The following is a 72,089-nucleotide window of genomic DNA, read 5'->3' on the forward strand; positions in this document are numbered from 1 at the left end:
TCCGAAATACATTCACGTACTAGCCGACATGGTGTCGGGTGACTCAGACATCTTCTTTTCAACACGATGATTTTTCAAGTTCTGTGAAATTATCTACTGACTCAATTAATCAATGTAAGTTGTGTTCAGTATTTGACAAAAAACTACGATGACAATTAGAGAAAACAAAGCTGTAAAACTACTAATTGAAAAGTATTTATGTAACATAACATCTGAACTCGCACTGAACTGTAGATCTGCCGGCAGAGACAATAGTGGGATGTAAAGATTTGAGTTTAACATCATGCTTTCTGTAGATCAATAACTTCCTTTCAAGCCTGCCACGCTCGGGGTACAATTCGATTCTACAATATTTATTATGGTCATACTTTTTTCGAAAGGAAGAAGACTATATGGATGCCCACGGTTGGAGAACCAGACGCCAAGAGAAGTGGCACGTAAAGGGATGTGGGAGGGAGATGGTGACATCTTAGATCATTAATAGGTGTCATGATGGTGTCAGTTTAACGTGTGTGGGTGTGGGTGTGGGTGTGGGTGTGGGTGTGGGTGTGGGTGTGGGTGTGGGTGTGGGTGTGGGTGTGGGTGTGGGTGTGGGTGTGGGTGTTGTGGGTGGGGAGGGGTGGTGTCTGTGTTTGCGTTGTGGGTGGGGAGAGGGGTGGGGGGTAGGGGGTAGGACAAAACCTGAACGCATACTATTCCGGTGAAACCGACGATGGCTGTAGTGTTGGCACGCACAGAAGCATTATCAGAACGTCACAGGATTCGGACCTCAGCCATCGTGTACTGGTAAGCCTAAGGGAGGCAACTGGAGGTAGCAAACTTTTGCTCCTCTGGCAAACTGTGCCTTAGAAGACGGGGTCATACAGTTTGACCTGGTTAATATTGTAACTAGCGTCAACAAGGCGGAATTAGGTTGGCTGCATGGTTTATTGCTTAACGTCGCACTCTGCGATATTCCAGCTGTGGTCTGTAAACAACCGAGACAATCCAGCGATCAACAGCATGAGCATCAACATACGCAGCTGGGATAGGATGACATGTGACAACCATGTCAGCGTGCCCGACCACCCGACCTGTTTAGCATCGTTCGAAATAATCGCAAGCCACGAGACCCAGCGCCTGTTGTTATTACAGCAGTTTCAAATATTGGCAGACCTTTATGGCCTTTAATGAAATGCCTGTCAATTGTTTTATCCAGCCAGATTCTGTCCCATATTTGTTTATTATATGGTAAACGACGTGCAGGTGAATGAACCTAAGTTAGGTAATATATTAGGCTTAGGTGGCGGGGGTTCAACCTCTTAAATCTTAAAATTGACTCTTCTAATTCAAAAGCTTGGACCATTCAATACAGTGATCGTTGTCATGAGCATCACTCAGCGATAGGAATACAATGACCCAAGTGTGCGAACCTCATCATCCGATCCGTTTGTTGCTCTTAGGGTAAGCATGGTCGGTGAAGACCATTTCTAAGTCGGTAACCCAAAGCATGTGCTCAACCACGAACACTGCGATCTTCATGTCCGGGAACCTTGTGGTTTATTAACAATTTAAGACTGTTTTTTTTAAACTTGAAGGAGACTAACAACTGACACCAGTAAACTCATAAAATGCACAAACACAACAGTTTTAATAGCATAATTTATTTCACTTGTAATATCAATACAGTTGAACATCTATTGGAAATATAACAAAATCCCAACAAATGGATACGACCAATGTCCTTTCATTTTAATCATTCCAATATATGACAAAAATTATGGACAACCTAATATAATATCAAAGAAATCGTACGTTATCATGATAGCTTATAAATTTATTGAAAACAGTCAATTTCAAAGTTTTTTTGTTCAAATGGTACCTTGGGTCATTTTAATCAACTAAATTTGACTAAAGATCGGGTATTTATCAGTTTAAGATATTTATAGTTTTTTTTAAAATTCATCCTAAATGAAACTGACTGTAATACCACTGATATCAACATGATCCCTGGGACATTTCCATGTCTCAGTGAAACGTGGATACAAGAAAACACAAGATAAGCAACACATGCTCTGACCTTTGTTTGAGTCAGGGTTCTTTAATAACAACAATCAATCTATTGGCATCCTAAAATATTTCATATTATTTACAAACACATAACTAGGTATGTGTGTCAGGAGTACCACATTTCCAAAAGTGCAGTGTACACACACAATGATGACTGACTGGAAGACTTCGGAATATCCCTAACACAAACAGTAGGACATTGATACAGTGAAGAGCACCTGCACAGACCCTGGAATGAATAGGCCCAGCATACTTGTAATGTCATACGACCATATGGGTTCTGGTAAAGACATATGCCCTCAGCAACTTTTTTGGTCACGTAAGGCGATTAAATAGTTCAGGGCCACTTGCACTTAGCGCTACGACTATCTTCAGCCTCTGCTGAAGAATGGGAGTTACAATCATTGTAGCGCTAAGATCGCTTTGTGCAAGTCAGCCCAGGTTGTTACGCCCGGCGACCTTTTCGATTTTAATAGTCTTCCCTTATGGATGCTCAGGGCGTCCGTCATGGAGTTGTCTTAAAAATGCCAGAGTAAGCTGAATGTGGTGTTCAACAAAAAAATGAAAACGATAAGGATTAAACTTTTTACCTAGTGGATAATTTCACAATGACATATACGTTGGAAAAGAATGAATCCCCGTTTAGCCAGTACTGTTGTGGACCGTCAGCCCCGGGTGTCTGAACACTGTGAGCAAATGATGTCATCTTACGCCTACCGCCTCTTGTGTCACACGGAATCATAAGCGTATACATTCACGGAGATGACAGAGATTGGTGAAAGGACTGAATTATTTAATTGGGTAGTTCAATATTTCTGATATCCTTTTCTGACCACACGGTGCCTTCTAGTAAGTGGTCACATAAAGCATGTGTTATATTTGAGATTATACATTCTCAGTAAAATACAGATTCCGTCCGGGATTTAACCCACTGTCTGAGTTAAGACACCAAACCGCCAGCACACAGTAAGCGATCTAATGGACATGAACACTGCGGCTTCCACATAAAATGCACATGGGTACGTGCTTGAGTGAAAGTGTAATTCCAAACATAGGATGTTGGGTGTTTACTCTAAATGAGCCTTCACTACAGCAAGTATGAACACCTTTGCAAATCAAGAACAAACCACAATAAGACAATACAAAGGTTGTATGTGAACTGTAATACTGTTGTGAAAGAGCGATATTTGTCTCTAGGACCAACACTTGATGATACTCCCTTCCAACACAAACACAAGAGATGAACTAGTATTTATGGATTTTACTAGTGCTTCATTTACCTCTCGAACATAACAAAAAGAGGAACTCAATCTGTGTTGTGTGAATGAAACACACTATGTGGCAACATGGTACTGAAATAGGTATCATATCGTTGTCTTCTGTAGGCAGCAAAAGGGATTACCATAGGACAGTGTATGAAACTAATACAAAAAGACAGGAAGCCCACAGTTCTGATAACTAAGAAATGTTGCCGACCCTGTTAACATGTAACCAGCCCTGTACTAAAATAGGAAATTGAGATATGGTGTTAAAATAAATTAATTAATGAATTACTTGTAGTGAGGTAAACCTAAACATGCGTAAAAGCAAATTAAAAAAAACGTAACCTGGTGGTCACTGTTGATTCATATAGTGTCACTGCCATCTGAATCATACAAGCAGAAAAGAAGATATAATTCATTGGCTGAAAGCATACTCTAGACCAGTCACATTTAGTGTTAGATAAATGGGTAGGCTGATCTGTGGAAGTTACAGTTTGACTTATCATGAACTATACAGACATCTAGACACCACAGTTGTAAATTAATTTCGGAATATTTCCCTTAGGTAATGACATGGTCAAATATGAACCCTTGGAACATGTATTGGAGCACAGGGCCGGTTATGAAATAAAGTTGTAAGCCAGCCATGAAACTAGCAAGTAGTGGGCCGCCGGGAAGACGCTATTACATACACTGCTATAGCTGTGCACAAGCAACTGGTTCATTACAGATAACAATATTGAGGATTGTAGGGTGCCACAATAAAGAGAGGCATTGAAGGCAGCAAGATGGGGGAATACTTACGATTTTAACAAGTCAAGTGTATTCATACAGGACACTCCTGTTAAATACCATGTTCATAATCAAATATTTAAGTTTTCCAATCACCAAATAAGGGTGTTTTTTTAAATGCAGTCAAAGCAAAAATAACACCTGGAGAGGGTCACAAAATACAAAAACCAAACACATATAAGGTGTCTCATATATCCAAAATGTATTGATAACTGATATAGTGATACCCCTGTTATCATGAGATACTGAACTTCAGGTGGGTTGACATCATCGGTAAAAATGTATCAGCTGCAATAAACAAAAAGTCCCATCAATGTCAAAGGAATAGAAATATGATATGTGATGACTTAAGCTTTGTACAGTCGTATGTCTAGACTTACTCAAACTGGTCACCTGTCACTCTCCAGAAAAAAGATTGAAGTTCTCTCAATCACTGAACAAAGATTTCAAAACAAACATAGGACCCAACATGCTGGCTAATGTCAAAATGACCCTTAATAAGACGTATCAGAATGTTGCTTTACAGATCAGTGAGGCTGCAGTCAAAATGTATTCATTAAAAATGCAACTTCAAAGTTGTTAATTTGGGGTGTTCTGAATGACAGGTAAGGGAAGTCAGATTTTGTCAAATTCATTGTTGGTCTCGCATCAATGGAAACTGATATGAACAGAAAGTATTTAACATGTCTCAAGTAAAGTTTGCCACACAATCCATGACATCCAAGAGACACTCCAGCAAGTTCTTTATTGCAGTTTTCAAACTTGTAGAAGTTTATCAAAATAGGTTCCAATGCAGCCTTGACCTATATATATATACTGTTGGATGTGAAGATGCTGCTTTTTGACGGTTAATATTGCATTAAATAGGCTTTGAATTACATGAATTGATGTAAGTCAGCTAATGGATCTTCTGAAGTGAGTGAGTGAATTTAGTTTTGTGTTGCTTAGGCACAACCACAAGGCTGCCCAACCGCCAATCTTCTGCAATGACTAGTGATGGGATGCCGTGAGGCATCCAGCAGCAAGAACTAGGATCTGATTTGATGACACTGATCATTGGTTCGTCTGGTGTCCAACTAACTCAACATGTGTGTTTCTCAAGACAAGCATGCAAACAATGAATGCAATATTCATAATTTGCATCACAACAGCAAAATTATGAATATTGACCAATGACATCTGCCTTTTTGGCATGACCCTTCTGTCGGGGACTAGAGTAAAATCCATTTACACAAACCACTGGAGTCGATTACTTCTTGCAGTCTCAAGAGCACCATGTAATGTTCAGCCATTTAATAACATTTCTAGTGATCAAAATAATGTTTTGTAAAAGCTTGGTCCCTCTAAATACATATACTACTCAGAAGTAAAAGAACACATTTTTCATAGATCCATCATTAATCTGTCACAAGAACATATGATGGGATAATAATGTTTATGTTATGAAATACCTGATTGATCTTTCACATCTGTTCAGTAGTATATATTGGATGTTTGATGTGGAATAATCCTCTCAAGTGAAATCATATCAGTAAGTGAGACAGTGGAATATATTGCACGGTGACAGTTGTGACGTAACTGTCTACAGTACAATACATTGTTCACCCTCTCCACAACGCATAACGTACAGTACAGGGAAGTCTGAATTCCCAGATTAAATAAGCAACAATTTGTTCTTCAACAACCAATGCTTATCGTTAGATGCAACTAGCGAAATTGGGTGGTGACTTTGTTAACACATGTCACTGTATTCAGACTGTGTACATTGCTGCGCATGCTGTTGATCACTGGATTTTCTGGCCCAGAACTGACTATGTACAGACTGCCACCATATAGCTGGAATATTACTGAATGCCGCATTAAACAACAATCAAATCAGCAACACACTAATAATCTAGGAAATTAATGTAAATGATATTGGTGTGCAACATGCATTTGTTCCACGAATAATAGACATGATTTATTATGCAATTCCTCTGCTGTTTTCCTTCAACAAATAAACATCACTTATATAAGTTCAAAGCAAGCTTCTGAGGCAATCATATCATATCTTATAACATCCATAAACAAAAATCAGAATTTACAAATTTATAAACACAACTCTCAAGCTTTGTGGAGCAGAAGCAAGCACTAACATATGAATTTAATAACACTGTTTCTGACACTGCGTTATTACTGTAATGTAAGACCATAATACTCCTGTAACATTCAGACAAGTATACAGTAGCATATAACTATGATATCTGTAACAAGACGTATGTATTACCGTGACATAAAGATACTGCTGTTACATTTCACCATGGTATTACTGTCAAACATGTGGCAGTCACTCTTCGAGTCAAAGAATATAGATATTTCATGTCAAGTCTGTGGCAAATGTCCACAAAGATTCCCAAATTCCAAATTGACATGAATATTTCCATGTGTGTCAAGACTTTGTAGATTTGTAGATTTGTATTTGCATTTTCCTAACAGAATCAATACCAAGAGGCTTTACACTTTTGAAAGGAATGCAATGTATACACATATTATAGTACATCAATAAATATCCCAATTTTAAACTAATAAAACATGCTTTCAAAAATTTGCCTGCCATGAACATTGTCATGTGGAATTCTAGAAAAATCCCTGAAAATACATGTACATCATTTTCACAAGAGTTTACAATTACTATTTTTCATTCAATCACTCCATCAGTCATTCACGAGAGCTTTCTCAGGTAGTCCAACATGTTTGAGACTATAATATATATATAAATATATATAATGTGCACCTGAAAGATAGGAATGCTGTGATGTCAATGGCTACCATGGTAACAAATGTATATATTAACAAATGTATCTAAAATATATCACTCAGTCTTGTATTTTCAGTATACTTCTTTTTTCTAAATCTTCCATCTCTTTCAACACGTATGCAACATTGTATCGTAGTTCATGGAATTTTGAAACTGGCACCTGTAAAATAAAATATACAAATAACCCATTTCATAAAAAATTCAATAAAAATGAGTGTTTATGTGATATATCCCTCATTGCTAACACAGAATAACATTCAGTTGACTATATATGAAAGAGGAGGTTACATTGCAGTGATATCACAGTTTGAAAAAATGTTATGGCATGAGCCCCTTAATTCTGGTCACAACAAACACAAATGCAAATCATTTCCCCTTTTTCATTGATAAAGTGACAACACTCCCACTGATTGTTATGAGTATGTCACAAGAGTACTCCCATGCTTAACTGTATGACTTATGCAGTGTCGATAACGAGCACTGGAGCTTTCAATCAAATAAGTGGTCAATCGACTGATCTGGCTTCTGTCAGCAGTAGTCAATGGGCTTGGGAGATTAAGCAATATCCACGAAAAACAAAACATAAAAATAAATTGCAGAAAGTATGTTTCTTGTTGTTACATTTGTAACAGACATCAATATTAATATCATGGCTTGATAAGATACACAACATATGGCTGTGCATCAGGAGAAAACCTTGATTGTCTTAATTGTTGTATTAATCAGTGACAATGTCATGATTGTGTCCAATTAATGTCCACATTGACTTTGGGGACTTTCATTATCGCTCTGCATATTGCAAGTGCTAACCAGCAACCATGATAACCCATACCAGACTGCATACTTAATTAGCAGAGCAGATGGAGCAGATACCTCAACGTCAGCAAAACAATAGCTGAAAATCTGTCACATCCCCTGGAAATATGACTCAAATGGCTTCTTACCTCAAAAGTATGGATTCTGCCATTACTGAGAGTCATCTCCATCATGACGGTGGGTTCTAGCACTCGATTCAACACGCTGAAACAAACACACAGAGGAGTCAGTTCATACTCCAGAAAGCTATCTAGACATGCTAAGTCTGATCAGGGACCAACATACAGCCCCAATTCTGCAAAGAATGTCTGTATTAATTCCCAAAATTGAAAAATCCAAATTCTTGATAGCATCATTATAACTAATGCATGGATTGTACAGGTGGCATAACTTTCAAAAGACAAATGAAATGGAAGATGATTTAATTCTTAGTTCAAATTATTGCAAAAAATGTCACATATAATGGAAAATTTGAAAAAAATATTTTCATGTGCTTTGTCCTTGTTTGCTTGTGTTACTATGAGCGGAGACTTGATCAAATAATAGAATAACAGTTCAGGCAGTCAGAACAGTTCTAACAAACAACACATCTGGAACATGAAAACGTGTGCACTAAGATCTAGATTTGATTACAGTCAAGTTATTATAGAAATTCACATAAAGAATTTCCATTTTGATTCTTATCAAGTGAGAAAACTGGTCCCCTGTCACTCATTACACATGATCATTGCTCATTACACAACATGCTGCCAGCTGTTGATGAACATAAAAGCAGGGAGCCAGTCTAATCCAGCAACAGGTTTGTGAAAAGGGAGGTAATTACAAATTATTATTTACAAAGCTTACCATGTGTCTTCCAAGTTCAAACCTAACATACCTTATACTGGCAATGGATTCTTTTTTGATTGTCATATTGCTTCCTTGGTGACTTGTTATATTGGAAATATTTTATAAAATTCATGCAAAAGAGGACTCCATGAATCATGATGCCACAGGATGCAGGACTTTGTGCAGGTGATTATCTTAGATTTCCAAACTGGCTGCCCATGGCAGTCAAAATGGGATGTTAGTATGCACAGAGTATGCCTACCTGCCCAACCTGGGAAAATATGGAGCTTAACAAACAAAACCATAACACTGTATTACCTTGAATAAGTACATGTATGAAAATCAGCAAATAGTTTTTAAGAAAGGGAGGTAACTGTTGTACAAGAAGATGGAGACTTCATTGTGAGATGATGAACTCACCTTGTTGATATAGCTACATCTACTCTCCACCTGAACAGGTCTAAACTTGGCAGGTGGGGCCGACTGGCAATAGCATGTTTGTCTATCTTGGGTCTCCTAGAACAATAAATCCAAAAACAATACAAAAATGATAAATGTAACTTGGCAGGTTCTATTGTGAAAAATTGACTCTTTCCTCAAGACCATGACATTAGCAAAAGCACCTTGTTTAGACTTGGGGCACATTTTATAATTGGATGCACATAAAAAAGCCTTTACTGTCACACCCTGCAGTCTCAATGCAACATTTTGGTAGTTCTAGAATGTTAATGAAACATCCCAATATCCCATATTACTGAGGACATGACAAGTGTAAGAAGAATACAATTTGCTTTCACCAGTTGTGTTATTCATGTTGAAAACAGTGCCATTCACATACTGTTTTCTGTTAGTATATCACACTGGGACCTCTATATAAGGAGGCACTCTGGAAGCCACTTTTTATGACATTTCTGATGTCTGACTTAAATAACATGTCCAGAAAATGATGGATATTATATAAGTTTTGTAATTCTTATAGTCCTACCTATTTCCAAAGATGACACTGGCAATGTCTGTTTGAAACTCTTCCGGTATTCTGTAATAAACATTATTCATGCTTCCATATACAATTTGTTATGTGAGAAGAAAATAAAACCTTCTGGGGTTTGTTTATTGCAGTCGTAAATAATTTGCAAGTCTGTAAATAATCATAATAGTCTAGGTCAGACAAGCACGTGATCAGTGTCATCAGCATTAATCCAGTTGGATATGTGTCCATCAATTCAGTCAGTCTGACCTCTTACTACAAGAATGGGTTACTGAAGATCAATTCTAATCCGAATCTTCACGACTGGATTATTTCGAAGATAATGACCTATCAGGTGATTTAAAAGTATGAATACCATTTAAAAATGGCCAAAGAAAACTGGTATCAAAGTGGTGAAAGTATAGTGATCCTTGTTATAAACCAAGTGATAAGTCTGAATATCAAAGTGATCCTGGGAACAGACACTATAGCTTCACTAGATTTTGGACACAGGTGATGTAGGTATGAAAACCACACAAAATATGATCAGCTGGTGATAGAATTATCATTTTCTTTACGTAAACCTTCAGAAAACTAGTGACATTTTCACAGTAATGAATTGTCAATACTCACTGTAGGTCATTTAAGTCAACCTTGAACAACTGAAAAAAGACAAACACATGTTATGGTTACTAAAACTGATCATGGGTAGATTAATTACAAAATTTTCCACAGCATGTGATCATGAACTGCATCCTGACATACATTAAAGCGGTTGTTATGTCATAACAACATTGATCATTCTCAAGCCTTCTGTTAGAAGATAATCAACGATCACTTTGTCATGACCTCAGAAATCATGCTTTGAACAATCACCATTATTATATTACATTCTAAAAGAATGAGTGAGTGAGTGAGTGAGTTTAGTTTTATGCCGCACTCAGCCATATTCCAGCGATATGGCAGCGGTCTGTAAATACTCAAATCTGGAGCAGACAATCCAGTGATCAACAACATGAGCATCAATCTGCACATTTGGGAACCGATGACATGTGTCAACCAAGTCAGCGAGCCTGACTACCCAATTCCGTTAGTCGCCTCTTACAAGCACAGTCGCCTTTCATGGCAAGTATGGGTTGCTGAACACCTTTTCTATCCCAGGACCTTTATGGGGCACATTCTAAAACAACTGTATTGTCTGAGGGTTATAAGATGGATGAATTTATAGATCCCCTTCTTCACGTCGACAAACTGTGTCTAACAAAGGCAACGGACAAGTCTTTTTACAGATTACTTCATATGCATCAAAGTATTGAAATAACACCCTTTTGCCCCTCTCTTTACGGAAAGTTAACTATGGCACTGTCTGAATGGAAAAATCAAAGCTGATGCCATCACAAGTAGGCATCACATACTGTCTGTACTGATGTGGGTGTCAAATATATTCTGACTATCAGGAAGCAGAGTGATAGTTTCAGTCTTCAGCTACATATCAACTGCAAAAACATTTAGCAAATTATCACCCAAGTCTAGTGACCTTACCTCCATCTTGAGTGATGTTTGCGGGTGCCTTAGAGCTGTACGGAGCAGTGTGTACAAGCCAGTGTACACAGCAGTCAGTGACTCTTCACTTTCACCATTGGAAATTATTTCTTTGATCTGCTTGTGCTTGACCTCCTCTCCTTCCATGGCTGCAACCACCACTGAAAATGGAAGTCAATATCTGAAACTAGGACAGTCTTCACACCACACTTAAACACATACACAATATCAATACACTGGCAACATTTGTACACAGGACTTTCTATTTATTCTACAGTTGCTAAATGTATCTTTTTCTTTAAACCTCCAGCTTTTTATTCTTCCAAATATAATGCACAGTGTTTCATTTTCAAATCATGCCGAAAATGGGAATGTTATTCAATTAGATTCTATTTCAAGCACCTGAAATGCCTTTCTGTTTTCAGTTTGAAAATAATGTATTATCTATTTGTTAGTGATGTGTATGGATATTTTCAATTATGCATAAATCCATTGTTCGGTATTTATAATACACTTGACTACTAGTGTGTATTTGTATTAAAGCATTAGATACAATCAACAAAAATGTAAATGATCAACACAATCACTGATGAATGTTAGTTACATAACACCACTACATACATACGACATTTGCCTGACGATATATATATATACTATGTGTATTAAACTGATAACAATAAATAACGTGATATACTTTTCAACAATTTTCTGAAAGTCTCTTTGTCAAGTTTGGCAAGTGGCTTCGGAAGGGCTTTCACTTCCTGGGGCACCCGGGCTCCGATGAATGATGTTCGATCTGCTGAAGCACTGGCTTTCACACCCGATCCAACAACTTGGACGATAGACATCTTGCTGTTGCAAACGATGTGTTAACTGTCTACACTGGCCTTAGTCGCAATGCGGTTCCAATACTAACAGTTGTTGACTGTAAAGTTGCTTTCAATATCCAAAATATGTCCTCCTTTGAAATGAATCTTCATGTCACCTTGTTTACTGGCCCTGGGTTTATGACATTGCGATAGTGGCAACACACGTGATTTCTAGCTTTTACAGTAATCACCCTGATGGTGTTATTGAACCACTTTCCGAGACCTGCCCACTTCTGAATCCGGAAGAGCACATGATTAACTGCGGAATAGTGATATTGGCTCGTGTGCCGGTCAAAATAAAATAATATTACGATATATGGAACAGATATGTTCAGAATACAAACACACACACACTCTCGTGTTACTGTTGCTTTATTCTTGATTTTATTGCTTTTTTTTGCTTTGATCTTAAGTCTTGCTCCCAACCGTGACTGTCTTCGACAGTCGCACTTCCAAACTCTAGGGCTCAGCTATGTTTTATCAGCGATTCCGCCTACGTGCTGCGGAGTTACAACTTCCTCAACAATGGCGGAATCCAGTCGTATTTCGAGGTATCACTGTGATGAATTGACATTTATTTCTTGTCATGGATGCTTTTGAGTGTCGTTTTGTAACTAACCATATTTTCTTTAGAAATCCTAAGTCGAATATATGGTTTGGATTATCACGGTTATTGTGTTATATGAAATGTTTGTTGGCTCTCGTCTTTGTGGCCGTTCCCTTTGTGATATGTTTCTGTTTCTAATCCCATTTTGAATGAATTATGTCATGACATTGCGGCTGGAATGCAGTTTAACGGACGCGGCATCCAGCGATGACCCCCGCTGCGGAGCAATCCTCGCACTATATCAGGCCCACTGTACCAACGGTGAACAAATCATCAAAACTGAACTCAAAATTACCAAAACTGAACTCATATACACCAAAACAGTACAAAAATCACCAGAAACTGTCACAGTATCCTCTGTTATGCAACCATAGCATCCCGAAACGGCACAAATATCATCAATGATGGCGGCGAGGTAAGACGAACAGGCTGTAGTCAATAATGTTTTTGTCACCATGAATCTAATCTTGAATATTTGACATAATATTAATAAGATCAACAAGAAAGAAAGAAGTTATGGAACTATAACTATCAAGTATCACAAGCATCAATGGGGGATCAGATCGGTGATATGTCATATTTTTCACACGCATGATGTTTTTGAAGAAATGTCTAGAAACACTCAAACAGCGGTGTTTAGTATTTCAACTGCGTATCAGATCAGATCAGCGATGTGTCATATTTTCCTCACACTGCAAATACACCTTAACATTCGTTTTTAGATTATGAAACTATCACTATTACTTGCAAACATATTTCACCTGACAGTATCTTCCCCTCATAAGAATTAAAGATGTATGTGAAAGATGTTTTTGAAAAAATAACTAGAAACACTCGGCGTGTAGTATTTCAGTGGCAGATCAGAACAGAACGGCTATATGTCATATTTTTCACACTCCTCAAATACACCCTAACAATTCTTTAAGTTATAAAACTATCACTATTACTTTCAAATACCTTTCAAGTAAAGGCATCTTTCCCTTCTAAAAATTAAACAAATGTGTGAAAGAATATTTGTTGTCAGCTATGACATACCAACTTGAAACTATAAATCTACTGTCCTAATACTGACACTAATACCAATTATTTAGCTTAAACTGAAGTGACAAAATAGTGAACTTATCTTCTGTAGAATGGTTACTGTGAATTTAATCAGCTGTTGGAAATAAACCGAGCTCAATCTTAAATACTGCCACCATATTGGATACACTGGTTACGAAATGACCTGCAGCATACATTATTGGGCTTTTTGATGAGTTTCCTCTCCCTGTCTGTATAGTCTTCCTGGTTCGATATTAATCAAGATTGAAATTTCATGCATTAACATAGATACTATGCATGTGCATACCACATATTTGTATCATGGAATTGAATTATGAAGGTTGACTAAGTATCATTGCCATCAGTTTTAGCATGCTTTGCAATTTAACAATTTCCAAATTGTCTGTCATTGTAGTTTAGCTCTTTTCATCATGTTTATAGTAACAGATATGTTTGGGAGTTGTTTTTTAACAGTAGTGCTAAATGAAATACAGATAGGCGGCATTCCAGATTAGCTTTTGACCATGTGGGTGTGATACCCATTATGTTAAAGCTAAGTGGGTATTTCCAGTTCTGTAATTTCAGATACCCACCATCGTTTTCAAATCCAGGTATTTATTTCAAATAAGTATAATAGATATGAGATTAATAATAAATTTCAATAATGAATAATGACAAAATCCACTCAACGATGCCAAATACAGCTTTTCCCATTTGTGGTCCCAAAACTTCCAAGTCAGTTTGGCTCTACACATCCATTTAATCGAAGAATATTTGTTGTTTTGTTGTGGCGAAATATCAGTACAGTCGCAAATAGCTGAAGGCATGGTATAAATCTGGCGAGGGTCCATGCAGGTAGCCAAAGTACTTTAAGTCCCCATGATCCCTAGAGTAGAGTGGTATTCTACTTTCAGTTGTTGGTGATTCTCAGCATTTATATATCGTATTGTCCCAATTTGAAATCCTATTTTAGAGAGATATGCTAGTTTTATTTCTTGTTACAGTAATATACTAGTTGCTCTCACTGTCCTTCATCGATAGGTTTCAAGAATATGTGCATTTATCATGAATTTATGGTCACTTTGAGTCACAATATGGCTTAAGTACTGCTGTTGTGACCATAAACTTCACCTCATTCAATCACTCACTCATTACCCATGTGTGCATTAAGAAATATTACGTGCCTTAGTCTGCAACCGATTTGTTGTAATGAAACATACCAAGATGGCTATTTCATGATATGACAGCTGTGTCTTTCTCCATCACTTAGGTTTTTTTCCAAACATTGTTCCCATCGTGATGTTTCACTTCCATGCCGCAAATAGCTAATGTTACAAGTTCATTTAAAATAATCACCGGCAATTGATTCTGATTGTCAAAGTAGCCGTCCTCTTATGAAGTTGGGTTATATTTCTGTTTGTAAGTATTTGAAACCTAGGTATGTTACTTTGACTAGTTTGAGCATGCGGAAATTTACGACATTTCCTCACCACTTTCAATGTGTTTACAGAAAGTCGCTAATTGATTTGTCATTATTCATATAGATGGGTCAATTAGTGAAGGGTTTCCAAACCAAGATTGGTACTCTGTCTCTATTGCACATTTCATTTGCCTTTAGAATTATTCAAGTTTTGGTTTAATTTTGATTATTTAGGGATGGAAAAGATTTAATTTCCACTGGCTTGGATTGATGTGATACGCAACCCATTGGAATTTTGACATTGACAGAGTGTAAACATAAATATTTTGTGTTTTTTTCATATGCTGGTATTTATTATTTTGCGTATTTCAACTTTTCTGTAGCATATTTTATAGAGGTGTGACGATACAGAAAATTCACAATACGAGATGTATCACCACATCTTGACACGATATGCTATCTTTAGTTATTTTCTTTAAAAAATGTATATTTTTGTATCAAGTAACAGTGTAAATTTTGACATAACTGTCAATTTCTAATGAAAATGAACAATTTCAAAGTCAACGATACATATCATGATACGAAAAAAGTATCCATATGTGTATCTTCTGATAAAGTATCATGATTATCGATACTATGATATATCGTCACAGCTCAAGTATTTTTCGCAAAGCCGTAGTTGTAGTGTTTGATGTCATCTAATAAAGAGACTGAAGACTGCCTTTAAATTGCATTTACATATTCTAACTGAAAGAGGATTAGCCATGTCCTTCAATCTGACAATGAAGATCATACTGATTGTTGAAATTCATCAGGGCCTCATTGGTCTTAGATCTTTTTATCCTATTGCCTGACTGGTAAACATTACAGAGTTCAAACACTGTTCACCTGTGCCTTTGGGTTTTATCAAGCAACATGAAACTTTAAAACTGCTCTGAATGTTCAGAATAGCCCTTAACCATGATTACACAATGCCATTCAAAGGGTGCGGGTTCGAATCCCAGATGGGACTCAACCACAAAAGTACTAGAATTTGTACTTTATTAAGAAAGTGTAATCCCAAATATGACATATGTTAGCCCTTATCCAAACTGAAAGTCCACTTACTCTTGCAAAATTATGATGACGACAACACCCAATTATAACAGTTATTTTATCAGTCAATTTATCATGTTTCTGTAGTGCATAATATCTTTGGAAAGTTCTGGAATGACTGATATGACATTTGGCACGATGAATATAATGTTCCTGTGAAGCTGGATTATATGTATTACCAATCTGTTGCAGCATACGGATGGCCGATAATAGCAACAGCAAGGTGATGAAGACAATGATCATGTTCAGCATAGGAATGATCACCTGTCCGATCTTCTCATATTTCTTCAGTAAATCATTTATATTTGAAGGTTTGTACAATCAAGTTTGAATAACCATTCTTTCAAAACATGGCAGAGCAAGCTAACAGCAAATTGGCTATTGTTATATGACTTTTCTTAAAAGAAACACTACTTATGTCTTTGTCATCTTTATTATTCAGTTTGTGTGAAGTTAACATTTATTCCATCCTCACCATGTTGCAGTGTCAGTGTCTTAATGGCTAGCTGAGAACTGAATTTGTATTACTTATTTGCACAGTCAACTGCTGTTATTATACACAAATTACTTAGTGAGATTAGGACCTTTCGATGTGTTTCCCTTAGTGATGTAGGACAAAATGTCAGGAAAAGGCTTGCATAAACTTTGAAATGCTTTAAAATTATGACATAATAAAACTTTTACATGTTGGAAAAAAATGTTCTACAGCATGTACATTGTGTTTGTCTTACTGCTAGGTCATTTGTAGTTGACAATGATTATCTCTCTTTGTCAACTCACCACTCTAAGTTCTAACAAGGAACATATTTTAGTAGGGGTCTTTGCACTTACCCAACACCTATTGTTCCAGTAGAAGAAGACACTGGGGGGTGATAAATAGAGGATACTAAACAACCTTCCATGTAATACCATTTTTATGAAACGAGTTAATGTTTTGGTATCAAATGAGCAAAAGTTAAATTTGTAACAAGTTTAATAAAAATAGTATTTCATGGAAGCGAGTTTAGTATTCTGTTTATTTATCGCCAACATAAATTGTCAGAAACTGTGGCAAAATTGCCTACAGTGGGAGGACTCTCATCTTTCAGTGAGTCAATCTTTTCAAGTTACACAACTTAAGAAATCATATTGCATGAATAAAACAACAATATTTCACAGAAATACCATTAATATCAAGTAAAATTGATACTGAGTCAATATATGACATTACAGTTCTGCCACCAGTTGTTAGTTGTCTTTCCAGTTCAGTTCAGTGTCTTCAGTTCAACATATCTTCTTTTCCTAGATGGAGGTCTGGGAAAATATGCCTCTACCCAGTCTTGTTCCTTCTTAAAAAAGTCAATGACTATAAATGTTGGGGTGGCGTTTGGCAAACACATCACTCACTTTATGATGCCATTCCTCTACATGATTTTTTGTCCTTGTACCTTCATTTCTGACATGATAAAACATTAACATGGCCATGATCACCCTTTCACCCAGTAGGTAGTCACATAGTCCTTGAAGAGATTAATGTTGTCTCCAAGGGGAGCATCTTTTAATGGCTGTAACCACAATTCACTCACATCTTGTGTAGTGATGGCAGAGTTCACGCAGTTAAAATTCATTTAGAAGCAAATGATATGAATATTATTCACTTTGTATATCTTGTAAAATATGTTCACCAGTTGTCATTAGATTGGTATGATAGTCAATGATTGGCATGTTGGGTGAAGTTATGTCACAGCCAAAAGCAGGAGTAACAAATTCACCCCTTCGCAATCACTGACCCGTAACTGTTAATCTCTTTTAATCCCTCCGGTAAGTTTGGTAAGTGGGAATGAGCCTTTTAGTAGGCCCTTGATTTCAAGTGTATAAAGTACTATGTGTCAGCTGTCTCGTGTCCACATTATATCTGCTACTGATCAATGATCAGATTAACGTTTGGGTCCATCACCTAAATATTACAGCTTCCATGTTGACTAGAGACATATGCAGATTATAAATGATCAACAATAATCCATGCTTGTCGTAAGAGACAACTAATGGGATCAGTTGGTCAGACTCACTGAATTGGTTGACACATCATTGTAGCCCAATTATGTAGATTAATGCTCATGCTGTTGATCACTGGATTGTCTGGTCCAGATTTGATTATTTACAGATCGCCAATGTATGAAGTAAGTCAAAAACCCAGCCAGATATCAGGGCTTCAAAATGTTACTAGCCCCATACAGATTTAACCAAACATGACACCAAGAATTCACTCAGATGTATGGAACATCTAAAATTTTGACCAGACCATCTGGTGAGCTGGCTGTAAATGTAGACCATCAGTCAGAAATCTAGACCGTCTCAGATGGCCAGATAGGTCTTTTTCATACACTGATATAGCAGGAATATTACTGAGTGTGCAGTAATCAACAAATCAACCATGCATATCACTGGCGTTTGACCAAGGGAGGCAACTCTGTATATCAGCTTTCATAGCCGATGGTGGTGTTGATGATTGAGATAAACTGTTGATGCTGTCCATCAAGTGACTGAAAGCCACATATTTTATGTTGCTGTTTCTATTTGCAGGTGTGTTTGGGATGCCCCACGAGAGCAGCTACTTCTACTCTGCGATAGTCTCCATTGTTGTGGTGCACATCATTCTCTTTATGTTTATATATGTAGCATGGACAGAAGATGCTAAGCCACAACCACCCTTCAAGATAGAATAACACAAGATAGAACTCTGTAATCTTACAGCTCTCCTGTGTACATATCTGGACATTTCCAAGGGATTTGCATCTTATATATAAATACATGGTTGGGAACACATCTTTATTACAGTGTACTGTCAATAATAGAATGTCTGTTTTACAAAATACATCTTGTTAGTGTTTGCTTGTGTTTAGAGGAATCTACTATTTGCAATATGCATGTAGAGCATGACTTTTTTAAAACAATGTTTCATTTAATATTGAGTACAACATTTGTGGTGAGAGATACTGAATGATTATACTGACTGTAAATTTTGACAGGTAAAGTTACATAATGATGTGATAATCTATTGTAGTTTTTGCTGGGGATTATCCAAGCCTAACATGCATCATTCTTTACTGTTTGTACAAACTGCTGTCTTCCTTGTCTGAATTTCACGTACAGTGCTATTAGGATCCCATTTCAAATATCTCTTTTCAATAAAAGCAATACACCAAGTGTATTGCCTCAATTGATGGGATGTTAATTCAAGGGAAATAAGTCATGGCATCTTAGTGACATAGCTATTTTGGTTTTGTTGGGATGTGTTTTTTCAGGCTGGTTTGCATTTTGTCAGATCAGTCAGTAAATATGGGTAGAAATATTTTGTTCTTTCAGCACAGGTTTGTGCAAAAACGCCCCAACAAATTGTTGGATTTCATTCTTCATGTGAAGGTTTCTTTTCAGTGTTGAATCTAGTCCAGTTACAATGATTATCATACAACTCTTGTTTGCTAAGGCACCAACTGTTTGATATTCTCATGGGATCATTGAGACAAAATATCTTTCAGTGCCAGTGCATTCAGTCACATAATTCTTACATACAACACCAGATTTCGACCTGGCTTGTCAAGTAAATAGTTTATATACTAGTAGTTTGTGTAACATAGGACAGTTTTTTTCAACAGCATAGTATTCTTGGGAACATAAAACGTTCTAAAAGAAATCTGAAGTCTCACCAAGGAGTTTCAGATGGATGTCTCCTAGTATTTTATTCGAGATGTAGATAACTCCTGGTTGTTGTTTATCATTCTTTGAAGCACTTCTCCATTCTTAGTTTAATCTTTCTTTAGTGCTTTATTGTACAATAAAGAACAAACATTTTATGTCGTATAGGAGATATTAACATTATGTAATGCTGTTTTCTAGATGTGATTCTTCAAAGGCATTTAGAAGTTGGTGTAGCCATACAGGACAATTTTATGGACAGCAACATCTTGAGTTTTTTTTCATGACATTTCGGGGCTTATCAGTTACAGTTAACTGTTAACAGTTAGCCTTACTGTTCAGTTCAGCTTCAACCTGATGAGGGGGCTAGGATAAGCCCTGAAACGTCGTGAAAATAAACTCAAGAAGTTGCTATCCATAAAAATTGTCCCGTATTGTTTTCCAGATGTTTTTTGAATTTACCAGTTTTAATATGAATTCCCCATGTTTGAAGTACTCATAATTACTTGAATGTAACAGTACTTTCTAATGGTTTTGTGTATTCATTCCTGAATACAGTTTTCATTTTCGTTATTATTTTTTTATCAACGTAAGCTTAAAACAAAATTGATTCTAATCTTTTAAGATGCTTTGTAGTTACTGAATGTGGGCATGCTTTTCTTCATATTTCATTTCAATATTGAAGTAAATAATCTTTTCTTATGTCAAGTTCCTTTTTACGTGATTATCAGGGATATTTGAAAATCGTGTATTAGCCATATATGGTAAAAACGTTAACGTTGGGTCAGACATAAGCCATAATATTTTCAATGTACTAGTAATATATGAAAATTGGTCTGTTTGTTGTTCATGTTTATGATTTAATCATGGCAAGGAATATGTTTAAAGTAATTCTTGTAATATGTCAACAATAGAAAACCGATTCACTAACTGTTGATTGTAGCTTTGGCAGTTTCTTTATTAGAAATAGAAAATGGCATCAAAGGAGTTGCTCAGAGCAGTAATGTGACAAAACCTGCCTCTTCCCATTATCAGCAAATCGAATAAGATTAGTTCTTGCAGTGCATAGCCTAGTTTCGGTTCATGGAAATGTAATGCCATAAAACAGTTTGATCAGCCAACAAAATGGCGAGGGGAATCTGTTGCTTGGTGTTAGTACTCTCCTAAATAATTAACAAAGAATCTGAGTATGTAATAGTTTATTGGTATCAACTTATGGATCCTGTATATATGGATTTGGAATAAAATGTGCCAATTTCTTTTGATCTTTTGAGTTTTGGTTGAACATTCAGTAGACATGCATGGTTGGTGGTATGCAACATGGATTGCATTCCCTTTCAAAATGCATGATGACACCATTTAACACTCAATTCTTAAATAAAGGATACTACCTATCCAGAAATGAGCCATGCCGTGGACTATCACAGTTTTTTCCAGGGATTATTCACTCTCTCAGTAGGAGGTAATGGCAACACCATACTGGATGGAAGATACATGATGACAGTACCGAATGAAACAAATATGAAAAGATTGGATTTAACGCAAGCTCAACTATTTTCCCGGATACAAAACTATCGCATTCCCATGATGAAGAAATGGAAACGTGACAAAACTTTCTTTGTATGAATTTCAACTTTATTTTTCGTCATTTAAAATCGAAACAACACCCAACATCAATTTTGTTATTTGTACAGTATCGCCTCCCAGTTTGGTAGGAAATGTCCAGCGTCTCATTACGATGCCTTCTTGGCTTACAATGGTCATTACAACATGGATAGCATCAATATGAATTTAGCAGGAACATGAGTAAATAAAAGGGGAAGATAAGCAAATGATATATCGTCTTTGGAAGAGGTAGAAACGCCAGAAGACAGAAAAGTATTGTCTTATATACTATGGGAATCGCATTTTGCAAAAAAAACAAAAACAAAAACAAACAAAAAACAAAAAAAACATAACAATTTTCTGTGTACACATTAATTTGTTTCAATAGGAACACATGACATGCACCTTTTTTGTCATAGTAGGGGCGGCGGGGTATCCCAGTGGTTAAAGCGTTAGCTTGTCACGCTCGAGTTCAATTCTTCAGATGGGAACAATGTGCGAGACTCATTTCTGACGACGTATTGATTTTGCTGGAATATTGATAACGTAGGTAAAGCCACACAGCTCCCCGTGAATATCCAGCTTAGAATTAGTCTTATCTTCAGTAACCCATCCTTGTCGTAAGAGGCGACTAACGGTTGGTCAGGCTCCCTGACTTGGTTGACACATCTCATTGTATTCTTGCGTAGAAAGACGCCCATGATAATGATCACTGGATTTTCTGGCCCAGACTCGATTTACAAGCCGTTGTCACATAACTAGAACTTCACTGAGTGCGGCGTTAAACCTCAAACCAGCCAACCATAGTTACAACCTTCCAAGAGCTGACCAAACTCCTGCAGTATGCCGGTTCCTCGCCTCCACGTGGAAGAGGGTCAGCTGTAACACACGCCTTGTCATCCAATGAAAGCGTGCATATTGACTTTGATTGATTACCAATTTGTATAGCATGCTAGTTACATCAAGGCTTGTCAGTGGAATGTTGACTATCGCTCTCGTTATACGGAGAATCTGGAGCTCATTTTTTGATTTGTGTATTGATATAAAAATAAGGAAATGATTTACGCAATGAAATGATCCATTCAACAACGTATTCAGACAAATGGTAACCATATAATGCAAAAGTCTTTGTCATCAGTTGTTTTTTTTTAAATGCAAGTACCCGCAGAAGGCACGGCGTCAGACAATTCGTTATGTATTTCTGACCTTTTGTCTGTATAATGCTGATTTAGCAAACATGGTGCATCCGGCACAAACACAGACGTCACACTTTCCAGTTACTAGAGACTGGGGAAGGTGTTTCAACAAATGACGTCACATCCGTTTTACTTGTTTCAAAGTCATCTCCCTGTTCCACGCCAGAATCTTCCAGCCCCGATATACCGCTGATACCCTGCCTTCTGCGTTGTAACATTTGTTTCATTTTGCCGGCCTTGACCGCTCTTTCTCTGGACTTCTCACGGTAGAACAGGTATGTCAGGCCACCAAAGAACGTCGCCGTAACGGCCAGACTGACGACAATCAGGATGTAGTTGGCTGTGGTGTAAACTGGGGGCGTGTTCATGATGGGCGCTGTGAACGTAATGAAGAGACAGCGTATATCAAACACTGGATGTGACAACGCGAAATGATGTGTGACTTTGGTTTACAGCCTCTATAAACAGACATTTCAGTTGCATTAGCCTTTAGAATGGGACGAAAAGCCTAATACCGGATGAAGGTCTTCGACGTACAATACGCTGGTTAATGTGCCCGGAAATGACGTCATGTAATAGTGTAATGAACTCATAATAATTGCGAAGCAGTGTCCAGGAACCACGATCACATGACTGAGTCACAACTAACTAACTAAAAACTGGAGAATGAAGTATAGGGTCCACATTAAGTCAGTAGTTTAAACGGTTGGTTCATTCTGTCATGGCACGTTCCATCCATTTTTTGTCGACTTCCGGTCGTACAATTAGATTATGAAATTCTGTTTTAAGTTGTGAACAGTTCCGTAAGACATCTCAAAAGGACATCAAAAACGATTGAGGCAATTTGGCCCGTCAAACTCAAACACATTTAACGTTTGACTTGGCGCACCGACGGCCAATAAACAAAACATGTGTCTTGCTGCAAAAAAGCGAGGCTTTAGACTGTTACGTGCTTTTGTTTATGTAGATTTTCTGGTATACTGTGGGTTCTTTCTACAAAACGATCGTAGCGATATGACTAGTAAATGTCTGTGTTAAACTGCTACAGTCATGACAATATAAATGCCAACCATTCTCGCCAAAGAGTAATCAACCCAGATAGTATGCGCAAACATGTTGCATTGAGGAGCATTAAAAGCAAAACAGCGATGGTAACTACGCTGTTAGAATTGGACACCCGATACACTCTGGTATGTTCAACCATAATAGCTGCAACAGTTGTCTATGTCTATGTTACTATGATAAGAAACAACCTCTTATCCTCATTACAGAAACAAATTAACACATGAGAAAAAGACTTCAGTCCCATGAACTGTAGTTCCCTTTGATATTATCTGTTGTTTATGGCAAGTCCCATTTCAACTGAAAATAAAAAAGTCTACTGATTGAGGAGACTAAAAAAATATTAGCCGCAATAAGCATCGATTAATTTCATGTCAGTCATTTTCGTGACAGTGTTTTCGTTTCGTGAAAATGTCAATACATGGTAATATCCGCTGTTTGAATGGTGGATAGAGAGTCTATGGACTGTATTCGTTATTACACTGATTGACGCGGACATTGCACCACGTCTAAGCAGCAGATTCTGTACCGCAGGGATTTCTGGGTAACCAGATTCAGTAGGCCGCGTGTAATCGACATTACTGCACTCACTTGAATAAAACTCAAGCACACAATCTTCATCATATTTCATGCTTATGGTGCAGGGAGTAACGTCCTAGGTGTAGAAAGTAGGTTGATGAGGGCAAGTCATCGTATATGGTGTCAGATGTAAGTTTGGATGGAAATAGTGTCCTAGGTGGAGGATAGGGTGTAGGACGTAATGCTCTAGGTATAAAATTCTACATTACAAACTTATATATCTTAAATATATAGGTCCTGAGTTATGTTAGGGACACTTTTCACAGGATCTCTAAGACAATGACGACAAAAGGGGGAGTGATTACTTGTATTCCTAAACCATCCAAAGTTTGAAGATTTCTGAAGAATTGAATCTCATTTCTAAATGTATTATGCAAAATATTTTCACCTTCAACAAACAGAATTATAAATCACCAAATATCCTCATGAATAATATCAAACCGGCTTCATATCTGGAAAGTGCATTTCAGAAAACATCAGACTTCTTTTGAAACCCCAAGAACCTTTGATACTGTCTCCAAGAAATTTATTTTGATGTTTTTGGATAAATTCGGTTTTGGTTGTAACATACAGAAATGGGTTTATGTATTGATTTCCAATGCATCATTATACATCATATAGAATGGGCATTTTTTCCCTTTTTTCTAATAATGAAAGGGGTGGTAGATAGGATGATGCAATCTCTTCGTATCTATTTTTATTTGTAGGCTAAAGATGCACGGAAACTTTGTCCTGGCTGTTGGGTATAAGGTGTAGGAAGTAATTCTCTGTGTATAGGGAGGTACAAGGTGTCGTGTGATTTGTGAAAGTATAATGACAAACCGGTACTGGAAAGCTCTGCCAATCGTGACGTGAATATATTGAATTCAATGTCAGTCAAGGATCGTAAGGTGTAGCGAACTGGCGACTTCTCAAAAGTCCTAACTAACGTGTTGAAGGTGTGCTCAAGAAAGCACGTTGTACAACACATGTGAACTCAAAGCAAAGTTACACTGGTATGCAAAAAAGCACTGTCTCTACAATCTAAAAGGAAGAATAACTTCCAGTGCTACCTACTGTTGTCGACACTCCAGTACTCCAGTGCGAAACCTCTACTGTCATCGTCCACCTGCACGTGGAACTGGATATAGATGGATCCGGAAGTCGAGGTAACGCTTCCCTTGAAATGTGTGTCCCCGCATACCACCCTCAGACTGGGGCTCAGGGGGCTGGGGCCTGTAGGGGCAGATGTACGGTCATAAAACACTGAACAACAAAAGAAATGCACGTTTAAAAAAATGGAATCTCATAAAAGTAAGCGTTCCTGTTTATGTCGTCCATTTAAAAACTGACAAGAAGGTAGAAGCTTTTCTTTAACTGTTCAGTATACTATATACTGTTAACGCTACTTTTCTTACTTGTTTTGTGACCTTTAGTATATTACAATGCACATGATTGATATCTAACGAAAAAATCAAGGTAAACATACTCTCTCTTGAACCAAATTTCTATGTATTCGTTTAACTGATGAAGTTTCATTTTATTCTGTTTTTCACCGATTGTTTGAATGAGTATGATTGTCTTATGAGTATGAATATCTTGAAAGTACCACACGGACATACCCCGTCGTGACGTATTTTCCAAACTGTCGTGGACCTAAGATATCGTAATGCATTTAAATACATGTAATGTTACTGACTGCGAAATGAGTAACATTATCCTCCCACCCTCTCCTCCCCTCCCAAAATACACACACACACACACACACACACACACACACACACACACACACACACACACACACACACACACACACACACACACACACACACACACACACACACACACACACACACACACACACACACACACACACTCGCCGTATAAGGCATTATTTTCTGTACTATAACGACAATCGCAGTCCACGTCATGACAGTAATACTTACGTGGTGATTTCTTGGAAAATATGATGCTTAATAAAAACTATGACCCAAAATTCACTTCCATGTTTACACCTCCTTTTCAAGTATCATAATGAGGGCCTGATTCTAGTTTATAGATATATCCAGGTTGCACACATTAGGAAATTCTCCTGGAACGTCTTCCTTTCTTAACAACGTAACAGATTTTCCAAGACTTCAACAACGAACACGACGTTAGTAAGTTTACACGAAACGCAACTTTCCGTAAGGTGAGATTTTACCAACGCAGACTGACCCCGCCATGATCTTATCTGTGTGTAACACAATTGCTTTGTGTAACTAATCTCGATCCACGCTGTGCCCGTCAACCATTCTGAACCGTGGATCATTAATCAAACAATCTGAGATGCTGTAATCATTTAACAACACTCTTACGCTAGACATTTATTGATCACAATAATTACTGGCCATTGTTCGATGTTCTGTTTGCAGTTCTACCCAAATATCTCCTTACATCAATTGTTGACATATGGAGGGTGGCATGACGCTGGTTGTGAACAATACCAAGGACAAGAGTAATACATACACGATCAGTTCTTCACGTTTTCGCGTATGTCAACATAACGTGTGTACCGTAATATCACTTCAACACTGGCATAAACATATCAGACAGTAATTGGAAGTACGATTAACTTCATGCGTTCGGAACCTAAACACAATATAACTTGGCTTTTTCTGAAGGTGATTGTATAATGTGTAACCAACCGCACTTACCACCCTCTGTTCCAAACACCGCGTCTGTATCTGAAAGTATTGTGTCGTAGATCCACACCGTTATGTGAACTAGAAATGAATATGCTCGACTAATATTACTAGGAATGCCGCACATTAAAGCTGTCTGTCTAAATAATCAAGTTTGTAGCCCGCCTTCCGTGACAGACTTGACAATCATTGTCAAAGGCAGTGTAACTGACCACAGACATTCTTAGTGGCCTAATAAGGTTCACTAGCTGAGTACCAGTTCTGTTCCAGGACATCGCGAGCTGCTTGAAAAGTAATTTGTCATGACGCATTACAAACTTAAACCTTTGGGCAAGGTGGCTGTTTTGAAAATAGTACGAGGAAATAGTACACTTGCACAACATATCACCCCAACCCTAATCCACATTGAATAATTGTTATAGGGGAGGACTTATAGAATCATGTAAGCAAACTTCATCGTTTTATTCTCCTAGGCAGTTTAGTTTTTATCTGATTTTTCTTCCCATGTACTTTGCTACTGAGCACATAATCTGATATGCATGGAGTGGATGTAACAAAACCCCAAAGAAACGTTCGTCCTTTTATAAGTAGGCAGTTTAGTTTTTATCTGATTTTTCTTCCCATGTATTTTGTTACTGAGCACATAATCTGATATGCATGTGGTAGACAAAAACCCCAAAGAAACGTTCGTCCTTTTATAAGATGACAGCTCTGCGTACCATCCTTTACAACGACATAATCTCTTGTACAACTTTGAGAGGCGGGACCGAACCAATCAGTGATGTGGAACCGGATGACGTCATGGTATCTCTGCGAGAATATCACCCAGGAACACCTCTGCGGGGCACTGTAAAGATGATGTCAGTTGAAACACACGTATCTTGCATACAATAAACTGTGTACGTGATGATGGTCAAGTGATACCTACACTGATGGTGTCCTAGTGATGCCCAGGTGCTTTGTCATAGCTAAACTACTAGAGTCTGAATCATGTGGTCATTTTATTTGTTTCGCAAATTTTGTAATTTAAACTCTTTTATTACACAATTGGGTTTCACTCTATGAGTTCTACAGAAAAGTACGTACTTCATTGCCTCAGCCAGCATGTGCTATTACCTACCCGTTTCTAAGAGAATCCATATTGGGGTACACAATGCCTTGCGGATAGGGCTCTGCTGTGAGAGTTTCCGCCTCGTTCAGACAACACTTGACTGAAAGTACAGCACGGGAATTATACAAACTTACCATGTTTCCATCACTTTAGGAAATGAAATGAAACGGGTTAGACAGGATCTGAAGTTGTCTTGTTAATAATGCGATGGAAGGATGATACGGGCACTGTGGAGGACGAAGACTTACTAGTTGTAACGCCTGAAGCAGGACATGGGCATTGCAACGAACTACATTAATCTACTGATTCTGCTGCAACATTCGCACTTTGTCATGAAGCAGTTGCAACCGTCTCAGCTGATTTTAACGAGACAGAACGCAAGGTCCCACAGGTAGCTTTCCTGCATACATTAGAATAATAAGAACTCGAAAAGAAGTAGAAGGACATGGCAGTATCTTGGGACTAAGAAACGCTTATATCCAGGTTCTAAGATAAAGTAATATCAGCGTATTTACTAACTTGTTTCTGTCTTTGATCATGCCACAACACCAATACGTGGAAATTCAAAGACGAGAAAGAGTTAGCTGACGATATGTGCAACATGTCATCAGAATATTTAACGTTTCCAGACATTTTGACATCTACCATTTCTGGTGGGGAGAATGGAGCCTTTATACAACTTGGTCATTTCCAAGACGTGTTTGACGCCTACCTTTGCTAATATTGTACGTCAGTGTGGTTAGGGAGACCGTGAGGAAAACCCATAGCTGCAATCTCATCTCTTCATGCTGCCCCTGAGGAAACAACCATTTTTTTTAGCAAATGACCGAGGATTGTGTTTGTGTGTAAATGATAACGTGACCTGCCGCACAGGTTTAGAGTTGCCTCTTGTGTATGAATAGAAGTGACAAAACCCTTTCGGCGAAGTAAAAGAGCCAGCTTACAATTCCGACATCATGAGCATGTGTCAATGAGTATGAAAATAGTGATGATACCGGAAGTTCGCAAAAAAAGAAATTGAGCGTATCCTGCCAGGTTGGAGACATTCGTCACAAACACACGCACAACCTGTCAATTTTTAATTTACATGAAAAACTCTGTGTGTATAAGCCAAAATTATTAATTGTATCAGATGATATTTTTTATGCCTATAGGCAGTTGTAACATGTATCAATTCGTACATGTTACTTATAGCGCCACTTCCGACAAATATCAACACAATTGGTGGTTTCATGTGTTTGCTATACACAGAAGTAATCTGGAATATATTGTATACATTTTGCTGTTCAGATACCTGTAAATCAGATGTTGCTACTTATGAATGATACCCTACACTGCCCATGCACTGATCATGTACTGATGCTGGTGACTGCCATGAACGTTGGAAACCAATTACTCAAGGAACTGTTCTCTGGAATCATTTAAGGCAGGTTGCAACCAAAACGTACAATCAATAACGTACGGAACAAACCCTCTTTCTTTGAGTCATAATTGTATGTTTATTATAACTTTCCTACAGACGTAAAATCAATAATTCTTTCATGAAATATTACGTAGATTGAGACATTGAGACAAAAAAAACCCCCCAAAAACGGACAGCTTATGAAGGACACCAGACCCTATGTTACGACGATCTATCAAACCACTGCAGTAATGTGTGAAATGTATATACCGCATAGAGCTCTTTGCTTACAGGTCTCGATCTGGTCCAAGGTGTTTTGATTAACCATCCAAGTCAAGCGTTTTATCATGAAATATGAACATATGAAACGGACTTAACCGTTAGAAATAAACTGGTTCCGCATTCCATGTTAATGATCAAGTATTGATCTGTAATTGCCTTGATGTCCCCGGGTCCGATCTGTCACAGTCATTCATCACAGATGACCGACAGCAAACGCTCTCTGAGTAACTAAATGCCGATTCACGATTTGCCGTTTACGTACTCTGCAATATCATATGGCAGTGGCAATAAGGTGCTTGCTTTCTTCTTTGTGATTTAATATGAATGCACTCAGTCTCGACCTAAACAAGAAATTAAAACCCTTCAGATACACAGCCCAGTTTAGTTCAACAGGATGCCCACAGTTAACGATCCAAGAATGTCCCTAGTACCGACAGTTCACAACACCTTCCAATTCGATTTATTTTGTTATGTTTCCATGACAACTTGAAATAGCTACCTTACCTTAAGGTAGAGAATTGTTTTCTCGCCATCCGAAGTAGCGCTGTATCATCCAGAATGAGGAAGAGACCTGTTGGAAATGACAAACGGTACAATATACTAAAATGTCGTAAGAATTATGACAAATTAACTTGGAGACACGAACACAGCACAATATGAATATGTAACTTATAATATTTTTTCACATGTTTACTTATCAGTTCTACCAAAGCAATACCTTTCACTTATGAACAATTTAGAGAAAAATAATTGAATGTAACAAAATGTGTACTTACACAATGACTATTCAACCTGCCATTAGGAGTAATGCCGTGGTGAAACACTGGCCGCAAATGTTATAGTAGTTCTCGTACACGTTCCAATCCCCACCTTCCCCTCAAACTCACATCCTGTGTAGTTAGGTTTGCTGTATATTTTACTATGTGTGTTTGCATGTCGGCTTACTCTATCCTCACTCTACCCTCTCTACGTGTCAACTCCCATAACTCGATGCCTGACCGCTATTGATTTCCAGTATATTTGCAAAGAAAACCCATCGCTCTAACACACACAAAACGCCCAGGCAATGGAGCACAACCATGTACAAGTTCCATTTGAAGCCGGACAATCAAAACATGAATATACAATCTAATTGATCCCACTAAAAGCTCCCAGTATACGTTCTAATTCGTACTTACGGCACAGAATAACAAGAAAGTCGGCTAAACGATCTGGTTGGTACAATTACTTCTGCCAAAGAACTATTGAGCTATTGATCGCATGCAGAGCGGGTGCATTGTTACCTGTAATGACTGTTCACTAATAGACATCTGCATGCACATTGGCTGCAGCTAACCGGGCGTGTCTGTCATGCTTGCATGTTATTAACTGATAACACGATGTTATGTTTATTACGCAAAGTGATGGTAAACTTGCTTAATAGGGAGGTAAAGGTTGATCCAGACTCCAAACATGGCTATTAGTTTGAGTGATTGTAGTAAGGAAAAGAAACTAATTACAACTTAACCGAGTTTCTGGGCATGAATCGTGGTGTTTAGTCTGACAATCTCATTGAATCTAATGCCATTTTAGATGCATAGATATGAGTCATAGAGCACAACATCAATCAACATTTACACTTTCACATCGGCAGAGAACAGATACTTCATTCTGGCATCAACTTTGATGTCCTATGGTTTGTGGAGTATCTAATGTGTTTAATAATTAGAAATTGAAAAGGATATGTTTTTGAACATTCACGACGCGCGGACATTCACACGCAATTCCAATTTATGGATGCATTTTTAGTTCCCCTGATATTCTTGGTAAATGGGACAAAACATGCCTGTACACCTACCTTTCTCCAGGATTTAAGACCATAGGCGCATTTCCATCCCTATGGGCCAGCCCACTGGCGCTATAGTTTAAAATTGAGTTATTTTCGGTTCGTTCTTTCCTCCATGCTATTACCCCCTATGAAAACAGGATGTTGAATTTTGTAAATACTTTTGTCTTGTCAAAGCGACGGAAGCTTGCGGACAAATGGGTGTCCATAATTAAGTGTAAGTTAACTGTTGATGCCACAAGTAAATACGTCCATTTTTAGGTTACGAACGAGTAATGAAATAGGTATGACTACTACGTTTTATTAGCATTGTTGAGTAAAACCTCGTTATTACAGACGATAAAAGCCAACTTACATCAGCGAATGTCATAAATAGAATCATCAATCCAAGTACGAGGGCTCTGATTCCGGAGGTTATAATGTTATACTGTAATTATATTATGGTGTTCGAAGAATGTGAAAGTGAACATGGACATTGCAGTGATTTGTGTCTAGACTGTATTTCAAGGTAGTCTTCGTGAAATGTCACTGTTGTGCATATTCATTGAATGAAAGGAGAATACAGGCTTTAATGCTGTTCCATCCGTTCACCCACCCTACAACCACATATATTTCGTGAGAACCTTTCTCAGTAACTGCTCCAGGACAGTTCATTTTAGTAGAAGTACAGACCGAACATTTCTTCATTATCGGCCTTTCTTTTGAATATCCAGTGTGTCAACCGAACAAACGAAGAGGGTCTCTAGCATACTAACACTAACACCCACATACAGAACTTCATGGTTCTCCAGTAAAGCTGCACCCTATAGCCATATCGTACGGTGCTCCAAATGGCATCGTTCTTTAACACAGTCCAATAAAACACAACTCAACAACAGATGGCAAATCATGAAAGTATGAATCAACATCGCAAGTTGCCATAAACCGATATAACAGCACGAAACTTCAGCTACTAAATAACAGTCATTAAGAACAGACGAGCAGAAGGACGCTTGATGACGTGAAGCCTGACGACAACATCTATTACAAACCGTGATGTAGACTTTCTTAATCCTATGTTGATGTTCTGGATGCTACTTCTCACTTGCTTTTCTGGCTGCAGACCAACAAGACATAATGTCCCAAACTAACCACTGTCCGGTGCAAAAAGTCACTCATGTTTTCTGTCAATAAAACCTATTAACTATGGCATGACCGAATCAAAGAATCGATTTTCGAGATCCAACATGTGTTATTGGGGCCTTGGCAACAGTTAAGTGAAAGCGTTACCTGTGCGGACTCTTGACAACGGAAGCGAGACTATACGAGTATTAACGCTAAACAAGGAGGCCGGTTCTACTGATAATTTTCCTTATCGATGTGCGCGGGAAGCAACAATGCGCAGCCTCCAGTAGCAATGGAACTAAGTATGCCTATTGTCATTTTGTGATGAGGTGATGTTCTAATACTGAAGGGAATATTGTGGCGAAAACTGGGATTCTTATAGGGTGAGTTGCAGTTACATTGTACATAAGGCATTTCTACGTTTTACCTGTATCACCATTAGCATCGCCATCATCAACAACATGATCACCATTCACTCCTCCTCATCATCAGCTCAATGTATTTGCCTCAGTCATCGAAGAGGGCGAACGATACTTCTCCCAGGTACAACAAAAATCCGAAGTACATGAGAACATTTCGGAGAAGTTTCCTGAACATCCTTCTGTAGCACCCCGAGAGTCACAAGGGCTGTATTCGTGGTAGAAAACACAGGCACTCCCCGAAGGTCATTCAGAGGAGAAGTACCAAACCAAAGGCACCGGGAAGAAGAAATACTAAATACCCGAACCTTCTCAGTTAGTGTCAGTGTGGACAGAAATGGCGATGACATATGAGAAAATTATTTCAAATAACGTGTTCTTCTTCATCAAAGTGCGTTCTTCTCCTTACGACTACTATATACTACTCTTTCTCCTAACTACTACTATATACTACTACTTCTCCTAACTACTACTATCTACTACTACTTCTCCTAACTACTACTATCTACTACTCCTTCCCCTAACTATTACTATATACTACTCCTTCTCCTAACTACTACTATACACTACTACTTACCCAAGCTAGTACTATATACTACTCCTTACCCAAACTACTACTATATACTACTACTTCTCCTAACTACTACTATCTACTACTCCTTCCCCTAACTATTACTATATACTACTCCTTCCCCTAACTACTACTATACACTACTACTTACCCAAGCTAGTACTATATACTACTCCTTACCCAAACTACTACTATATACTACTACTTCCCCTAACTACTAATATAGTACCACTTCTCATAACTACTACTATATACTACGCCTTCCCCTAACTACTACTATATACTACTACTTCCCCTAACTACTACTATATACTACTACTTCCCCTAACTACTAATATAGTACTACTTCTCCTAACTACTAATATAGTACTACTTCTCCTAACTACTACTATATACTACTCCTTACCCAAACTAGTACTATATACTACTACTTCCCCTAGCTACTAATATAGTACTACTTCTCCTAACTACAAATATACTACTACTTCCCTTAACTACTACTATATACTACTACTTCCCCTAACTACTACTTTATACTACTACTTCCCCTAACTACTACTTTAGTACTACTTCTCCTAACTACTACTATATACTACTACTTCCCCTAACTACTACTATATACTACTCCTTACCCAAACTAGTACTATATTCTACTACTTCCCCTAACTACTAATATAGTACTACTTCCCCTAACTACTAATATAGTAGTACTTCTCATAACTACTACTATATACTACTCCTTCTCCTAACTAATACTATATACTACTACTTCCCCTAACTACTACTATATACTACTACTTCTCCTAACTACTACTATATACTACTGCTTCTCCTAACTACTACTATATACTACTACTTCTCCTAACTACTAATATAGTGCTACTTCTCCTAACTACTACTATATACTGCTACTTCCTTTAACTACTACTATACACTCCTACTTACCCTAACTACTGCTATATACTACTCCTTACCCGAACTACTACTATATACTACTCCTTACCCAAACTAGTACTATATACTACTACTTCCCCTAGCTACTAATATAATACTACTTCTCCTTACTACTACTATATACTACTTCTCCTAACTACTACTATATACTACTCCTTCCCCTAACTACTACTATATACTACTACTTCTCCTAACTACTGTACTACTACTTCTCTTATCTACTATGCTGCTACTTCTCCTAACTACTACTGCTGCTACTCATACTACTTTTACTACTACTTATTACACTTACTACTCTCGCTCCTCATCCTTCTTCTCCTACTAGTAACTACCAGTGACTACTGCTGACTGCCACTGCTAGTACTACTACTAATCATTTTGAAATTATTAGGAAGGTCATTAAAGAAATAGTAGATTGTATTTTGTAATTTGTTTTTACAAAATCATTCTGACATTAAACTTCTTGCAAATCATCGTTTTTATATTGTCTATTTACGTCATAATGAGGCCCACAAAAAGCTTAATCTTTAATCAGGTATGAAAGTGAAGCAATGATTCAACCCACATTCTGGAATTTCTCTATCTCATAGTATTACTGATGGGAGCACATATAATTGTTAATTACACATTACTGAACATAATTCGTGCTATTGCCGATTTAGCAGTTGGTTACAGATGTCCGAATGTTTTCGTTGTTTGTAGAGAGTCCCAGAAATCCGTGACTTCACTTGAATCATGCTGTTTGAAACGATTCATTTCGACGTCGTGCAAAGTATGCAAAGTGAGCAAATGTCTTCTCAACTGGACATCAGTAAATCCATGCATTACTTCTCGGCGTAAACTGAGATGTTCTTCATGACAGAGGATTAAAGATACTAACCACACTCGCTTATGTACATAGATAGATTCAGTTCACTGAAAGATTTTTTTTGTAGTTTTATTCTTGTGTATATAATACACATTCTTTTTAGAGATCGTGTAAATTCATTCAACAATTTCCCACTGTCAATGTTATATATATTGTAAATATGAAATATGTAACTTCTGGAAAAGGGCATTCTCTACGTTGGATAACTTGTGCCCAGTCCATTTCATTTCTGAACAAGATGTGTTTAAAACAAGCAATCGCAGTTGAAAGTCATAATGCCATACATATACTTTATGTTTGAAGAACACCTCCGCTGTTCTCGTGGATAGACGGGAAGTACTAGTGGATAGACAGGAAGGTCGATTGTTCATTCCTCCGTCACGGCATACTAAAATACTAAAAGGTAGTGCCTGTTATTACGCTGTTTGGAACTCAGTTTTATGAATGGATTCAGAAACACTTTCTGAAGTGTTACACAAGTTGCTGATGCATCTAAATGTGACAACAGTAGCTTTGAACATTTCTTGTTAGTGGTTATCCTTTGGCCCCGGCACGCTGCCCAAAGAAACCTTCATCTATCCATGTATTCCTGAAAACTCTGTCAACCTTGGACTCAGATTATCAGATTAAATGTTAGTCAATATTTTTTTTCTAATCTTGAATATTGTTTTTCAGAGTTTGAAAGTGATCCTTCAATACTTAGGTTAAACGTACACTTTGTATATTACATACGATATTACTACGAACGGAAGAATTACTCGGTTCCACCATACTGACATTGTTAATCTGTCAGGACAGATTGACTACAGGAATGTGAAATAATTGTGATGTTCTTTAAAGTCTTTTGAGAAGTACATATAGATGGAAAGTCATAGTTTGCAATACGCCAGGTTGGCATCTATTTCATTTGGTTGTGTAATTGTTTGTTTGTAAGAACACAATTTATAATTTAGAGCTTATAGATTTTCTAAAATCACTTATCAGGCTCCTTATATTGACGGAATACACTAGAAGTGAATATTCTCCTTGAAGTCCAAGTATCTCAGAAACTGCAGCAACTGGTGTATGTTATCAACGGCATACCGGCGTTGTCAACCGGACATGTTTGCACAAATACTTCGTGGCCATATGGCATGGCGCACCCACACCTGGCTGACCGTAATAACACTAGTCCCACACGTATTGGTATCAAGTGGTCGTGTGGTCCTCTTATTGTATAAAACCTTGGTACTTTTTCATTTTATATTAATATTATGTTTTTTTCTTCAATATTTAGTCACATAATAATCTGACTTCGTTTTGTAGTAATAAATATGTTTCGGAATATATAGTGTATGTAGGGCGTAGGTTTCATTCATGATAACCATCACGTGATAACGTGATTTCCATGTAACACTATGCTTCAATGAATGTTTTACTGTAACATGTAACACTATGCTTCAATGAATGTTTTACTGTAACGAAAGCAACACTATGCTTCAATGAATGTTTTACTGTAACACATGTAATACTATGCTTCAATGAATCTGTTACTGTAACGAATGTAACACTATTGCTACGGTTAAAATGAGTCGTGGCAAAAGGCATTTGAACCAGCAAAATATAACAGTGACAAGTCTAAAATATTCAATCTTATGCATTGACAGGGAGCAATCGTGAATGTAGGTCAGACTTGACAAAGAGGCATATAGATGTAGATATGCCGAGTGATGACACAACTCATCTCAACCATACGTCCGTGAGTGTGTCAACACAACAACCAGCATTATATATACACAGTCACTGATTCTTGAGCATTCCAGCGAAGTATCGAAGCTTCGCGGTCGGCCTCTTGTTTACCAACAGTCAAAACACACCAAAGTGGGGTAACCCTGAAGCACCAACCTTAAAGGCGTGCCGCTAAAACACTATTAACGTTTTACGAAATGTGACCCATAATAACTATCCCTCAAAACCCTCAACATAGTGACCCAAATATAGCCATCACCTCATCAATAGTAATACAGATTACAGAAAACACACTCTCGTAAACCTATGCTTCGGTGAATGTTTCGCTGGAAAGCATGTAAAACTTTGCTCCAACGAATGTTTTCCTCCAATGCATGTATAACACCATGCTTCAATGAATGATTGGCTCTAACGCATATAAAACTGTTATATACTTCAATAAATCGTTTGCTCTAACACATGCACGTAGGCGGCCCAACGAAAGATCACTTCGTATAACGGTACCCTCTCAGATCTGCCTGGCACATTGTGATGTTGGATTCTACACAAGCGCGATTTTCCACACGGATGTATAGTTTATACCAAAATCGAGTTGTTCGTGCGTTTTCGGTTGTTATCTCATAAGATTGGAGGAAGATCGAAATGGGGAAAAAATACCTCCAGATTTGGGGTAAATGATTGAAACTGCGAAGAAAAAATGCAAGCAGCAAGGAAAACATCGGTTTGTCGAGTTTATGAAAGAGGCCTAAACATTTAAACAGACATGCACCCGTGGTGCAGGTTTTGAGAAAATCACAAGTCGAGGACATGGCGTGGGATTTCCTGGTCTGTTGAAAGTCGCAATCTTCTGCGCGTCACATACGTACCTGGTAATGGAATTATATGGAGATGATCAATGCAGCTGAAACTGTTGATGGTGATTCAGTGATAGGTTGCAATTCGTGTGACTCCAAGTTGGATCTCAGTACAGTACCTGGGTCATTCAGTGGTCAACGTTATCAATAATAACTATTGATAACCGCCATCTTACCAGTCGTCCGATATTCATAGAAAACCTAACTGTTCTCGAGCCATCATCGCCCATCTCGTACAGCAAAGTCACCATTGCCCGCAACAAGATAGGACTTCAATCGAACATCTCCGGGACTAGCTTAAAAAACATTGAGGAATGGTTCCCCGTAAGCCCGTTCGAGAGGTGGCCGAGCAATGAACTCGAGAAGCTGCTGCATCTCATGTCTTTATGAGTTATCTGTAACATTTCTAAACGTGGGAAACTTCTCAGCGTAGTCATACATGTATTTCATATATTGGTGAATAGCTAACTTTATAAGATACAATGGCTGTGTCTACACAACGACTTCTTACCGAACAGATGACGTGACTGGCACAGTCGTGATGTTACTGAACACACTAGCACGTTCATTTTATGTGCACTTCTACCAACAGCCACAGAAAGCGAGAAAACCATTTGATAAAATTATGTGAATGGTAAACACACTGGAGCAATCTTCAGGCGTGACACGTCTTTTGAACTGCTGGTGCGATCCACGACATCTATACAGTGATGAAAGCACGAGGCTGGTTGAGAACGTCGGTACTGAGATGTGATGTTCATTACAATAATTACTGCTCGTGAGACTGCTAGTCTGATGCTGCTGATTGTCTGATATCATTCACTCTATACGTATGTATTGATAGTCGTTGATTAAACACAAAAGATACTCACAGGGTCCTGATAGTAATGCAACTGTTTCCATTTGTGTTGTTTCACCTTGTATCTATGGAATTTTATTTAAAACGTTCATAAAATGTATTCTGTTGGTTATCTTCAGAGGAATAAATGTACTCAAGAAGGATACAATTTCAAGTACGTCTCATCTGATACCCTGACAAGGACACAGTTGGTTCACGGTAGCTTGACTACAATGACATCTTATTGGAAGTACCGTATTTCCCGTATGATTGACAGTGTTTACAGATATACGTTCGGTTCTACACGTGAATTCATTTAGTGGTCTCACCTAACGACATGTTTGTCATCGAATTAGAAAGGTTCCATCGCACGCCGCTTTTCTTTCAGTTTAGATACACCTTCAGTCAAAATAACACATTTTTGGAAACGGCGCTTTCGCCTAGTCTTCTGTTTTTCAAATCTATTTCTCTTGTTCACCTGTCGTGAATATTGTGAACAGCAGCGTGAAGCTATATACTCTCTCACACACGCGCCGACTCAATTTATTACCAGATGCATCATAAAGAGATGAACATAAAACTAACGTAAGGCCTGTGGGGCCTTCCTTTATATTTGAAGATCTTCCTCTCCTGGGGAAAATCGAAAGACTGGTGAGTCTAACTGTTATTGCCAAATGTATTCTCATTCGAAGTGTTCCCTATATTGTTGTTGGGTTTCATTTGATCACAGGGGCGGTCAAAGCCAAAGGTCCTGCTTTACAACAAAACCATATGCTTTCAGTGTAACGATTTCTGCGACAAAGGATGTTTACATGTCCAAAATGCCCTCCTCAAAGACTCTAAGAGTCAGCTCCATGTAAAGCGATAACGTAAAATGAGTCTGGCGCTTTCACTGGAAATATTCTGGCCCCCAAGCTTACAGAATATTAATCGTCTACGACACGCTCGACCAACCAGAGACTAGTAAATACGTTGATCACCAGTATCTGTGATTATGACCGTTTTCCAAAGAGATCTTCAAGGCTACAGATCAATATAAGAGTTAATGATCGCCTTATATGAGAGATATGACGAGGATAGAAGATTAAGCTTTGTGTGTGAGACGTCTTGTTTTCAGCTAAAACGCATATGAGGTTGTCAATAAACACAGGTGGTTGTAAAATGGCACTGTGACCTTAGATTGGCCTTTTGGGGTAATAAACTGACGAACGAAAGAAAGTATACACGTGTCCTTTATAAACATTTTCCATAAATATATGAAAAGTGTTTGGATTGTGAGTTGGCAATATATATGTGTGGCCAAAACACCACATACATGGTTACCAGCTCCCCACGCGAGTATTTTATAAAATAAGCACACATGTTTGTTTTTCGGGAATCCGCTTTCCGTGTCTCGAACATAAGATAACTCAGACGTCTTTCCGGGTTCCACAGACTCCACTGTATTTCGGACGCCACGAAAATCCTTTCTGTCAGAATCCTTTCATTCGTTTGAACATACCATTGAAACCTTGCAAGATAACGTCATACATGTGACTACACTTTCTTCGTGAAGTACAAACTCTAGTTACCGTACTTTTTTGGTTGAGTCCCATCCGGGATTCGAACCCGCACCCTCAGAGTCAGGCACCCGCTCAGTCACCATGGCTTCCACAAAAATGGAAGTCGGAAAACTGGTAGTCTAGCCAAAACAGTACTAGATCAAGGATTTGTACTTCACTAAACGAAATCCCAACTATGGCATTATGTTACATTTGACCACTTTCTAAATGGCATTGTGCAGTCATAGCTTTCGGCCGAGGGAGCCGTGCCAGTTTACACTTATCAGAGGGGTACACCAAGTACGCAGTCTAGACTACCAGTTGTCCGACTTCCATTTTTGTGGAGGAGTAGGGGGTTGACTGTGTGTGCTGTCGAGTAGGTCCCTGACTCGAATCCTGGGTGGGACTCAGCCTAAAAAGTACTAGACTTTGAACTTAACTAAGAAAGTGTAATCCCCAATATGACATTATGTTACATCTGACGACTTTCTAAATGACATGGTGGAATCACATTGAAACCTTTAGTTGATTTTATAGTTTAAAAAAGGGAAGACAAATGTTAAAAGTTTGCCGTTACTTTGACCTGAATACTTCCTAGATGCTGCTGATCAATATATACCGTCTTTTGTTATGAAATTATAACGACAAAATACTTTCATTTAGTCCAGATCATCCGTTCAGACAGGACAAACATACTTGCATTGCCCTAATTAGTTTTATTTGAATATGCGTCGGTCATTCGTATGGAATCGTTTCCAAGGACGTCTGGTTAGTGTATGTATCGACGTAGATATAAAAATGTTAGTGTTGGTTATTTAGAAATTGAGCACAGCCGTAACTTCATTGTGGTGCAAATTTGCTTTGTAGCAGTCAATCAGTATTGACGTATTTATGGAAGGTCGTATATAGAAGGAAAGCCAATTCTTTGACATACACATGTTTGCCCTGAAATGATCCCTCGAAGAGATCCTGTCGGGTATACATTGCATATTACAGCATCGAAACAACGCATGACTTGATCAGTATATCAAAATATAGTATTATATGCAGATATATTTTGTTGTATGTAATCGTGATTTTCAGTTAATATTTTTATTATCTATATAATTTCGGAAAAAAGAAAGAAGACTCACGTCACCCAATCAAAGAATGCTCATATTTTATAATAGACGTCCCTTTAGATGAAATGTTTACAAGAAGAATATAAATATGAAAATCTTATTACAGAAACACCGTATGATATACTGTTCGTCAATTTAGATGATCCCAAATAACTTTTAGTGTTACATGTAATTAAATCACATGGAAAAATATCTTTCAATATCTGTGCCCCTTCTTGTAACATCAATAATTTAAGTATACAGTAGTACATGACTGTGATCTATTAACAGCGAATAAATCCAAGGTTCAACATGTTGCAAGCCACATAGATGATGGTCTGGGGCGAAAGGTTTGAACCGAAGCAGCCAGGCGAATGATGTATTTCACACCGAGGTTATACATACACGGTACGAGTAGTGTATGGGTGTCAAGTTATTTCAGGGAACAGTCATGTGGAACTATTGAGGTAATGTCATGCATGAAACACAGATCCCACTGTAGACAGCAACGTAGTCTCTATTGTACTGTATCTATGGAATTGGTTTGGTGAGAAGAATACTCTATGCCCAACACTAGTTTGATAGCTGATTTTCATTACTTTCATTACATGACATACAGTGGGGAACTCTGAAGTGTCTTTGTAGAATATTCCATATTGTGGATCATGTCAATGACAAGTTCAGAAATGTAAGCTAATCCGCCGTCAGTCAGTTTGATTAACCTCTTTGTCTCTGAAAGTACACAATTTTAAAATGTGTAAGTTAAAGACAAACAACTTTGTTTGAAATGAACAGGAGCAGAGTGAGCTGGGAGAGGAAAGTCTTGACTTGCTTCATCTTGGGTCTTTCCATTACAGATGGGATGGGAGGAAGGGACAATAACATGGTCGAGGAACTTGGTTACACGCTGTGAGTTAGTGGTCATTGTACATATGTTACGCCATTTCCAGCAATGATTCATATAATGCGCTTATTAACTTATTGACTTATTAACTGGTCCGAAGAAACAAAGCGTAACCTCATCAAGAAGGCTGCACAAAAATCTAAAATTGTGTGGATGTAACATTCCACGAACCCAAAAACTTTAAATTTATGTCAGTAAACCAAATATACAATATACAGAATATGATATCACATAAATACTCGCAAAACAAATCGACGCAGTATCAATGTTTGTGTAAGAATATTATGGTGTACACGACATAGCAATGCAAATATCACCATGCAACTGTTTACAGATCAATCAATACGTCAGGTCTTTCTATGGAACACGCATAGAGATTTATGAGCTAGTCAATACACGTGGATACATTCCTTGACATCGTCCTCGCGACTACAGTGTTGATCTGTGATATACGATGTAGTCTCTCCGAGACCTAACCGACAAATGTCCATTGAGGTGACTCGTACTTTTCGGTCTGTAAAGTATCCGTCAAGGTTTAACAAGCCAAAATAATACGAAGGAAATGTTAATGTTTATGTTTTATACCTTGGTACCTTGTTTAAGTCTCAAGAATGGTACCACTAAAACACCTTAAAGTCAGTGTCGTGTGTAATCTCCATGGGCATCGAGGACAACGTTGCATCGTTGATGAAGGTCAAACGAACTTGGACCCATTCTCTGCGAAATGCCGGATCCTGTCCAGCAGCAGTTGTCGGCTTTGGTGGGAGGCCATTGAAGGGTTTGGATGCCATGTCTTATGAACTCCAACGTGACCGTTGCAGTGTGGGCATGAGCGTTGGCTTCCTGGAATATGTCATGTCTGTGACGTCCAAAGTGTGATACAACGTGGGGTTTTATGACATATATCAATAGGACGAGCAGAGGTCAGGCTATTTCCTGGACCGACATTCTCGAACATCACGAGGCCATTTCTCCGGTTCAAACCGATTGCACCCTACACCGTGATGCTTGGTTCACCCCACGAGTTTCTTTGGAAATTGCACTCATTTGCAACAACCGTTTCCCACGGATTCGACATGCTCTCATACTCATTTCATAAAAAACCCAACTTATCAGTTATCACATTTTTTTGCGGTGAAGTGCGTTGAGGTCAGGACTAAGATATGATCTGTGAAAGCAAATGTTTCTTCTGCGCCAGAAGGCAACGCACTGTATCGGCACTAACTTGTCTGTGAGTCTCAGTGGTCTGGCGTGCTCTTTCTGTCGCCCTGAAAAAGCCATCATGCAAATGACTGGCGCAGTCTGTCGGTCTTGACGTTGTGATGTTGCGGTTGGACGCCCTAGGATGCTGTTAGCGGCATGATACTAGTTCCCCAGCCCGTAGATTGGTGTAACATGAACATTAAAATGAGTGGTTACCCTCCGTGCAGTCTGGCCAACTTACACTCGTCCCAAAGCTTGGTTCCTCTTATCCCTCGCAAGTCGTGGCATGGCTATTGGGTGAACACAAGAATAATTTCATGCGAGTTTGCTACTCGCTGTCATTGGTAGGGTTGCCACTGTATGCACGTGCATTTTCATTTTCACGAATTCATACGGAACCATTTATCACGTATGCCATTTAGGTGTGTTTGGTCGACATGCACACTGATGTAGGTAACAGCTCAGTTTGGATGAAAAAAAAATATTCAGAAAACGGTACTGTCATTCTAATAACAAACAACAACAACAACACCTTGTATCAACAAAATTTTGCATTGAAAGGTTACGCTTCTTTTGCGCTTCAGTATATTAAGTTTTATAGAATCGAGGGATGATTTCGATTTTTCAGTCATTAATTAAACTTACATGTCGAGTGACATGAAATTACTACTATTTTAGGGAGTCTGCATGTGTTATCTGAATAAGAGCACTATGAAAATGATTTCGGTAGATATTTGAGACTTCTTATTAATCGAACATAATCGTTTCCCGACAATAGACAGTATCAACGATAATAAGGAGAATAAAAACACATACGGACATCCAACGATTTCAAAATTGATAATATTTCAAATAGGACGTATACCATCACTGCAATGATATAGTGTCATTGACCAAAAGTTATGTTATTTGCATTACCAAGCAAATAGTCCCTATCAAGTGCAAATATATATTCACCTTTCCAAACATTGTGTACGAATCATTCGATCAAAAAACGATGAATCGCGAAGATAATAGATAATTCAAATGTAAGGGTTTCTGTCCAGGCTGACATATGCCAATGGAGAATGAAGTTCCTACCCCGCCATTGTGCGAGCGTGGCAAAGGCGATAAAGCCACAGTGAGGAATTGTCGTCAGGTCTACGCCGTTGATATGCTTGGACGCACACACTGACTGGAATACGGCTCTCGGGATAACCTGTGGCGGACGGCTGTGGACCTCTTCATGATTTTGTGACTTTCAATCATGGATGTAATACCCCTGGCTTTAGGAGCAATTATCGTGCTCTTATTGATTCAAGGCTGTGGTTTGTATTATAATTCATTCAATTTTGTTTCGAACTGTTTTTTTTTTAGTTTTGATACTAGTTATTAATCATTTTCATCACCTTTATCTAAAACACGAAACGTATCCAGTAACTTTGTTATAGGAGGGTGGTTTGAGGGTATTGGTTGGGTATGTTTAAATAACCTGACAGACTTTTTGTGATATGGGAGATGCTGTCAGGTCGGAGATGAGGAGTAGATGTTTTTATAGAAACTAAAACATGTTCCATTCATCCTAATATCCTAAAATCCTATGGCTAATATCACCACTAAGTATATTGATAATATAATACATGTCTTTAACAGATGCAACTGTGTTCTGCAAGGCGTACAGTTGAAATGTGAATTTGATATATTACAAGTTGTCATCCGGGATAAAACTTCATGTTATATAACGGGTATTTAGGCGAAATTCACTTATATTTTAAATACAGATTTCTTTCTTATACAGTGGTAATCATACTGTCGAGTCTGCTTAGAGCTGAAATTTCCTGTGGCCAGGGAAATTCTTTTTGTTTGTTGTGAGTGTTGTTTTACGACCCACTAGGGGATATTACAGACATATTTGGCCACATGATGTAACTTGGCCTCAATCACACGCAATTGTTCTTGCAATTGTAACAGCGTAGCATTTACTTGCGTTACCGAGTACGATGACACATTCTTCCTCGTTACAAAGAACACAGAAACACCGAGTGTAAATAGACATGGACATATATTTACTCCTCAAAGTTTTTTTTTTTTGTGGTACAAAATAAGTGAAAATGTTCGGCTGATGATGTTGGAGGCGACAGAATGTATATCTTGAGCATATTTGACCCTAATCCTGTATTTTTAGGAAACCGGTGACCTATGACTGCAATGTTAAGTGTAGTCCAATATACCACTGCTAGCTTAGAGAGACGGGTTCCCAGTCAACGTCGACCATAGTCCATTACCCCTACACAGTGATTCTGTACACAGAATATACAGCCCATAACTCAGGAAAAACAAGTGTTGCATTTTTGAAAGATGTTCGCACAAAGTACAAAATATGGTGATGCCTCTTCGACACAGACTTAAGTTCAATTCGTTCATTGCTTCCGCAATTTTCAGATGGCCAGTGTACATTCCCTAGTTCCATATGGGGGACCTGGATCAGGGAAAGAGATGGCAGTAACTTTACAATTTCCTCCAGCTCTTTTCAAGGCTTCAACTATTACAGCGGCACTCAGTTTTACAATGATTTCAGATGCCAGTCAATAAACGGTGCCACGTACGTCATTGTGTAAGTATTGGCTGTAGCGCCGGCTTCTTCATGCGAGATAGGTGCATGAAAGTAAGCAAAGTAAACATACATCTCCCTGCTGCATTTATAAACGTGGTTGACATATATCAGAATGATGCCTTCACACAAATCAGTGTCTCAAAAACATGCGTAGTGTTCTTATCAATGTGGCCCTCATAGACATATTCTGGGCCCTGTTCCTGAAAGCGATCGTTGCGCAAGGGCAGTGGCAAGTCTGTGTAATAGTACAGGAGTTCCGATCACCTTAACCCTGCGATCGTTTTGTGGATTGGGGTCCTGCTATCATACTATCAATCTTCATACTGCCTTCTGAATACATTTCCTTGTCGTACACACACACACACACACACACGCGTGCACGTGTGTGTGTGTGTGTGTCTGTGTGTGTGTGTGTGTGTATAAGATTGTGGCTTTAACAAATCATATTTAGTCAGTCTAGTCGTATGTTTGTACCGTACCTACACGTACCCATTGCCATTCCTCTGTGTACCTGTGAGTCTGATACATGTGTGTTCCTCTTCTAGTCAGGATCTCCCGAGAGCCTATACAGTGGACAATCAGTTCGTGTACTTGTGCTTCAGTATTGAAGTCTTTGGCGCCAATAGTTTCTTGATGACAGACCTGGCAAGTACGTCTATCCTCAAGCCCCATGGAAGAGTTCGGGAGCTGTTCGATATGTATTGTGTTTTATCTATGTTCCTGTGTTTCATCAGATGATCAACTAATCCTTCTTTTCCCATTTTCCAAGAACATACCAGTTGTGTAAAAGCATGTTTGTTTTAACAGCCAGTAATGGGGCAGAATATGCTGCCGTTTTCGGGAACCCAATATCATCAAGTGGGGTAGGCTAGTGGTTTGGATTTCACCCCTTTTGGTAGTAATCCAGCAGTATCAAGGCAGAGAACATCAAAAATGGGCTTCACACATTGTACCCATATGGAGAATTAAACCCGGGTCTTTAGCGTGAGGAGCGGACGTTTTACTTATTAGGCTATCCCACCGCCCCGATTACATTGTATGTGTTTAGAAATCATGATCATGTCATGATGACACCAGGTGTTCGAGAAAAAGGGTTCGAACTTTACATCAGTCAAAGACATTATCAGTGTCCCATAAAACCATGTTTAACACTCACAGATGTTTCCTCATTAGCCAACGCATTAAGATGCCAATTTACATTGTAGATATTAGCTCAAAGATCTCTGTGAGTGACGTTGATCTAACACTGGTAAAGGGCTTCGTGGACATCGACCCCACTCTTACAGAACTGGACGTGTGCGCCTTTCAGCCAGCAGAAGTCAGGTCGACCATCATGTACAGGAGCGGTTGGTTGACACTTGCTAAATAACCAGCTAGATCGATAGACTAACTGTAATTGATATGCATATTCATTTTCTCCATACCACGTTTACGTCATTTGAAGGACAATATCCCCAAATGACGTCGTGACCTTTAACACACTGGTCCTATTTGCGGTCCTAACCTTACTATCAACATAGGGTAATACAATGCAGGAAACGGCTATGCACATTTACAAATACTTTTGGATTTGGTCCCAAGTTACGGATCTAATTTGACTTCAGTCAGTCGCAACGTAAGGTCCTAAACACAACCATAACGCCGGTTTGAAATGCGTCACCTTCGAATATTCTATTCATTTGGACACTGACAAACATGTGTGTGTACAATTTTTTCCCATAGTGTAATAGTTTGCACCACGGGCGAAACTATGAAAGTTTGGCTGTTATTGAAATATTACTCAGTAACGACACTGGATGTTCACATTTATGTAGATACTGTATAATAACTTCACCGCGTCTGAGGTCAGAATAAGGTTCTACTCGAGTCATCAGGTGTACACTGTTGAATAGGAGATTACCATTATTAAGGATCCTTATCTGACATCCCTTGACAGGCAAAGGCGATACAGCAGGGGAGATGGCCGTGACGTGCCCCAGTATCATCCACGGCAACTACAACTACACCCTCGATGGTACTAAATGTACTGGCAACTCTAGTTTCGCTGTCTGCCCGGGAAGGACAACTGTCGTCCTTGATTACGGCCAGTGTGCAGACCAGGTGGCATACTCCAGTAAGTTGGGGAGATAGAAGAACTAAATGTCCAGTTAATCTGACTCATGGGTAAACAATGTGGCAAGTACGTCTGAAGATTTGCCAAACTAAGTGTCTATTAACATGAACAGATGGGCCATCTGTGTTAGTAGTTGGTCTGACAGAGTGGCAAGCAATGAACCAATTAAATCTTGAAGGTTAGGTAAACACTGTGCCAAAGACACCAGACCGATGTGCAAAGTAAGGTTCAAGGTTTAGTAAACAATGTACTCTTTAAGTCTGTCAGTTGGACATGTGTGACATCTCCAAAATGTGGGGAAGATATGCTTGGTCTGATTTCATGCACAAATATAATTCCAAATGTTGAAACCAATCACGTATATTTTGATCAGTGTGTTTGCTGAAGCATGCAGTATTCTTATATTTCAGCCAGTGGTATCCTGGAGTGCATGGGCTCTGTGACGCGAGGTGCTAATACCTACCTGTGGACTTGGATCGGATCAGGAACCTTCTCCTCAACCACCATCAGGACTGTGTGCTTTGTACGTAGAACGCTGTGTGACGTACTCATTTATTTTGACGTAGAATGTTACAGGATCAAACAGTAACACACTTTCCGGTTTAACCCACTGTTGTTTACTGGATATTATTTCCATTTTTTATGAAACCCAGCAGGGTTCAATTCATGTACTGACTAATGCTTAAAACATCGGTAAAATAACTTAGAGCCCAGACAGGAACGATGGCAATCTAGCATATTATGAAGTCACATCTAAAACAAAATTTTGAAGGCCAATGTCCTGAAAAATACCCACTAATTATCATAATAGTTTTGATATAATATTATAACAGACTAGGGTATCGAGGATGACTTAAAATAACGATTCTCGTAGCATAGGAAGTAGCAGCTCAATATATCATTTCTACCTTGTAGAGAAAACGTCCGAAGAGATTGCTTGAAATGCTTGAAACAAATATGTTAATAACACATACATATCTCTGTATATATAGGTATGATTCTATTTTGTGTGCATTTCAACTAACTGAAAGTCTTCAGGAATAACTCGTTCGTTATGGTATTTTTAAATTTAAATCTAAATTGTAACGTGTTCATTATATCCTATATATACCGGCGTGGTAGCCTAATGTGGCATGTTATATATAATAGATCGTTGAGGTTTACCAAAATGATGCAATCCCCGAGCTGGATATGGCAGACGCATGCCAATCATCGATAGGAGAATATCTAAAAATTGTTTCATCTGCAGGCACTTGAAAGCAGTTCGGGTACAGTGTTAGCCTCGTACACACCCCAGGACTGTCTGGTCAATCAAGTCGCTTCCAGTGTCTCTCCAGGTGGTCTGCTTTCAATGGTACCTTTAGGTATACGTTTTTCTTGTTTGTTTCTCTTGTTGTTGTTAGAAGACAGGTAATGGATATAAACAACAAGCAAACCAATGTATGCAATTGGACACTGCGCGTGATCAAAACGTGATTAGGTTAAAAGCCGAAATACTGGATTGAATGCCAAAACATTAGCAACATATGGTCCACAAAAGAACTATGAAAGTCGTATTAAACACCACGATCAAACAACGATTTCTTTCTGTTTAATTCCAAGCCGCCACCTTAAAGACTTTCCTATATATATATATATCATAACGAACGAGTTATATACACACACACACACACACACACACACACACACACACACACACACACACACACACACACACACACACACACACACACACACACACACATATATATATATATACACACATATATATACATGACCGAGAAACTCCTTAATCCACACCGTGGGCATCTATCGACATACAAGATCCATGATGGAAGTATCCAACTGTATGTTAGTCAATACATATATCTAGTCTGCATCAGAAACTATCTATTGTTCCCGAGAAAACAAATATCTATATATGTACATACATACATACATACATACATACATACATACATACATACATACATACATACATACATACATACATACATACATACATACATACATACATACATACATACATACATACATACATACATACATACATACATACATACATACATACATACATACATACATACATTCTTCCTTTATCTAAGTTTTGGTTAACGCCTGTCTCAGGAATATTGCAGCGAAATGAGTACAGTTTCGAGTCTGGACTAGAGGGACATACCAATGTTTCATATTACGGCCAAAGGTCTGGTTAGGTGTAAAGTCACCTTACATATTAGCATTGTGTAACCATATGTGAACCCCCTTTAAAGATTGTAAAAATATTCAAAAACATATTGGAAAACGATTAAAAAAAACAATTTGCAGATAATTTCAAAGTAAAGTAGAAATGTTCACACCAGCCGCCACTGACCATGGCCCAGAGAGTACCAACATATCTCTGTGTGGCACAAAAAGTTCGCGTGTCACATCGTCCATCCGGGTCTTCTTATGTGTGTGGTCTTCTTATTCAATACTTACTGTAATGTACTTTGAATTTATAATGTGACGAAATATAATACGAGATAAAACATGACACACATTCACTTGCATTTATACTTTATCAACTTTGAAAGTATCAATGTATTTGCGCATTTTGAATTAATGGTACTAACAAATGTTTCCCTCTCTTTTTCAGAACTGTGTCGTAAGTACAATTTGATATCTCTAAGTAGACAATGACATAAACATCACGTCAGTATACACCTTTGTCATCTGTGACATAGAATGCGCCAGGGTAAGTATTGCGTTATAGTATTAATGTTAAATTATGCATTACGAAGTTTCAAGTGCCTTTCTCTGATCGTTGTCTGGCTGTTTTACAATTTGTTGTGTAACGCCATCTTCACAATCTATCGTTTCCAGCAATAATAACTTCAGAAGAACAGGAAAGCAACATTGCAGCCGTTGCCGGGGGAGCCACTGTCGGTGTCCTCCTGCTGGTAGCTATAGCCATCGTTGTCATTGTGTTGGTAATGAAGAAGCGCAACAAGAAACTGAGTGCAGTTCAAGCTGGTACGTCATCAATTCCAACCTGCCTGCTATCCATTCTTCACCTGATCAATTGTCTTGAATAGTATGTGGGTGAATCAGGTTCATCGCCAGTGTAGATGGCATGTATGTTTGCATGCATGTACAATGTATTGCGAAACCTCACGAAAGGATATGGTGCAGTCACTCATTCAAAAGTCAAGATACTTGTTCCACTTTTTTAAGTGTCAGATACCAGATACCTACATTCACGCCAGATACCTACATTCACTGGCTTTTTCATCGAAGGGAGAATTACTGAGTTAGATGGACGCCGTTCTGAACAGTATCAAGATTTTTCGAGATCGAATTCGTCCATCTATTCCAGATTAGGGAAACTTGTAGACGAATTAAAGAAGCAGCTCTTACTATGATGGATATGATGTCTTGTGTTTGTTTAAGAAATGCCCAAATGTATAGGGATGAAAAATGATTAGTTTGGGGCTGCTGTTTGTATGTACTTTTAAGAATCTATTTCATAGACATATGATTCTTAATTGAATGACTGTAGACTTTTACCTGTGTTGTTTACAACGTTATGTGTAAAATATCTACATCGCTTGTTTTGACCATGGACAGTGACCTTGTCTTTCATTATAACTTTCCTTACATTCCTACTGTCCGTTTTAGGAATCGGGATTAGCATAACGCTTGCGTATTTGCAGTTTGCGTATAAGCAGTTTGTTTATATTGTACGCTTTGTTTTCTGATACTATCAGACGTTCACCTTGATTTTTCAGATGGGACAAAAACCACAGGCCCTTCCAAAACCCCGGCTTCTAACGGTAAAACACCGACAAATGGCCATGTTAAACATGTCACAATTGCAGCACCAACAGTTGTTACAACTGTAAACGAAAATTCCACATCGTCAAAGAAGGCAGCGAACGCGGGAGACACGTCTCCAGAAAAGTCCAAGGAATCACCAAGTAAAGTCCAGGATAATCCTATCAATGAGAGTAAACCAACTGAACCCACATCGAGCCCACCCTCTGATCCAACAGCAGCAGCTTCTACGACAGCTACTACGTCAGGCACCCCAGCAGCTACTTCTAGTCCTTCAGCTACACCAGCTGCTTCTACTGCAGCTGCTCCATCTGTCGCTTCAGTTACTGCTGCTACTACTCCTACTCCTGCTGCAGCCGCTCCTACGGCTGCTGCTCCTACAGCGGCCGCTTCTACAGCTGCCGCAGCTGCTGATAATAAAGCTGCAGTCACTGCTGCTCCTAAAACAGACCCTACACCTCCTTCAGTTAATACTTCTGCTGCCCCAACGACTTCTGCAACAGTTGCTCTTACCGCTGCCCCTACGGTGAAACCTACGCCAGCCACTCCTGCTGCTGCAACTGCAGCTGCAGCTGCAGGTGCTCCCACTGTTGCAGCATCTTCAGGGCGCCCGGATAAATCTAAACAGGCGCATACAGCGACCACTGAGGTAAAACCCAGCCAGGGAGATTCTTCCAAAGCACAAGAGGATAAGGAGGAGAAGACGAAGAAGAAGAAAAAGAAGAAGAAGAAAGACAAGAAAAAATCAGAGTAGAACACCACTGGGCTTGAAATTGGCCAGGGCTCATTGTTGGACTAGCAATGAGTAGGTTTAACACCTTCGTGTTATGCTGTGAAGAAGGAAATCATTACCAGCATGGAATGTGTGTTGCATCTGTAAAGACGGTTGTGAGATACTTCAGATTATTCTAATAACACGTGACTGACAAAATGTACTTGTTGGCTTAGATGAATCTTGTTTATCATTGAATGTTATGATGTTATGTAAATATGCATGAAACAGTTATGGCTTACCGATCATGCTAATAACATGAAAATATGTTTGCCGACTTATAGACAATGCTATTTATACATGTTGAATCTATGTACGTATGCTTCAAACCACGATCAATTATGATCTGTGACTATACATACTGTGTGTGGTACATTGTGTAAAAACCTGTGAAAACAAGCTGTTTATTGACTATAATAATACCAAAACATCGCCTTTGTAAATATCACCGCTATGTTTTACATTTTATGTGTGAGTGTTTGTTTATTAATATTATAACAGAAATTCCCGAACGCATTAATTTTTGTAATATGTATGAAAAACTGAAACGCCAAAGACGATTACGGTACCATATGAGCGAATTTAGTTTTAAGTTGCTTTTAACAATATACCAGCAATACTAGAACGTGGGGACACCACAAATGGGCTTCAAGCATTGTACCAATGTGGGAAATCGAACCCGGGACTCCGGCATGACGAACGAACGCTTCAACCACCTGGCTACCCCATCGGCCCGCGGCAAACGAGATACCGCACTCAACTTACAAAAAATACATATGGCAAAAACCTATCAATATTCGTTTCTCAGACTAAAAACATGACGAACAAAGCTTGAAGCGAAATTAGCTTCACAATAACATTTCAAGGATGACACTAGATGCTCCCGAAAGTCTGTCAAATATTATTATTCGATTGCAGCATAGTCCATGCTTGACAGACATAAATCAGCAAGTGTGACCACCGGTCCCGTCATTCGCCTCTTACGTCAAGCATGGTCGCCTTTTATGGCAAGCATGGGTTGCTGAAGGCATATTCTACCCCGGACCTTCAAGGGTCGATCTGGGGTTAAGGTCGCTGACTTGGAACACACATGTCATCGTATCCCACTTGTGTATTTCGATGCTCATTTTGTTGATCACTGAAGCGCCTGTATTCACGGGCTGGAAAAGTAAAACGTGATGTGAGATTAATCATAAGAAAGCTATCCGGTCAACAATAACTGAAATATTGTATGCTCGTAAGGGTAACACTTTTCTTCAGTCTAAAACATAGTGAAAACGCGATATTTGTGTGACAGCAGTATCACTGTAAATCATTACTCAAGATTTATATTTCTCATAACTGACATTATCACCAGTCAGCTGTACATACGTCTCCAGTCCGTTGCGTGTGACATGTTTCCCAGACTCGTATTTTGATGACTTTATGGTCTGTCGATCGCCTCATTCATCGACTAACCACACTATTGTATCTCCATTAACATAACACTTGGATCCATTCGCTACCGATAGGTTCTATTGACTGACCATTCGTCGCCCCTTTACACAACACCCATGTCCGGGATAAGTCCTGTGAGAAGTCAGTGTTAAGTAAGATGGAGAAGGTGATTATCCAAGCCGAATAATACTATCGAACGGGTCGAGAATATTTTCACAATAGAACAACGAAGCTGTTCTTGGGGTGTAAAAGGATGTCGAAAAATGACGACAGCACCAGGAAGTGTTCACATAACAGTGGAGCCTCAGAGAATATAACTGTTCTTCACTCGCACACTGACCTCTTCAAACGAGACCTTAATTATTAATCAATACTCAACCCCAAACATCACATGAAAGGACAGGGATGAGTGATTATTTATTGATGCCACTGTCAAGCATTACTAGAGCTATGAATCCCAGAAATGGATTAATGTATGCATCGTAGGAATCTAATCTTGGTCTTCAGCCTGACGAGTAAAAGGTATCTACTCTAGGCACATCGGTGATCCGAATGATGTATCTTGACAGGCCAAACCAAACTGTACACATTTTCACTGTTTGCATCACTTAATACGCGTTCAAACCCGATGTTTATGATACCATTGAGTATTCCTTAGTGTCTTTCGAGTATTATTATATCTTACACGTCTTTTCCGCTGAGGCTATGCTCTTTAATCGGTCACATGGATAAACTCAGTCATCCCTACATTTTCCAAAGCCACGTAACATGGACTAAGTCATATGGAGCAACATATTTGACACAAGCATGGTAACACGAACTGAGTTGCTATCACAACCAAATGTACATACTCCAAACATCAACGGATGGAAGAATCACACTATCATTGTTGGATGTACACGTCAACGGGGTGATAAAAAAAACCCCGGAAATTTAATCCCTATACAGAAATATGATTATGCCGTGACGTTACTTGATTATTCGGTAATGTTTACAGTCAACATGTTATTTTCAAAATATGAGGTGATTTGCTCGGCCTTGCGCGGAGCGAGGTCTGTCCGAAACGACAACTCGCACTGTACAATGAATAAGGTGACGGGATCGCGCGCACCGGTGACTAGGTGTAAAAACCTAGGAGTCAACTTTGTGTGCAGTCTCTTTCAGTGTTGTCACAACCTCTAGTGTGCAGTGCACAACCGTGTGCACTTAAGGACACATGAATCCATTGGTATATGACCAGATGATTGGTACATCATTACGTGCAAAGGCACCTAGTTGCGGGCACAGCAACGTGCAGCAAACATTGACAAAGCGTTGTGACTGTGTCCCGGTCCACCCAGCTGTGAATGGGTACGTCATGAGGATGGGAAAGCCACATTACCTCGGGGCGCATAGTGGCTGCAGGAGTTGTATGGTCCGTAGGGAGTTGAGATTGATAACTGTGCCGTTTAAGACTGACATCCAATAACCGAATGGAGAACAAAGTGCCTTTGAGCAGGTGATCTGGATATTGCGCTGTTCATTATACTTCATGCGCATGTACTGTGTGTACTATAAGGCAAAAGTAACAATTGTTCATCATACTTCATGTGCATGCACTGTATGTACTATAAGGCAAGAGTAACAATTGTTCATCATACTTCATGCGCATGCACTGTATGTACTATAAGGCAAGAGTAACAATTGTTCATTATACTTCATGCGCATGCACTATAAGGCAAGAGTAACAATTGTTCATCATACTTCATGTGCATGCACTGTATGTACTATGAGGCAAGAGTTACAATTGTTCATTATACTTCATGCGCATGCACTGTATGTACTATAAGGCAAGAGTAACAATTGTTCATTATACTTCATGTGCATGCACTATAAGGCAAGAGTAACAATTGTTCATCATACTTCATGTGCATGCACTGTATGTACTATAAGGCAAGAGTAACAATTGTTCATTATACTTCATGCGCATGCACTATAAGGCAAGAGTAACAATTGTTCATCATACTTCATGTGCATGCACTGTATGTACTATAAGGCAAGAGTAACAATTGTTCATTATACTTCATGTGCATGCACTGTATGTACTATAAGGCAAGAGTAACAATTGTTCATTATACTTCATGTGCATGCACTGTATGTACTATAAGGCAAGAGTAACAATTGTTCATTATACTTCATGTGCATGCACTGTATGTACTATAAGGCAAGAGTAACAATTGTTCATTATACTTCATGTGCATGCACTGTATGTACTATAAGGCAAGAGTAACAATTGTTCTTTATTCTTCATGCGCATGCACTGTATGTACTATAAGGCAAGAGTAACAATTGTTCATTATGCTTCAAATGCATAAACTGCTAGGCAAAAATTAACTATTGTGTTTGTAATGTTTCAGTCAATCTCGAGACCGAGTTTTTATCCCCGGGAAGAATGTGCTCACCTCTGATCGAGAGTTTACTTGAAGGGATCGAGACTACAAACCTTGGCTCCAGGGATTACTTTTTATCGAGTGCCCTTTGTATCGAGTGCTTACCTCAATTCCAATACTTACTGTAAATGGAGTGTTTACCTATCATATCGGATGCTTATCTTTGATCGAGTGTTCACCTATCGTATCGGATGCTTGGCTTGGATCTAGTGCTTATCGAGTGTATCGAATGATCACCGTTGGAAACAAGTGTCTCTCTATGGTATCATATGCTTACTGAGGTCTGCCACACTCGGATTAGTAAAGATGGTTATAAGATGGCTATAAATGGCAGGATGATGATTATCATCTTCAAATATTCTCAAATTAATCTTAAAATACTGATAAAAACCTCCGTAAATATGGATGGAATATTGCTGAGTGTGGCGTAAGACTAAACTCACTCAAACTGACAAAATATGTTTCAGCCACCAAACGCGTTACAGTTACCTTTTGGATTCACTCATTCACTCGCTTTAATCCATATCTAGTAGCATATCTGTCACACTCATCGGGCAGTATTGTGGACTTTGTCTCCTCTAATGGAGGAAGATACAAGGACTTCTGATTCATTCCTGACTGGGGAGCTGATTAACATATGCGTTAATTCTGTGGATAATAAGGAGACACTCACACAGCACGTACTTATATATTTGTATTTACATGTAATATACAATGACGATTGGGGACGCCAAGTCCCATGCAACATTCAGTTACACCGACATTAAATAATACGCAAGTGTCATAGTTACATCCTGGTTTCGGTGTCACCCTACTGTTTTATGCCGCGCAATTGAAGGTCTTTGTGTATCTGAGTCGTCTTGGATGAAAGCTGATTTGGATCGTTCAAGTTTAAACCCAAGAGTAGTGACGGACGGACGTTGGGGTAGTGGGCCTTTTTCCTCCCAGTAGAGCGCCATCTGCAGCAAGTATTCTCGGCCATGAGTGGCCAGTTGTTTTACCTTCTCGTCATCGTTAGATTCTGAAATGGAACATACAAAGAAATGTCACACATCAAAACCGATAAAAGAATTACGTTAATCCTGCCAACAACAATTGTTTGTGTTAACGGAAACTTCACAAGACCTCTTAGAACTATGTAAATGATGTATAATAGAATAGGCGTCTGCACTGTCAAAATGCATTAAAAGGGTAATTATAGCAATAAAACAGTTTTTAAAAACAAACTATGAAAGCTTTTAAAAACCCAACCGACGAGTTGTCCGTTGTACGTGACAAACATGCAACATAGTGACCAATTTGCAATCAAACAAGTCGTTTCTAACCAAATGAGGAACGTATGGGACTGTCCCTTCAATGTTACAGAATGTCCATGAACTCTGAAGATGGGCAGTTCGTACACACAAGGATAGGGCATGGACATCAGTTACCTTCTGCATCAATGATGGTGTCCATGTACTTCTTGTCCTTGTACAGCTCTTCCAGCAGCCGGCGTAGTCTGGCGTCGTCCATTGTCATCCTCTTGGGCGCCCGTATGCCTCTACAGTAGCTGGCGTCTCTATCGGTCAGGTGACCTGGTCGATCGGTGGAGCCATGTCCATGAAGGAAGTTCAGGTAAGAGTGGAACTTTGGAGCTGATACAGTGTACGGCACCGTTGGCTTGCCTTTATGTACTGACCTCGGGCTCTGTGACGAGACGAGGAATTCCCACTTCAGCTTGATAAAAGTCTTTTCATAACATTCTCGTGAATTTTCTTTCTGATGCGTTTCGAAATACGTCTCACAGTGACCTTGAGAATAGTATCGATGCATCAATTCTACGTCTTAATATGTTTTCCCTACCTATTCAGACAAACAAATATCACAGTTCAATAAGAGCCTGTCTGACTCACTTGATGTTTCGAATTTTAGAAATATGCAAATAGGTAATCTCAGAATTCAGGTGCAATTCCTTTGTTATTTGAGAAGGAAGTGTTTTGTCAACATACTTCGAATATTCAGTATTAGAAAGATACACTATTCATTTGAACATGTCTGATGAATTTTTCGTACTGTTTGTTTTCCATAACTTTGAAATTTGACATTTTCAGGACCCCTTGTCCACCATAATCTTCATGATACGATTATGTCTTGATTTGACAACATTTGGAGTTGAACAAGAGGTAATAGTTTCACTATTTTCAACACAAACGGCCTTGTATCGAGGCGGGGAATTCTGAATTCAGCATGATAAACACTTTCTCAAATGCTTTTCATGAATTTTCTTACTGATGCGTAACCAATTACTTCTCACCTATACCTTCAGCATATTCTACATGCAACATTTCTACCTCGTCATTTTTGTTATTTGCTTACACTGTCAGATAAAAAAATATCGCAGTTCAAAAAGGGCCAGAGAAGCAAGTGTTTTGTCAACATCTTTCGTAAAATCAGCGATAGAAAGATCAGCTATTTGAACATGTCTCGTGAACTTTTCGCACCAGTTAGTTTCCAATGATATCGAAATTGGACATTTTCAAAGAGTCATCAGGATCAGTTATCCACCACGTTCATTGCGAAGTGAGAACTGTCTTCATGTGACATGTGAGGTTCAGCAAAGAGTAACAGTTTTAATATGTTTAAAAACATGTGTAAAACCTGACAAACGACATACCAATCCATCATGCCCCCAGGCTTCACGGGTGTGACCTGAGGATATAAACATGAATCTGTTCAAGCACAAAACACTGAAAGTATTTCTTAAGTCTCCAGATTCATTTATAAGTGGCATTCATTTTAAACGTGACAATTGCACACCCGTCATTCCTATGCTAGATGCCAGTTTGTTACTGTTACTACATATCTGAACAAAACACATTGTAAGTAACAATTGCATTTATTAGTACGTACGTAGATTTGTACGATGATCAGAAAAATTGCTAAATACCTTTGGCACTTGAAAAATAATTAGTTTGTTGACCACGACGTTTACAAGGAGTCAGGGGTGATAGCCGGGAATGTCCTTCTTCTGCGTCACTGTCGCCATCCTTGGCGAATCGGAAAAATAAGAAATAAATGCTGGAATGTATTGTCCTCAATAATGAAAGAAATGATCTACTTGCAACGAAATTGTTTTGCTCACTTTTGAGTTTATAGTTATGCTGCAGTCTGTATCCTGTACTGTTGATTCAGAAAATGTGATTCTTTATAACGGCTAGCTCGCTCTTTTTTTCAAATCGATGTAAGGTATACACTAGATGTTTCTGTTTATATTTTAATGGATAGGGTTTCAGTTGGTTAACGTTTCCGACACACTGAACCGCTTTTGAACATGCACTTGTGGACAATAATAAAATTGTTACTTTCTAAAACAGAGATTAACACAAACTGACAATCTATCTCAAATTATTGCATGAACTCTTGTTGCCTTACCTCATAGTCATTCTCTTGCTCATATGAATTTTCAGCTGCAATGTAGAAGAATGCAATTATGTGTCAAACCAGAAAAGAAGAAAAATGTTCCAGCTGTCAAAAACATCCTCCTACTTTTAGGGCTGTTCAGCAATCGGGAACACGTGGCAGTTTCATCACTGCAGCCATGTTAGACCCTGATTTTTGGTGTAATGGGGAAACTTTTAACATGTTTCTACGTTACCATCTTTGAGATCATGAACATTGCGGGTTCCATATAACGTCAGAAAGTCCAAGACACCTGTCAATGCATCCACAATGTGTTTGTCCTTAGCAAGTCCTTCTCTGTAAATGGCTGCTTTCTCGGGGTCCATTATAACTGGACGTCTCTGATCCGGAAGTGACCCTTTGCCTACAACCTTTTTGATTGGTGCCAATTCTCTGGGTCTGTTATGCTTAGTACCGGGGGCCTGTCTTTGTTTCATTTCCTCGACAAATATGACCCGACCCTTCTGAAAAACACCAAAGAAGACAAGTAACTGTTGCTCTGAGATGTATTTAGCATGTTCACCACCACCTTTGTTGGTTTGGGATGTTACGTTTCTTTCAATGTTTGATCAAGATTTGGGGGGAATATATTGACCATACCCTATGTCAGAGTCGACTAAATGTGTGATTTCATAACGTCATTTGGATGTAGAAACCCTGATGAAACAACCTGGGAGTAATGTCTGTATAATAACACTGTGGATAGTACCTTTCTGGGTTCGCCGAGTTTCATGGCTGATTTGACGTCTTGTGACTGATCGTCCCCGAACAGTCTCTGTGTGAGGAGTTGACTCACCCGGGCTGTGATCTGCTTCTTGGTCTGGACGAAAAAGGCAACAGGAAATAGAAGTATGCACAGATATGTCAGGGAACATTTTGAAGGTGCACAGAAACAGATTAACAAAAGATAAGCACACGTGTAACCGAAACGGAAAAGGCAAAGTTCAATAGAAGGTAATATAATTACAAACTATGTATACAGATGAGTCAGGGAACACATTCGAAGGGGCACAGAAACAGATCAACAAAAGATAAGCACAGTTTGACAAAAATATAATTATAATTATATAATATAATTACAAACTATAATATAATGCATCACGCAACATATCCTATACAGTCAACAACGCCATAGAGCATGTAATACATTAATACGCTACAGATAGCATAATCGGTTTGGTTGTAGTGATTCAACAGATTGAGGGCATGTCAACATGTTGCACAAAACACATCGTCGACAGTGTCGAAAACACGGGACGCTTTCAACGAATGTGCGATGTCACAAATATTGAAAAGACTTGCATTACCTTGTCATCATCGTCGTATTCTGACTCACACATCCGGTCCTCCTTAAACTTCACACATGCTTCGTCCTTGCCCTGAGATGAACGCACAAACACAATGTCAGAGTAATTCGTAATGGACATAAACATCGCATGTCATTGTAAAAGCACTATGTTTTACCTGAATTCATTATCACCCTTGTCATATTTACCTTCTGTCTGACCTTGTCCTTGAGTCGGTTGATGGAATTCTTTCTCTTCGTTTCATCTTCAACTGTCACCTCCTGTGTTGACGTTTCAATAGCTGACGACTGGTGTAATTTGTGGACAGTGTTAATTCTTCACAGAGAATGATGAGTGAAAAATATACAGTGATGCATGTTGAACATTTCACTTTTATGGCATGTGTATCACATGGTCAGTTGTAAGATGCATCTTTAACATTTTCGCAAACTTTTGAATTGAGAAAATATCAGTAATCCACTTATATTATATTGTACCATGCTTTTCAGATTTAGGCCTTCAGGGCGGCGTTTCTGGTATTCGAGAGTATGTATTCTCTACCTTTGACTTTACAGAAAACATACTGCTTCTGTCTCTCACCTGCTTTCATCGGTTAGTATTGGTATTCAGGATGAAGATGTTGAATTAAGCGATTAATTAATGTCATGTTTATGTCGACATACCTGTTCATCGTCGGCAGCCTCACTAACAACCTGTATGTCTGGATATGATGATTTTCCGTCTAACTCGGCATCAAGTCTTTCGAATTCCTTAAATGGACACAGATAACATTCAAACAGTGTTATTTTCAAGATTCTGACATGCATTTCTAAAGAAAAATACAAACAAACATATGAATAACAAGTGTCAATATCTGATGAAACCTTCGTCAACTGCAATGACATCCCTGAATCTCCTCCATACTGACTGCACGAGATGTTGAACTTGACGTTGGCGTATTGCGTTCCATTTTTAATGAAGGCCTTGTTCCAATACATCAAAATTTTGTACTAGAAGATTGCCCGTGGGGTCTTCTGTGGCCCGTAATGTCCAAAAACGTCCCTGTGGGACTGCTGTCTCATGGGAACTAATCATCGGCGTGGTCAGACATCGTCGTCCACGAAGACATTGTGTTCAGAGGAAGGTAATGGAAATATGGAACAACAACCCCGACTACTATGTAAGCAATGTTCACTCGGAACTCATCGGATCGTATTATGGGAAACGTACATTCAAGTGAGCGGCACCCTCACATCGTCAATGATCTCCACCAAGGGGTCTTTGTCTCAAGGTATTTCGTTGGGCATATGCAGTGTTTCCTCCACGCCATATCAAGCTCGGCCATCAGTTATGACCAAAGGATCGAAAATAGATAAATCTATGTTTGTGGTTAGAAGATATATGTGGTCAGACTGAGCAGCTTGTTTATGGCGTATTATAATGTCCCGACGATCTCAAATTCACAAAAAACAGGCACATGAAAAGATAATCACACCAAGTCAAACACAGCGAACATCTACAAGCAAAAGAAACTTACAAATATTTGTTCAGCTGTCTGTTTCGCTCTCTCCTCATCCCAGAATCCTTCGTCCTCCAGCATACCCTCAAGGCGCTTCTTCTTCATGTACTGTTCCATGTATTGGTCCCGCGCTTGGTCGTCTGTGTCTTTATCCTCTCCTTCCTCCTCATCCCTGGGTTCCTGCACCTTTTTCTGCTTGCGTCGGGCAAGTTTTTTGAAGTTGCCAGGTTTTGTGCTGCCTCGATGCTCCTCCCTTCCTGTCTTTTGCTCGTACATGAGTCTCGTGACGATAGGACCTTGGCGAGGTTGTGCCAGTTCCAGCTATAACGACAGTCAGCTGAGCGATCAAAAGCATATTTGACGTGGACTTTCGGTCAAGGCGTCAAAACTGATTCCTGACTCTCATTTGTCCAAGTTATCAATATCTGCCCTGGCATACACCTTTGGTCATAGGATAGAATCCGAGATTGGCCCTGATAATATTTCTAGATTGGCCAGCACCATAGCTCCGTAAATGTTTGGTGATCATTCAAGGTTCATCTCGTGTGACTCTTAAACATATTATTGATAACGGGGTTTAATCAAGATACTCTTATACTGCCCAGACGTTATGCTGGATAGCTGTCTAAATTTACAAAGGCGAGCGTGTTGATAAGTCCAATTCTTCGCCCTTAGAAGGATAGTTACACCTACTATCATGTCATCTCTCTCCTTTTTCCGGCGAAGTCTCGCTTGGTGTATCTCTGCTCTGACGGGATCAGCCTCCCATGATTCAATGCTCTCTTCAGAGCATGTAGACCAATAGTCACTCTCAACCAACTCCTTCACCTAGTTATACATATGTTTTCAAATGTTATCAAAACGAAGATATTTATGACATCACAAATACATTGTAGACATAGTTCCACAGTAATGTACAGGTAGAACTGAGCAGTGTGTGACTTCCCTAAATATATTCAGCAGAAATTATGCATGTTGTAGTGTCTGTGTACCTTCTTTCCATTTGGAAGTTTCCTCTCATTGATGTACTTCCTCGTCTTCTTCTCCCGTCTCTTCTTCACTTGTCGACCGTCCTCAGTTAGTGTGTAGATCTGGTTAAGGTATACATGATTATATGGAGCATACGCATAGAGCAGTCACAATAGAGCAACGGTGGGGAGTATAGTAATGATCACGTATATGTTCACTGACAGCCTCATCTCATTTACCACCCAACACAGGGCCCTTAGTTTACCTACCGTTTCATCACCAGAATCATCCGAGTCCATAGGTATCTCTTCCTGAAAGATACATTGAATACCATGTTACCACTGTGTGTTAAGTTCAAAGTGTACAACGCAATGAATACGTGTACACTTAAAGAGTACCCTTATAAAGATATAACTCAGTATGTGGCAAGAGTGTAAAAATACAATTGTACCTCACGAACAAGGTCGCCCATGTCATCGTAGATCTTTCTAAATTTCTTTCCTAATTTCCTCGGTGTAGTGGGTCTTTTGTTCCAGAGGATTGACTTGTCATCTGTTTCCTCCAAGGTGGTGGTGTTGGACTGTGTGCTATAGCAGGAGTCGGAGTCCGAGACGCTGTCCAGGTCACTGACGGGGAGACCTCCTGTAACACCACACGTGTCCCCAGCGATAAACGTATATTGTTTTATTACATCCAAAATAAGTGTGAAACGTATGAATGTATCTGAGGATCAGATTAGATGGAGATCTGGTAAGGTGGAGCATGTGAGTGGAGAATATCAATATCTGTGTAAGATGGGCATGTAAACACCATACGTCACCATACGTATACTGGTAGAATGGGGCTCCATGGAGCATATGCCTCTACTCCAGCATATGCCTCTATGTTTCGCAGAGGGCCTGGACAGTGTGCCTCACACATACTTTGTATTCTATCCCGTCTCTGAAGTCTCCGTCTTCGCCTCTCTTCTTTCCTCTGCTCTCGTCTCTCCAATCTTTTCTTTTCTTTTTCCCTCTTCTTTCTCCTCTTACAGACGAAGATTATTATGATGATGACAATAGCGACGATGATGATGACAATAATCGCCACAACAACCCCGATAATTGGCAGGACGGTGGCACTAAGTGCATCATCATCGTCATCATCAGGGACAACAGCTGCAACATAGCACAACAGACTGCAGCACCACGTCATCACCAAAGGAAAAAAACAACAATCACATTGAATTACACATGACGTAATATTTTGAAGAAAATGTCCACGGTATTCTCGGGGTAGAATCCAGTAGATTGAAGACATTTATCATTTAACTGAGATAGGTGTACAAATAGAAAACGTCACTGAGAAAAACAGTGATGTGGATAAATCACTCACAGCCATTACATGGAGTCTCCATGCAAGTTTCTCAATACTGATGACGTTATACTTACGACAGGTTTCTGAAAATAAATGAAAAATATTACAATGCTAATACAGGTATTGATTCGAATTCAGAATAAAGACATGAAAATTAACCTGATGATCGAATAATCTCGCTATTCGACAATTACAAATGAACATTCCGCGTCACAGTCAAGGTGCTGATGTTATATTACTCAAATGTGTCATGTGTCAATGTCTCCTCAAGTAAGCTTCTCCGATGTTTACTGATTATGCTCTGACAGCTTAGAGAGAGAGAGAGAGAATAACTGCTGTTACATGTAAAGTTATGTGGATCATGGCACTGCCACTTTACCTTTGCCAAATGTAAAGGCTTCACCACCAGTTGCAGAAGTGGATGACTGATTTTCGTCGCATTGCAATGGTCTTTGTGAGAAGCTGATAGTAGATGCGGATGTCGATTCCTTTACGACCTACACAGATGCATGTCGACATTACAATTGTCTAACGAAACTATATCATTGGCGCATAGTCATCAACTCTATCTGTCGCCAGCACATCACGTGTATACTTGAAAAAACAGCCGACACGTAGGCTTTACAATACATGTCCTCACAAAGAAATATGAATAAGATACATCATTTCAGGGATTCGTCCTCGTTCATTATTTTGTCACCCGAGAGAATGATTTGTTTGATTGGCATTACTAGAAGCTGGTAAGTGATAAGAGGGTAAGATTCTTTATGGATAACAACTTCTTTTATTGTATATGATGGTGTTTCGGTATGGATTCATATACCGTTGTCAAGCAAGAGTGACAACGGTATAAGGATCCATACCGAAACGTCGCATCATATGCAATAAAGAAGTTGTTATCCATAAATAATCTTACCCTCTTATCACTCGAGAGAATATGTCAGACTCAGATTTTGAATATACCATAAAAAAAGGATAAATCGGGATGGCCTCTGCCCGTCAAACGTGACAAGAGATTGCATCCAAGGACCTCCGTTCAGTGTCTACAGACATGGGTTGGTGATGGCGAAACATGCTAATGAGTATGTTTTGCTATACCAATTTCAGTTAAATGGTTTTCGCACACATGCATGGTGTTACGATGTACTTACAATGCATATAAATCTCTGTTCCAGATCTGGGTTGATGAGCGTGACGTAGGACTGGCTGTTGATTGTGTCTGTTCTGTTCATCAAACACCTCACCGGGTTTGTTGCTGTGACAACATGTACACGTTACGGTAGATGTTAATTCTCATGATTCAGAAATCGTTGATGATAATTTTGCATCGAATTTAATCCCTATTCAATGCTAATTCAGCGAAACAAGATCACTAGAAGCGAACCATCCTTGCCTATAATTTGAACTTAAACCCGATATTTTACTCAATTTCGAACAATGTATTACAGCTGAGATGGATGGGCATAACTTACTGGACGTGAGTTCTTTCGATTTATTGTTTAACTTCACACACAAAACAAAAACGTCATAACCGTCAATAAAGAATATTTACAGTTCCGCGGACAACGACTTTCTCAAGTCGAAAAATTACAGACACTAATTTGCAGTAGAGATTATTATATTTCATAACTGGAAGTAATCCCCACACTTTGTTTCACGAAGCAGCACATGTTGGGGTGAAATCACGGAATATGAAACAGTAAACTCTGTGAATTACTTTAAAACTGTTACTATGAACAACTAATAACGCACTAATTTGCCAAACAGGTCTCGTTCCACCCTGCCAAGTATACCTACATATATCTACACCTACCGTAGTATAAGGGTATGGCACAGCCTGTGCAGCTGCAGGGGGTGCTGTCGTTCTTCTGTACTGATGTCGAGCTACTGCAGCCGGTCAGCGACGCCGGACATGCAGTGGAGGGGGTAATTACAGTCAGTAGACCTTGCAGCTCCTCCGGGCAGGCCACGCCCACACTGCCGAGAACAGCTGTAGATGGGGTCAGGAAAGGTAGGAAACATGAGTCTGTGCACAGTTATAACTAGTATTCAGAAAGGTATTATAAAGGTATTCAGAGAGAGAGTAGACTTGAGGAGGATTTAAACAGATTTTTGGCGGCTAGAAACAAATTATCTTCCGTTGTGAAAGAAAAAAAGCGTCTGTATCTGGACAATATAGTGAGATTGCTAACTGACAATCTGTTCAATAGTAAATCTTTTTGGAATATATTTAAAAAATTTTCAGTATCGGTGGTAGTCCATCCTAATATATCTTTGCAAGAGTGGTAATAGTATTTCAGTAATATGTATAAGGACGCGTCGGGTTTGCGAGATCCAAATACAAGTTACATGGGTGATTATCAGCCTACGGATAGTAATGTTACAACAATTCTGGATTTTCCCATAACAGCAGATGAGGTTACCAAACCAATAGTACTCTCAAGTGCTCTAAATCTGCTGGTGATGATAAGTCAATCGCTGAATTCTTTAAATATTCTTCTGACATTCTTGTTCCGTATTCATTATTTATTCAACATGATTTTTGAGAACGGGGTGTTTCCTGCTCAATGGTGGGTCGGTCTTATTGCCCCTATTCATTAAATGCGAGATCGAGATTCAGTTTCAAATTATAGAGGACTTACTGTCCTCAGTGTATTTAGTAAATTGTACATACCAGGTATCAACGACAGACTTGGAGAGAAGCTCATGTTAAAATATCCGAAGCACAGGCAGGGTTTAGAACAGGGTACTCAACTGTCGACAATATGTTCATTCTCCACCCTATTAAACAGAGGATTCTAGCAAAAAAGGGTACATTTTATGCTTTCTTCGTCGACTTCTCGAAAGCATTTGATTTGGTTAATAGATCGAAATTAGGGTTAGTTTTGCAACAGAAAGGATTAACACCCAAGATGTTAGGCTGCATTAACTCCGTCTAAACATGTAATTGTGTTAAATCTTGTGTTAATGTTAATAATTCTTTTTCACAGTTGTTTGACTGTAATGCTGGAGTTCGCCAAGGCTTTGCCTTGTGCCCTTTCTTGGTTTTTGTTTTTATTTTTATAAATGATCTAGCCGATAGTATTGAAACGTTGTGCTACCCGGGTATCCAGCTACATCCAGAATTAACTCAGTTGTGTCTCCTTCTATTTGCGGATGAGTTATTCCATTATCTGACACCATTTATGGGCTACAAAAACGCATCAATGGCCTTGAACAGCACTGCAAGGAATATCAGCTACATGTCAATGTATATAAATCCAAAATTGTGTTAAAAAATGGTGCACCCTTGCTAAGCACGAAAAATGGTATTTAGGAGGTGAGCTAATTGACTGGGTTTCATCATATTGATATCTAGGAATAGTCATTTCACAAACATTGTCATGGCACAAACACTTTGAGATCTCTATTTTACAATCCAAAAAGACTTTGGTATTTTGAAAAAGTTCATCAAGGTTTGAACATATGAGATGTGATGCTTTCTTAAGATTGTTTTAGACTAAAGTAATGCCTATTTTGCTTTATGGTGCAGAAGTATGGGGTCTAGACTGTGACAGTAATTCAACTATCGACACAATTCATACCCTAGCCTGTAATTATTATCTCGGTGTTTAATTGTGTTCTCCCAATCACGTTGTATGTGGCGAAATCGGGAGATATCCCATGTATATCTTTGCATACAAACGTTAACGCTGTATTATGTATTGGTAGAAACTGTTACACATGCCTTCTACACGTTTTCCTAAGAAATGTTACAATGTGTGTGTGTGTGTGTGTGTGTTTAGTATGTATGTATGTATGTATGTATGTATGTATGTATGTATGTATGTATGTATGTATGTATGTATGTATGTATGTATGTATGTATGTATGTATGTATACCAATATATCAATACCAACGAGGACGTTGAAACAATAGGAAGGCTTATACTACCTTCACTGACGAAAACATGGTATCTATGTTCCGGGTAGGGCGTGGGCAGGTCACACACGTTGTTGAGGTAATCAGCACTTATAGCGGCTTCAGTGATGTACTTCATGAGGAACGGAGCTGTCGCCGGACCTCCAAACACAATCATGGAATATTTGTCATTTGTTTGATATTTAACGCCACACACAGCAGCAATCCAAGTATATATGATCTACCCGATTCATTGTTTACGACAAGCGTTGGCTGCTAAGGGCCAATAAGGGCCGAAAAGCGGTAAAACATGCATTGGATAATGGACTGACGCACAAGAGCTCGAGAGTGTACACTTTACATTAGTTTTTCAAAGAAAGAACCACGCGGTCGTTAATAATATTATTGTTACTTACAAATACACAATGTGTGCGTGATTGAAAAATGCAGAGCTGACTCAAGTATGTTTATCGGTACTAAGTGAGTAAACTGCCTTTCAGTGAATGACTTCTTGTATCATCTGCGGACAAAATGAGTGACAGACCAGCATAAGAGTTTAACTTCATTTCTGTTGCACTTAATACATTTGTTGAGAAACTACAATTACTCGTAAATCTGCAAATCCTTTCCTGACGGTGCTAGCAGAAGCAGCCTTTTAGACATGGCAAAATGTCTTATGTGGAATCGATGTTTGTTGCGTATCTCAAATACACACATGGAGTACATGTATAGTTGTCACGTTGAAAGGATATATGTGTTTGCAGTCAGATTACCTATGCTTAGAAACATGCATTTTAATGTTTAAAGTTCTTAAACAGTAGGCACGGGTGTTACCTGTTACTGTTGCCTGTACAAATGTGGCGACATTTTCAGTTGAAAAGAAGTGAAGGCAGGTGAAGGCGTACTGTAGACCGGCACCCTCCAACGCGCCAACGTTGCTCCTGTCGGAGATCAAAGCAGCATTAATTTCTTTTCCGTGACTTTATTGAACCAATGCATTTTGACCCAAATTGTCTATCCACCGATTACTCAGAAAACAGTCGCAAGAGTGATGGTTAAAGAGACAAAATACAATTTGGCAACGTTACGAAACAGCAGAAACTCAAACTAACATCCGTCATGTGAGTCAGGGAAGGAACGTTATCCCACTGCCTGCAATACGTGGGTCACGTCACACTGGACCTCAGGTTAACAATTGGGTTAATTGCTACTTGTTTAATCCCCAATCATGATTTACATCGCCTTTGAAAAATAAACCACTAATAAACTGGATCTCCCACATTACGGCTTTCATAATGAAAGAAACGACGATTCGTGAACATCCACAGGCATCAACGTAGGAAGCAGACAGATGCTTGGGGTTTTTCTTATCTTGAATTGAAAGTATGCCAGTTTCATACTCTACCTCAGATTACACACGAGAACAAGCGCATGGTATTGGGAATCACTGGTCCAACAGGAGTTCGTGGACGATATACAGCAGTTATAATTATTACACAAGTACCCTGAACTTTGGAAGATGTGACGCGTGTGAGGCAGTGAACACACAAGAGGTTTACTTACTGTATAACATATCTACTGCCATCGGTGGCAATGCAGTTGTATGTTGACGTAAGAGTATTCTGAAGTAGAGGGCCTCCTTCAAATGTAAAACCAATGACACGCGAGTCTTGAAAAGTCAGTCTCTCGTTATTTTTGGACAAATACCAGTTACCTTGTATAGGGAAGTTACACTGGCAATCTGTGAAAAGAAGCATTATCAATATTAGTTTTGAGGAATGTTCGTTATAAAATGATGACTTTAAACAACAATGAGTGAGTGCGAGTGTTCGACAGTGTTTGAGAGTATTTCCGTGACATCACTGTCTGTCAGGTTGATGTGGAATGGAAGTAGACAGTGATGTCGCTGCTACCAACAGATATGTTGTCTACAAATCAATAAACTAATCTGTTCGGAGAGTATGGAAATACCTAATTGTAGGTAACGGTGTCACCTGAACTATCCTGCACGCTGTCTAAACCAGATTATGTCTTCAGTCCCAACGAGTGCCGGTTTAGACAGCTTGCACTGTAGTTTTGTTCCTACAAGGCTATAAACACATTGTTTTCGTGTTTGATGTAGCTGTCTTCGACGGGCAGATATCTAGACGAAAGCAGTCGTATAAATAATATCATATCAAAGGGCAGTCCTCTTAATGTTTCTTGGAATTTATAACAGTGAAAGACATTGTTGTGGCAAGGACTGCATAGAACGCAAATAGACAGACATTCCCAAAACTTTCTAAATGCAAATTGCGGACATGACATTACGTGATTTGATATAAACAGTCATCTCATACAAAGAGTGACGATCACCTACCCGATTCTTGAACAAAAAGGAGGATGCCCAACAAGAATACCTCACACACTAGCATCTTCATCTCTATTATCTTGTCATTTCAAGACAACGAGTTCATTCCTCCCTGAACAGTCACAATCAAGAGACCACACACCTATGGCAAATTTCCCTACTAGGTTAAAAGTCACAACACTCTATGTCACATAATGTATCTCCGACAACGACCTATAACATGGCACTAACCCCGAGTTAAACGTTTTGTATGACTGTGAAATGTGTATAACCTGTAGCGGGACATATGCAAGCGAGGTTTTTGTGAGGAAGGCCGTGTATGTCAAAAGGGCGATTCACGGGTAGATATGTAAGGAGGCTTTTCTGCCATTGACGACCCTATTTCAAATTAATGTTGGTGGTTTGGTGTATGAATGAAAGCATTAGTATTTAGGGCTTGGAACGCTTGTGTTGCATATTTGTATCAACCCTTGAACTGACGGAGAGGGTCACAATTCACAGGTCTTTTGGTCTTCTTGAAACATGATGATATGTTCCATGCACG

The 72,089-nt window shown here is 38.9% G+C and overlaps 5 protein-coding genes across 7 annotated transcripts in view; 2 read left to right on the top strand and 3 right to left on the bottom strand.

Annotated features, from left to right (window-relative positions):
* Nucleotides 1-6,020: 6,020 nt before the first annotated feature.
* LOC137274594 (COMM domain-containing protein 5-like) lies at nt 6,021-12,179 on the bottom strand. Its single transcript, XM_067807866.1, has 7 exons — nt 11,748-12,179; nt 11,054-11,214; nt 10,145-10,173; nt 9,530-9,580; nt 8,965-9,060; nt 7,845-7,920; nt 6,021-7,060 (listed from the first exon to the last, which is right to left on the bottom strand). Exons 1-7 carry the CDS (start codon nt 11,899-11,901, stop codon nt 6,959-6,961), a joined length of 669 nt encoding a protein of 222 aa, XP_067663967.1. The 5' UTR covers nt 11,902-12,179; the 3' UTR covers nt 6,021-6,958.
* A 195-nt stretch (nt 12,180-12,374) lies between these two features.
* LOC137274596 (vacuolar ATPase assembly integral membrane protein VMA21-like) lies at nt 12,375-21,019 on the top strand. Of its 2 annotated transcripts, none has more exons than XM_067807870.1 (3): nt 12,375-12,473; nt 16,278-16,396; nt 18,648-21,019. In XM_067807870.1, the coding sequence occupies exons 1-3, from the start codon at nt 12,448-12,450 to the stop codon at nt 18,788-18,790; spliced, it is 288 nt and encodes a 95-aa protein (XP_067663971.1). In that variant the 5' UTR covers nt 12,375-12,447; the 3' UTR covers nt 18,791-21,019. The 2 variants fall into 2 exon arrangements, with proteins under 2 accessions (XP_067663971.1, XP_067663972.1); XM_067807871.1 differs by having other exon boundaries at nt 12,430-12,944.
* LOC137274595 (uncharacterized) lies at nt 20,945-32,641 on the bottom strand. Of its 2 annotated transcripts, none has more exons than XM_067807869.1 (7): nt 32,517-32,641; nt 30,165-30,231; nt 28,689-28,770; nt 27,986-28,076; nt 27,585-27,712; nt 25,259-25,417; nt 20,945-22,937 (listed from the first exon to the last, which is right to left on the bottom strand). In XM_067807869.1, the coding sequence occupies exons 3-7, from the start codon at nt 28,753-28,755 to the stop codon at nt 22,630-22,632; spliced, it is 753 nt and encodes a 250-aa protein (XP_067663970.1). In that variant the 5' UTR covers nt 28,756-28,770; nt 30,165-30,231; nt 32,517-32,641; the 3' UTR covers nt 20,945-22,629. The 2 variants fall into 2 exon arrangements, with proteins under 2 accessions (XP_067663970.1, XP_067663969.1); XM_067807868.1 differs by lacking the exon at nt 32,517-32,641 and adding an exon at nt 30,839-30,903 and having other exon boundaries at nt 21,374-22,937.
* Nucleotides 32,642-43,023: 10,382 nt separating this feature from the next.
* On the top strand, nt 43,024-52,842 carry LOC137272105 (uncharacterized). Its single transcript, XM_067804464.1, has 11 exons — nt 43,024-43,239; nt 43,565-43,670; nt 45,991-46,162; nt 46,708-46,811; nt 47,368-47,508; nt 48,099-48,275; nt 48,686-48,798; nt 49,525-49,639; nt 50,911-50,919; nt 51,138-51,287; nt 52,043-52,842. Exons 1-11 carry the CDS (start codon nt 43,024-43,026, stop codon nt 52,840-52,842), a joined length of 2,103 nt encoding a protein of 700 aa, XP_067660565.1.
* A 4,690-nt stretch (nt 52,843-57,532) lies between these two features.
* LOC137272106 (uncharacterized) overlaps nt 57,533-72,089 on the bottom strand; it is a 14,774-nt gene continuing 217 nt past the window's right edge. The window contains exons 2-25 of the mRNA XM_067804465.1: nt 71,555-71,624; nt 70,759-70,936; nt 70,030-70,136; nt 69,229-69,357; nt 67,108-67,284; nt 66,446-66,549; nt 65,674-65,791; nt 64,862-65,095; nt 64,390-64,580; nt 64,208-64,249; nt 63,962-64,060; nt 63,663-63,797; nt 62,988-63,290; nt 62,134-62,220; nt 62,051-62,053; nt 61,660-61,758; nt 61,472-61,543; nt 60,874-60,984; nt 60,418-60,628; nt 60,138-60,172; nt 59,653-59,752; nt 59,380-59,414; nt 58,157-58,412; nt 57,533-57,747 (exon numbers count right to left, since the gene is read on the bottom strand). Coding sequence (XP_067660566.1) covers nt 57,533-57,747; nt 58,157-58,412; nt 59,380-59,414; nt 59,653-59,752; nt 60,138-60,172; nt 60,418-60,628; nt 60,874-60,984; nt 61,472-61,543; nt 61,660-61,758; nt 62,051-62,053; nt 62,134-62,220; nt 62,988-63,290; nt 63,663-63,797; nt 63,962-64,060; nt 64,208-64,249; nt 64,390-64,580; nt 64,862-65,095; nt 65,674-65,791; nt 66,446-66,549; nt 67,108-67,284; nt 69,229-69,357; nt 70,030-70,136; nt 70,759-70,936; nt 71,555-71,624 — 3,111 coding nt within the window. The remainder of the gene's footprint in view (nt 57,748-58,156; nt 58,413-59,379; nt 59,415-59,652; nt 59,753-60,137; nt 60,173-60,417; nt 60,629-60,873; nt 60,985-61,471; nt 61,544-61,659; nt 61,759-62,050; nt 62,054-62,133; nt 62,221-62,987; nt 63,291-63,662; nt 63,798-63,961; nt 64,061-64,207; nt 64,250-64,389; nt 64,581-64,861; nt 65,096-65,673; nt 65,792-66,445; nt 66,550-67,107; nt 67,285-69,228; nt 69,358-70,029; nt 70,137-70,758; nt 70,937-71,554; nt 71,625-72,089) is intronic.

The sequence above is a fragment of the Haliotis asinina genome, chromosome 2 (genome assembly GCF_037392515.1).
Source record: "Haliotis asinina isolate JCU_RB_2024 chromosome 2, JCU_Hal_asi_v2, whole genome shotgun sequence".
NCBI classification, from domain to species: domain Eukaryota; kingdom Metazoa; phylum Mollusca; class Gastropoda; order Lepetellida; family Haliotidae; genus Haliotis; species Haliotis asinina.

Excerpts from the sequence above, each read along its gene's own strand:
- LOC137274595 (XM_067807869.1), bottom strand. The coding sequence starts at position 28,755 with ATGAGATTGCAGCTATGGGTTTTCCTCACGGTCTCCCTAACCACACTG. Across the intron at positions 27,713-27,985 it reads ATGGATTCTCTTAGAAACGG|TGCCCCGCAGAGGTGTTCCT; the intron begins GTAGGTAATAGC and ends TCATCTTTACAG. Across the intron at positions 22,938-25,258 it reads GTACTGGAGTGTCGACAACA|CGCCCATCATGAACACGCCC; the intron begins GTAGGTAGCACT and ends TTACGTTCACAG.
- LOC137274596 (XM_067807870.1), top strand. The coding sequence starts at position 12,448 with ATGGCGGAATCCAGTCGTATTTCGAG. Across the intron at positions 12,474-16,277 it reads GAATCCAGTCGTATTTCGAG|CATACGGATGGCCGATAATA; the intron begins GTATCACTGTGA and ends AATCTGTTGCAG. Across the intron at positions 16,397-18,647 it reads TAAATCATTTATATTTGAAG|GTGTGTTTGGGATGCCCCAC; the intron begins GTTTGTACAATC and ends TTCTATTTGCAG.
- LOC137272105 (XM_067804464.1), top strand. The coding sequence starts at position 43,024 with ATGGGCATCGAGGACAACGTTGCATCGTTGATGAAGGTCAAACGAACT. Across the intron at positions 43,671-45,990 it reads GCAAATGACTGGCGCAGTCT|ATGGCCAGTGTACATTCCCT; the intron begins GTCGGTCTTGAC and ends CGCAATTTTCAG. Across the intron at positions 48,799-49,524 it reads CCATCAGGACTGTGTGCTTT|GCACTTGAAAGCAGTTCGGG; the intron begins GTACGTAGAACG and ends TTTCATCTGCAG.
- LOC137274594 (XM_067807866.1), bottom strand. The coding sequence starts at position 11,901 with ATGTCTATCGTCCAAGTTGTTGGATCGGGTGTGAAAGCCAGTGCTTCA. Across the intron at positions 10,174-11,053 it reads AAACATCACTCAAGATGGAG|TTGTTCAAGGTTGACTTAAA; the intron begins GTAAGGTCACTA and ends GTCTTTTTTCAG. Across the intron at positions 9,061-9,529 it reads AGTGTCATCTTTGGAAATAG|GAGACCCAAGATAGACAAAC; the intron begins GTAGGACTATAA and ends TTATTGTTCTAG.